Source organism: Malurus melanocephalus, unplaced genomic scaffold, assembly GCF_030028575.1.
Source record: "Malurus melanocephalus ecotype Western Australia unplaced genomic scaffold, MMel_1.1 scaffold_36, whole genome shotgun sequence".
Taxonomy (NCBI): domain Eukaryota; kingdom Metazoa; phylum Chordata; class Aves; order Passeriformes; family Maluridae; genus Malurus; species Malurus melanocephalus.
In genome coordinates, this window is record NW_026623268.1 from 698,135 (window position 1) to 761,211 (window position 63,077).

The 63,077-nt window shown below is 39.4% G+C and overlaps 1 protein-coding gene across 1 annotated transcript; it reads right to left on the reverse strand.

Annotated features, from left to right (window-relative positions):
• Positions 1–29,821: 29,821 nt before the first annotated feature.
• On the reverse strand, positions 29,822–60,478 carry ZPLD1 (zona pellucida like domain containing 1). Its single transcript, XM_057364120.1, has 11 exons — positions 60,369–60,478; positions 50,916–51,029; positions 45,485–45,705; positions 42,984–43,165; positions 42,236–42,308; positions 39,047–39,144; positions 38,365–38,445; positions 37,379–37,550; positions 35,944–36,052; positions 33,218–33,247; positions 29,822–31,356 (listed from the first exon to the last, which is right to left on the reverse strand). Exons 2-11 carry the CDS (start codon positions 51,019–51,021, stop codon positions 31,181–31,183), a joined length of 1,248 nt encoding a protein of 415 aa, XP_057220103.1. The 5' UTR covers positions 51,022–51,029; positions 60,369–60,478; the 3' UTR covers positions 29,822–31,180.
• Between the last annotated feature and the right edge of the window lie 2,599 nt (positions 60,479–63,077).

Consider the following 63,077-nt stretch of genomic DNA (forward strand, 5'->3'; position numbering starts at 1 on the left):
GACAATGCCCACAGAGATGGTGAGGATTTATTGAGGATGACCTACTGTAGTCCATCCATCAAAGTGACAATCACTTACAAAGTTCCTGCTCTTACTGTACTTAATGAGCTCTTCACAAATTTCTGCAGTATTATTTTTGCCTAACAGAGAAGTSTCTCATGTGATTCTTAGGGAGAAGAATTTCCCTAAGGAGTAAAAAGATCTGCCTAAGCTCTTGGTGATCACAGCCCATGCTGATGTTTGATGGATGTTGCTGATTTATCATTTCCCACTTGCGCTTTCTACAGCACACCACACACTTTAGAATTAACATTTCCATGGCTATTTTGCAGTGAAATCTCATCACATGTTTCAGAGTAACAGGGGAACACAGTCTTCTGTCCTTCTGACTGCCAACTTACCTTGAGTGGGCATCAGAGGAACAATTCCTGTTTTGCTTGAAATGTGAATGACTGTAATGACTGAATCCTTTCTTTCTAGGGAGTGAAACCAGTGTCTTCSCATTTCCAACCTCTTGATCAACAGCCCTATAAATAAACAATAAGTAATATTCCTCCTGGAGGCAAAAATTCAAAAAGTAAGAAACTGCTTGTCCTCCCTTAATCTGTTACTACATATCCTTGAGGATATCTCTCATCTTCCCTTTATTGTTTTTCAGATTCTCTCATCGCATCGCTTGTCTCCAGTTTTTTTTCTGAATAAGTGTGTCTGTGACCACCTGTTCTCTCTCTTAGCTCTGGCATAAAGCAGAGGTCAACTCTTCTGCAGTCCCTTATTCTTGTGCTGGCAACCTCTTGTTTTCATTATTACCAAGACAACTGCCAAGCGATGTTAAAAATCCTCCTGAAAGGCAACCAAAATGCCCACGCTGCTTTTTCTCAGACTTWTTCTCAACATGCAGATGGCTGCATTTTTGGACAACTTGCCAGCTTCAAAAGCCCTTGTTCAAATTCAAAATTTCTACCAATCCCCTAGCATAGCCATGCTTTCTCTGCTCCAGCAAGGGACAGTGACCCTGATCCTGGAAAAACATTGACAATGGCATAGTTCAGAGACACTTTGAGATGAGAAGTTCCCATTTCTTCTAAGGCATCCCCAAACACCTGGAGAAGGCTGGTGATTAGTCCCAGAGGTTGACAGGCTCCTTTATCCTCCCCAACATCCTACAAGCTCAAGACAAACCCAAATTCTCCCACCACAGTGAAAACAACATTCTCCTGAGGAAGGAAAAAAAAGCCTCTAAAGTTGAAAAACTTCTATTTCCAAAGATTTAGCAAATCGCAACAGTTTTCCTGCCTATTTAACAAGTTTTGAGTGGCACAGATCACCTGAGATAACAGCTCCACGGCCCTGCCCAAACACCTTAGTGGAGATACTGGAGATAATCTCAGCCATTTCTCTGTGTAATGCAGGCTCTGACAAAGCTATCCTAGTGGAAGAGCCTGATTACTGCTCCTATTCCTCTGGTATCCATACAAAGCAGCACAACAGGGGTGTTTCTTCCAGACTGCCCTGTAGCCTCTAATCTAAACCAGGCAGATGTGATTTGAACTCTGTCCTGTATCCCCAAGTGTCTCTGCCCACACTGGTGAAACAAGAGTACACAGTGCCACAGTTACTGCCCTTCCCCAAGGGGCATCTCTCTCCTGAAATGCTCTCTTTTAAAATTCACATTCTTGTATTTGATTAATATAAGTTTGTGCCTAGCTTCTAGACAATTTAACTGCTRTTTCCCAGTTAAAATCAGTCAAAAATAACTCATCCAAACAGCTTTCAAATCCTCTCCATAGCCAAGACACAGGGGAGGTAGCACCTTTGGCTGCACAGAAAGGTGTGGGCCACACAAGTCACGTAAAAGATGCTAGCTGGAATAAGAATGTGCATGTCCTGGAAAYACTTGTATGTAGGTCAGAGAGTCTTTAAATATGCATTGAAACCATATTAATGTCACTGACCTGCCTGATCACAAGTGCAGCTGCTGCCTTAAACCATTTTAAAATTGTTTCTTCTGAGAGGGAATACTGGCTGCCCCTCGGATCCTTCCTTTATCTGTAGATGGGTGGAGGGGAATTATTTACTATCAGATGTTCAGCTATATTTACTGATTTTCATAAGAAAGGAAACTTGAAAAAGGACACTTTGTTCCCAAATAATGGACTGCAAAGATTTATCATTGGAGACATTTGGCACCAGAGCTGAGGGGAAGTTTTTATTTCTGTTGTTCAGCTGTGCTTTGCCTCAGGTTAACTCATACTTTGTGTTCTGCTGCAGCTAATCTCTGTTTCTTTCCATGAGCATGAAATAGTAGTTTTCTTTAGGGAAAAGATAATAATAAAGACAAAAAAAAAATCAACAAAAAGCCCCTTATATACAGAGACAGCAAGGATTACTTGTAACYGCCATAATTTAAGGGCAAAAAGAATCCTCTTATCTCACCTGCAGAGTGGATTTAAAAAATGAGAGCAGGAAGAGAAATTACTTGCTGAAAGGAAGTTTTGGAGGGCATTRTTAGGGTCCAAGTACAGATTTATGTGGCCTCCATGCTGTAGTCTGATATCTTTCATACACTTTGGCTTAGACAGACAGTGAAAAGGAGCCGGAGCAGATACGAGTTCTCTGACATCTCTCTTACCTGTTTACTCACTGCCTGGTAAAATGGTAACTTCTCTCCTGATTAGGATGTTCAGTGYACAGCACAAAGGCTAGGCATTATCTACATAAATAGTTGCAGCAGGGTGGAGGTGCACACGTGTCTGTTGACAAGCTCACTGCACCTATGTTGGTAGAAAATAAAGAAGAGCACCTGCTTCTCCATTTCCAGCATCATCAATCCTTTGCTTCTGTGCCAAAGAAGAGAAAACACACTGCTGCACTAATGGTGGTGCCTCATGCAGGACTGTTCCCCTAAGTGTCTCCAGACACTATTTTCTCCCTCTTAAACTCCTTCCCAAGGCCATAAATGAACCTGCCCCAATGCAGACACGTCAGTTCAATGGCACTGCAGCAGTGCAGACATATGAGAACAGCTGGGTTTGGTGCACAGGTTCTTCTCTAAAGAGGATATCTCACAAGAGCAAAATTACCTCGCAACCACTAAGTAAAGAATTCCTGTTGGTAAAATAAACTTGTGCTTACATACACGCACACACTTGTATATGGCCTGTGGCACAACAGAACAATTTTACCTCCAAGTATCCACAGAAGAGTTAAGCAAAACCACCTTTGTTCATGTTCCAGATCTTTCCTCAGGAAGATGGCAGGCTACAATATCAGCACRTAATTAAGGAAGGTGGCTATCCTGCTCATCTAAATGTGCAATTAAAATAATGTCACTTTATATTTCCACTTCGTAAAATACTTTGAGATCCTCACATGAAAGCTCTGTCCCAGTGCAAAGCTTCTTCAGTGGAGCAGATGGCATGTGRTACACTTGTCTGTGTGTGAACCCTGTTGTCAATGCTGTTATAATTAGTTAAGAATYATCCCTTCTGCTGTTTGACAATGCTTGGTAAGGGCTGGCATTTCCACAGGAGCAACTGTATCTTGGTGGCATGTCCTTAGGCTGCTTCCATCACTGTTGTTGTTGTGTGTAACTATATTTTGAAGAGCATTGTGCCTATATGGTTGAAACACAGCACAAAAAAGGTGWACATCAACTAAATGAAGACTAAAGGAGAGCTTGAGAGGCAACCTTGTCCATTGCTCTGCACAGAGCAAGGTCAAGCACTCCCAAACATTTCCCGAGCAGTTTGTCTAACCCATTTTAAAGACTGTCAGTGATAGAATCCCATATTTCCTTAAAGAATTCTTAGTTTGTACTAAATGTGTAGTTATCTAATATTCAATCTCAGATTCCCTTGGGGAACTATATGCCCATTATTTCTAGTCTTCTTTCATAAATAATTCTTTTCCATCCAAGGAAAATTTTTTATACATATTCAGATATATTTTTATACCTGCAGATTATTGTATATGATACATTGTATTCCTTTTCATGGCACTGAAAAATATGCAAAGTGTGTTCCTCTCCACTTCATCCATCCTTCCGCTGMAAGTCTATGGCTGAATAAAAGGAACACTGGAAAAGAAAAAGAAAAAAAATAGGCACAGGAACTATCTTTCAAAGTCATTGCTGTTCAGCAGACCAAGGCTGGAAAACAAGCATAAATGTGTTCTAAGTATATCAGTCTGTGAGCTTTGTTTTGGGTTTTTTCACATGAATGGGTGTTACAGAGATTCTGCCTTTGCCAACAGGAATGAAGCACCTTGAAACAGGCATGGATATATCTAGCTGAATAAAAGTAAATAAATTACTGATGCTGACTGTTGGTACTCTACAAATAAATGCAAAAAGAGAATTTGAAACAAATTTGAGTAACTCATGTAAACATCATCACATGCAAGGCCCAGGAAGAGGGTCAGCCGCAGTTCCCTCGTGGCAAAATGCATCCATGCAAAACACTCAGGATTTCTTCTGCATCTTAGAGCACCCAAACCCTGTAATTAACTTCTAAATTATAGAGATTTTTTTAATATCTGAATTGTTCTCAGACTCACTAACAGGAATGTTACCTGCATTTGTAATTCACATTCTCCAGCTGCAATAATTACTTTTCTGCTAGAAGAAAAGAAGCAATGTCTAAGACAAAAGAGAAGTGGCAAGGCTTTTCTCCGCTCTGTGCTTTACTGGATTCCTACAAAGGAAATTAATTGCTGGGCTGAATCACACAATAAGTCTGTTATGCTCAGATCTTGTCCCTGACAGGTACCCACAGCCAGTGCTTCAAATCCTCATAGACAGTCACACAGTATTGTTCCCAAAGAGGATGCTCCTTCCAAAACCAAGGTGCATAAGACTGGTTAATGTCTTGAAGCAGAAGGGCTCAAATCTTTAATGTTTTACTTCATCAGAGCTAGTGCAAMTATAGATATTTACCTGAGTGGGATCCTCTCCAGTCAAATTCAAAACCTGAGTAACAGTGTCCAAAACAGTGAATTTCATAAGAAAAAAGGCAGTAAAAAAAAAGGTCATGTAAGTTCATAATACCATCCTTCCCTTTACCAAGTTCTCTTAATCTCTGAAGTAAAAATAAGTGGTTGAAAGAAAGGTCTAAATTACAGCTTTAAATATTTCTTTATATACTTTTATTTTTCATTACAATCCATTTGATCAAGTTCTAAAATTTCTACTATTTCCTTAAGATATTTTACATCTTAAATACAAACGTATGTAAAGAGCTACCCTTGGTCTCCTGTGGGTAATTCCCTTGAACAATTTAACTAAGCATCAAGACTTCAGGAAACCCTCTAATCTATCTTCTAGCCAAGTACAAATCAAGTTAACCAAAACCATTCTTTATTTATTTGTTCCTAAAATCTTTAGGAAGCAGAATTTGTCTATGGATAGAGAGTTCCAGGGCYGAGCTGCTGAAAAGTGTACCTCAATTTTTAGCCTAAATTTCCCTTTCTGCAATTCAAACCCATCCAKATTTGCCCTGTTTGTGTGTCATTACATACCTGTAGTGCAAATAACTCCACCTAAACCAGATTGCCTCAGACATCCTTATCCTGTTCTGGCCACTGAGTGGTTTCAAATGACCATTAAATGTGGAGTGAGCAGCACAGAGGCAGAATTGCAGTGTCCACAAGCACAGCCTTGGCAGCAATTCCATGGCTGCAGAGCTGGATATGCACCACCATCCCACCTCCATCCTGGAGCAGCTCTGTGCATCAAATCCATCTTCCAAGGTGATGTCCAGAGATCCACATCCCCCAAACTGTACCTGCAAGGGCCAGACTCAGGCTCTKCAGTGCTGCTCAGTGGAAAGGCAGACTCAGTGACATGAGCATTGAAACAAATACTAGAGTATCATGCTTGCCTCAATTATTCTCAGCTTTTAAATATATATGTGTATATATATATATATATTTATACATGTACATGTATACATATATATGTACATACATATATATACTCATGTGTGTATATATATATATATATATATGAGTGTATCTATATTTATCGTGCATCTAATGGGGAAAAAATTATCTTAAGGCAAAAAAAAGTTAATTCAGGATGATGTTAAAAAGGCTTATTCTATTTTAAGTTTCTATCTCATCTACTCCTGCTCATTTTTCTAAATAAATACATCAAAGTGTCAAAAAAGAAGTTGCTTGGGATTAAAAGATAGCATCTTCTTGCAAGAGACAACATTTTCCTTGGAGAATATCAAAAGGAAGTACTTGGACTTTCTCAAAGTTTTSTTCAGAAATAAAAAGTAATGACACAATGGTCACAAAAAATGTGGAAGTCCTTTGTCACCAAACATATTCAGATTCAGCATTTGGCAGAAAACATGTCCTAAGAAAGAAGTCAGCCAAGCTTTCACACTGTGGCTCAGGCTGCCTGCTCACWTGAAGCAGGTGACATTTCTCTTTTCAAGACCTGGATCACCATGCAGCAAGAGGAACAGATTCAAAAGATCACTTACCAGCCACAGCCAGTTTTACTGGAGTTTTTTGGTTGTCCAKGTAGGCATCCCTTGGTCTAGATGGCATTTCCATGCTGATCTTTCAGCCTGGTGTAGTTAACTGACCTTACACAAGTTTCCCGTGCTTTGGAGTTGTTTTTATCTCCTGTGTGGGGTAGATATTTCCCTAACAAGCTTTAGCCATCATCCAAAACCCTTGCTTTGCTTACCCAAATGCAGCAGCATTTTAAAGTGTGGTGTATTATTATTAATGTATGTACATTCCATAGAATTTTTTGGGTTGGAAGAGACCTCAAAGCTCATCTATTTCCACGCCCTGCCGTGACAGGGACCCCTTCCCTTGTCTTTCTTTCTCAGAGCCCCATCCAACCTGGCCTGGAGCTCGTCTGAGGATGGGACATGCTCAACTACTCTGTGCAAGCTGTTTCAGTGCCTCACCACACTACCAATAAAGAAGCTTCTTCTGGTGTCTAATCTAAACCTACCCTTTTACAGTTTAATTTATGTGTGATTGGCAATTTTATGGGAGAGAGGAGCACGGATCAGAGCAGGGGGAAAAAAGAGATTAAGCTGTCCTCCTGGGAAATTCTGAAAGTCTTCAGAAKAAAGAAGTTACATTACACCATAATGTCATTAATTTTTCAACATATTCCAAATAGAAGTGAGACATTGTCAAACACATGATAAGGCATTGACAATTACAAAGCTCCTTAAATATTGATGTGAATTGAGTGGGTCATTTTATTTTTTGGCTTAGCAATATTTTACCTTCTATTACTTTGAGAGTACTCAAACATGGAAATGGGAGCAGGATGCTTTTAAATGGGTAGAGCACCAGAGAGAACAATRTGAAGAATAAATTGAAATCCAAATCTCATACACAAATTATTATTAACGCTAATTCCCACATATTACAAAGCAGCTTCTTTGCATGTATGACATTGSCTTTTGCACCCAAACATGACTTTAATTAAGATCTAACTTATTCATGACTATAATTCAGATCTCACTGCTACTCTAGTCAAATGAGTATAATTAATCCCAGAGGGTAGATCTAAGAGAACTAGGGTTTCCTTCTTACTCTACATTTAGGCAAACATAATAGATGCTGGAAGATCCATCTGGAAACCTGGAAATTTAAAGAGTTTTACAGAGTTGGAAGGGAAATGCTAAACAAAAATATTGTTAAAAAGTACTTTCATAAAGGCTCATTCAGTTTAATTTATTCTTGTAGATTAAGAATAGAAGTGGAACAATAGAGGCGATTAACCAAAGTAAAGCTGATAAACTTTTCATAATGATTTTCTTGTTTATTARGAAATAGAATCATAGAAGTTTGTTTAGCCCATCCACACACAATTTTAAAAGGGATTAATGAGGTGGATATTCATTTTTATTCCTCTCCTGAGGAGAATACAAATCAATTTGCTGTGGAAGTTGTCAGTGGCATAACCAAGGTAGGACTTCCAAATGCTCCACATTTATCAAACATTCAGTTATCTCAGTGTCCCCACACACAGCATACTGAATCCAGAAAACAAAACAATGAAGACAATTTAGTCCATAAGGTTTGTTCCTTCCTCTAGTACACCACCCATCCCCTACAGCTGCTTTGCTTTTCACTCAGCTSCTCCTGCCCACACACTTCCCAGCACCTTTGTCCCTTGTCCACAAGGCACTAACTCCATCTTTTCCAGCCAAAACACTCCTCATCCAGTTCCCCTGTCATGAAGGAAAGCTGATAGAAACTGATTTTGCACCGAGGACCACCTCACTTTCCAGCAGGTCCAATGTCAAATCAGCCTCTAAAACAGACTGCAAGAAATTACTGCTCACACCCAGTTTAAATTTTTATGTGCTCTGCCATGACACTTGATGATGCAGTAATTTGAGGACTACACTTGCATTGCTGTACCCTGAAACTGTTTTCTGGTTTGCACATGTTCATTAAAGGTAAATWGGGTTCAACCATGCAAGCATGTTTGCTCCTTAGAGCAAAACTTCTCTTAGTACCTCTAAGTGCAACTTTCTTTAAAATTATTCTCAGAGTGACAAAAAAAATAGAGTCCATTTCACGAGGGAAGAGGAAAGTTGAACTCAGTATTATGAGGTCAGCTAATGCATGAGGTTTGTAAAGCCATAGTCAGCTGGTGTGCTGACTCTATGGAAGTCACTATTGAATGGCTGTGAATGAACTCAGGCTGCTTTTGGCAAAACTTAGAGGTTCTTTTAAAACTGCATTTCACAATACATACATACAAGAAAAAAATAAAGAAAAAAAGAAACAACTTTGCAGACAATATTTTTGGAGTGAGCTCACTCAACCAGGTGATGAAAACTGGGGTTTGATTCTGCTCTCAACATGTYTTTCCAACTGTGTGTTTCCATAATTTTCACTAATTTTTGCCTTAGTATGCAAAAAGACAAACCCTCACAAAGAACAGTTTATTTAGTTGTTTACCACTTGTCACAAGGTTTCTGYTAAGAATGACATAAGAATGTTCATTCAGTCATGAACACAATACAGTTACTCTGATCTCAGTCCCAACCCAGAGAAGAACACCCCAAGTTTAACAGGGAGATGGAAGGTTTGTTTAATCTCCAGAGGCATTTCTGAATTTTTACATCCCACACAAAGCCACCAAGGGAAGACTATGTCACTTTAGGAGGAGGCAACTGGAATGTCCTCGCTAAATTGCATTTGACTCAATCAGGTCTTAAGGTGATGCACTGCTTCAAATTACACAAGTATTTTTATCTAAGAAATATACTGAACAAAGMATGTGTGAGGTTCTTCACGGTAACTGACCTACACAGTACTAAAGAAAAGTTAAATCTGAGCCAGGACTAAGAGGCTGAGAGATCAGAAATGAAGTTTACATTGCCTTGCAGCAGGTCCAAGGCAAAGTTGTGCTCCATGCATCCTTTACTGCGGATTGTACCATGGACATCTGTGAGCACAGCAGCAGCAGTGTTCTGCCGGACACACAAGTCTGAACAGCTTGTGCTGCATGAAAGACAATTGGAGAGTCAATTCAGAGAGGAAATAAAAACCTATTAGATTGTCTGTTTCATCCYCTTAGCACTATAAGACTTCACTCTATAATAATTTCATATCATTTATTCTATTCTAGTTTAAAGTGCCTGGGGTAAAGAAGCTTCCCCTGAGATATTATTTGCAGCTTGACAGATCTCAGTATGTGGAAGCATTTCCTAATACACAACACTCATGTTTCCCTTTGAAATTTCATCACATTACTCCTGGGCACCCCTCCTAAATCAATATTTCCTTTCCTTCCATCGTCACCTCCAAGTTTCAGCAAAGCACCCCTTCTGCTCCCATTTAACAATCCCATAATACACAGCAGRTTTTATTCTTCTAGAAGCATAAATCAACTCCTCAGCAGCTCTGTTATTTGTGCCTTCACAATGTTTCAAACCTGAGGACAGGGCAAGAGGGGCTGCGGGCAGCCTTGGTTTCTGCCACTCAGCCCTGATTCACAGCCACAGCCAGCCTTGCCTGGGCTCAGGGTKCTCCACCTTGCAAATGTATTCTGCTCCTTTGCATAAAGTGTAGTGCAAGGGTATAAATCCATGTGTTAATCCTTGATTGAGGTTTTCTATTTAAAATTGATGCATTTGCCACGTAGCAATTTGGGCAGTTAAACAGTAAAATTAGGAATAAAATCCACTTTTTCTTYCCATGCGTTTTGGTCAAAGGCTGGCAGGTGGCAGTGCATCCTTAGGAATTAGCCATGGAAACACAGCCACTGCAATTCTCATTTATCATTTCTTTAATTGTGGGGAGCATAATATTTTCTTTTCACCTTCTTTCATTTCACGTTTTTTCTTTTTCCTAATTATTTTCCTTCCTCATCTCAAGTAGTTGTTCCACCCATTCCTACATGGGAAATAATTTAATACAATGTGTTTCACATCCTGTCTGCATGTGTTCARGTATGATGACATTTTTGGTTTATTCCTAAAGGTCCTGTATGCTCATGGACATTGGAAAAAGTTAACCTGCAAGTTCAGTAAGAGAGATACTGAAATGAATCAAGCTGTTTGGGGCAAAAGCTGAAAGGAGAAGAAAATCTGTAATAGCAATCTTGCTGATGCAAAAGGTATCAGCCAGCTAGCTAAGTCCGCCATGGAAATATGCATTGCTGGTCTTTGACAAAAGAGCAAAAGCTTATCTGATGGAAGCCCAGATGAGACTGAAAACATTGTGGAAGAGGAGAAAAAAACAACACTGATACCATTTGTGTGTTGTCACACCTCAGGCAGAGAAGTAGTTTGTGTTTCAGGTCATCATAAACATCTTAGGGAGAACAGTGGGGCACCCCAGCAGCATCTCCTGAATCAGAGAGCACTCCCACGCACTCCAGGCTCAGTGCTGGGTGGTGGGATGAGGAAGAGCTGCTCAGACTGTCACCTGAAAGGCACTGCATGGAGCAGGGGCACCCCTGTGCCCTCAGTCCAGCCCAGAGGGGCTGTGGGACAGCTGAGCACTGAGGAGTGAATAGTTCAGAAGCAGTGAACTCCAAGAAGCTCCTTATACAGGTTTAAATCCCCTCGCTCCACATCTCCCCCATCCTGGCTTTAGTGTACGAAGCAGCTGCTCAAGCACCAGGCTGGCCACTTGAAAGAAAAGAGCAAAAGGATGTGAGGCAGCAGTTTTGGGACAGGAGCACCCAAGGGCAGCTTTCTGGCCGTGGAGGAAGCCATGAGTATCATGTCCAGACAGGAAGATGCTGTTAGAAATTGAGGCACAGGCAGGAGAAAAAGCCCATGACTACACGGCAAGAGCAGAGGAATGCCCAGATGGAGAGGGCAGAGCAGAGCCAGCCCACAGTCCTGGAGGAGAAGTCAGCCCCTACTCTGAATGCCAAATCCATGGGCAGGCAGGGTAGCACTGCTTGAAACAGCAGCAAAGCGGGGAGGACGGAAGCAGGACAGGCATGGCTGCTCTCCTGAGGACAGCCTCTTCCCATCTCTCGTCTGCACAGCCTTTTTCTCAAAGAAACATTCACCGGGGTGACTTTTGCCCCCAGCACCACAGAGGCAAAAAACCTTGTTTCTTAGGAGTGCTGCTGTCACAGGCCTAGCCCCCATGACCTGCYTTTCCAGACACTGCTGTTTACCCCTGGTTCTCAGGGCAGGAGTGGAGACTGGTGGGCTTCAGAAACCAAAAGAACCACACTGACCCCCTCATGGCAGTCACAGCCCTCCCAAAGCTGCTGAGCACTGCAGCACTCTTCTCCCTTTGCTCCCACCAAACTCCACCAAAAGCTCTTGTCACACTGTGTCAGTGTGTGACCAAACTGTCCCAATCCCCAGGGAGCCCTAGGGCTCCCCATCCTGTCCCACAGCCCTCACAGCTCTCCTGTGGGTCACCCCAAACCCCAAAGGGAGCACTGCCAGCTGCACTGCCCCTAGGGTCACCCCAAACCCCAAAGGGAGCACTGCCAGCTGCACTGCCCCTAGCTCACCACTGCCAAGTTGAGCTCTGCCCAACCTGCCAAAACACCTTCAGCCTCCTCCAGACACAAAAATCACTCTGGCCATTTATTTTTATTTTTTTTTAGGTTTATTAGCTAATTGCTGTTGCCTCTTGGTTATGGCTGCAAAAGACCTTTTCCCTTCAACTACTCAGTCCTTGCACTGTGAYGCAGGCTCACATTTCAGTGTTTTAAGTTATGAACCATTATCTGAGTCCCTGGTTCCTCATTATGGTACTGATCCAAAATCAACGGAGGCTTTCCTCTGGCTTCAGCACTTTCTGGATCAGACTGACAGCCCCGGCACAGCAGCATCTGGCATGCTGATGGCTGGTTTGAGCGAGCTGTTATCCAAGAGACCTCAGAACAAAATGGCCAATAACATTTGGAGGCAAGGGCAGAGTGTTACRGAAGAAATCAGCAGTGGGCATTTAAAAAGCAACATGAGGTGGAAAGCAACAGATCCCTGAAGCAGTTCAGAAATCCCTTGCAAGGAGATGAGGGGCTAAAAATGTGCCCAGCTTGGCTGAACAAGCACACGGGCGACAGACCAGRTAAGAACAGAAGGAGAAGTGCAAAGAAATTTCAGACCAAACATCAAGAAAAAGGTCCCCAGGCAGACCTCTGCTTAGCTTCTGGAACACTTTCCAACAGAAAATAATGCCAAGCTATCAATTGGTATAYTGAAATGCAGATTTGACAAAGCACCAATAAATACTCTATTGAGAACAATTCTACAGTGACAAAGCTATGGATGCTCAAAGGCTTTTCTCAGCACTAGGCTATGTGATTTTTTAGGATACTAACTGGAAAAATGACAATCCTTTGCTCCTTTGAGATAAAAACCAAAGGAGCCATGCCAAATTACTGTACCATATATGCAAATATCTGAATGCAAATTATGTTGTTATCCTTGTGTATACTCCCAAGGAGCCATAGCATCTTTTAAGCCCTTTCTTCTTCACATACAGTGGATGTAGCCATCCGTGACAAATTTGTGTTTTCTTTTCTGAGAARTAATATACTGTATTCCTCAGTGGCAGAGAAGTGAATGGAGCTGCCATTTAYAAAATTTAAATGTTTACACCCAGAGGGCAATTAAGTCAGTTTTATATGATAATGTTATAAATGAAATGCTAATAAGTACTGTAAATGGCCATGTAATCACATCCCATCATTTGCCAATTATTTGGGGGTGGGGGGAGCTGAAAGCCAGCAGTAGAGCTGAAGATGATGTGCTACTGTAAATGAGAAAATGCAGGTACTRTGTAATGTGCAGCCCTGACAGTGGCACTTTCATAACAGGAATTCGAATTCCTAAGCAATGTCTGATTTCACCTTGCATTATTATGTCAGTAGCTGTAATAAATTGCTCTGACGGAGGCATTTTGTTACAAGAATTGCCAAGGGATTTATGGAGATGAAAATTGGAATTTCAAAGGACCTGAAGTGCACACCTACTGCAGGAGCTCACAGTGCCCAGGGGTGGCTTTGCCTGGGCTCCAAGGCTGTGGTACAACATCGTGCTCTGGAAACTGTTTAGGTGCTTTGTTGTGCAATTTTGTCTGAGTGAGAAGTCCTTAAACAGAAATTATTTTCTATAACCCTGGGCCAAAATGGTTTCTGGACAATCCATCTTTCTACCCCCTTGAGGGCCAGTTTTAGTGAGCTCTCAACAAAGTAGAAACTTACTTTCAGTAAGGACTCARAGTCTTAAGTATAAGGGAATGCCTGTAAAACTTTTTAGAATGTCATAGATTAAAGCAAATCACACCATGAGCTACTTGGCACATAAAACCTGGTGGAACAAATCAGACTCTGGTCCCAGRAGGTCCATCTCATGGAAAAGGGTGTGAAGCACATCTCAAAGCTTTGGGAGCTACTGTTGACCCCATTACACATGTGACTAAACAAGAAAAGCCCACCAAGACCTCTTCCCAAATCAAGCCTTCTCCYGAAGATTATCCAGGACCCAAAATCACTTCCACTCACACCAGTCAGACACCAAAAAGCTGCTCATCAATTTGATGATTTGAAGGTCAGGATCTCTTTTGTTCTGGAACCTTTTCCTGGACAGTCTCCCTGGGAGACAACAAGGAGGGAAAAAAGCTGAAATGAGAAAAAACATCAAAAATTCACCAAACTAACAATTAACTGAATATATCTCACCATAGCTATGACAGCATAAGGTATTGAGTAGAGCAAAAAGCTCCTTGTCTCACTCCTAGGGTTCTTCTGTGTGCAGACAAAATTTCCCAGAGCTGATACAATCAGTGCAAAGCAACAAGCAGAATGTGGAGGAAAACCTTTTCACACTGATACAGCATTGYTTGGTTCCACAATAGCAGCACACACCCATTTTGCACCAAAAATGAAGATTCAGGTGCCTGAGTGCCAAGCCTTTTTGCTAAAACAGCAAAAGTATTGCCTTTTTGTCCTAATGGAACTGTGTCATGTGCTTTAAGGCTGTAATGCCTTCTTCAAGCCATGAAAAGCCACATCAGATATCAGAATGAATAAAATTTAAAAGTAATAGCTCTGACATTCATTCTTTCTGCTTTGAGCCCTTAAAGATCACATTTTCAAAATCCTCTCAGCCACTAAGAGAGATCAGGAACTTTCTAAACAAAGCCTGAAAATCTCACCTGACCATTCAACTCCAAATAATGAATTTTTTTTTTTTTTTTAACAGAAAAAAGAATCAATGGACATACAACAACACAGAGCTGGCGAGACTGCCCATGGGTAAAGAGTAGGAATGAACAGGGAGACTCATGTTCAGAGCTGCACCAGAGGAAAGCCAGTGAAATAGGAATTACAACACTATCCCAAGAACTATATCAATTTTATAGACCTACACTATTTCATAAAATAAAGGGCCTTCCAACACTCAAGGGAGTTTTGTATCTCAGAACCTAAGACASGATAACAAAACTCACAATACTACTATGTTATATTTCTCAGTCTGAACTAAACCATGGTMCTTCTGACTGGGCTTTGCAGGTCAGACCCTGAATTTTCTACATCCTCCTCCTTAATGGGTATTGATCATATGCACTGGCCAGAAGACTGAAATAAACATGCATAATAAACAAATATAATTACTGCATAGGAGAAAATTACTTGACATTGATGGTAATTAGTGGACAATTTCCATGCTTATATTTGGTTTTAATCAAGACCATGAAACATTTTTTTTGTTCCTATTGTGATAGATGAAGCATGACAGACAAAGCAAGTCATGAGCTTGACCTCTGATGGGGTGTAAGAAGAGACAAGATTTCTACAATTCACTGCTCAAAGTGYATTCTTATATTTTATACAACAAAAAAGAACAAGATGGCTGAGGAGGAGAACACCAGACCACACCTATACACCTCACCACAGCCTGGAGAAATGCCCTGACAGGCAGGAACTGATGGATTCTGCTGTGGGAYTGCCTACAGTGGACACAATARGGAAAGGTGCAGCATGAGGARCTGCAGTGTGTTTGATCTGTKTTTGATCTACCKTGTTTAAAGCACTCTGAAGGTAAAAACCATGAAGCAGAAATGGAAAATAGCAGTGCCAAAGCTTCCCCTGCACAATGTTTGCTCACTTCACACTCAGCAACACATTTTTAATCCTTTTTCCCATTGGAAAAAGAACACACAGAGGAATTAAAAGAAATCACTAGCATTTCTCGAACAGTGTTAAAGATCCATGTTGGAATATGTGATCTTGAAAGTCTGTTCCAACCTTYGTGATTCTGTGATCACTCTGCCAACATGCAAACTTGTTTTCTACTTGAAAGCTTTCTGATTTTATCCTGCATGAAACATAAGTAAAGTTACAGAAGGAAGCAAATCCCAAGGAGTTTACATGAGCTGTGCATATTAGGAAAAAAAGAAAGAAAAAATAAATCACATGAAACAGGGAAGCCAAAAATCCAGCAGGATATCAAACAGCTGATTTGCTYAAGCAACAGAAGACAAATGGGAGGAAACATCAAGGTGAAAGGGATGATGAGTGTGCATTTACAGAGTTAGGAAGCATGGCTCAGCACCTCTCATGCAGATGGGAAAACTAAAGAATTTTGTAGGATTTATGAGCAATCATCTAAACATGATTCACAAATTAAACATTACAAGATGAGAGAGCTCCCCTTTGACCAGTTTCCCTATCTTTGACCAGTTTCCCTGCCTTTGACAGACTCCCACTGGTAGGTATCAAATCCAGCTCAGGACCCAAGGCAATGCATTCCCAGGAAGGATCCTGAGTGCTGAATGCAGTGAAATGGCTTAAAACAACCAGGCAGGGATGAGGCAAGGATCTGGATCCACATTCATGGGGTTTTTCTGGAACATTAGCTGCAAGTAAAAGAAATAAAAGTCACAACATTCAGTTTTACTCACAAAAGGATGTAATTATGTCTCAGTATGCCCAAGGAACAGAACTGTTCCAGAGATAAATGCTGTTTCTACACATTGCCATTTCTTTTCAAAATGCACATTCTTAATGGAACAATGCAGAATAGCAATATATGCATAATATGCATAAAATTCATAAGAAATTCACATTTTCAGTGGCTGAAAAGCCATTCAAAACTACCTTAATTTCTCCTGAAAACATTTCTAGAATAACTAAAAAATATTTCATGCAAYCAGAATACATCTACATTCTTGTAATGCAATCTGCTCTAGGTATAAGTGTCAGAAGGAGTTATAAGGTGAGCAATTATGACTGARCTCCACATAGCCAGTAGCATAATTACAAAAAATATGCAACACTACAGGGGTTTAGAGTGAAGGGAGAAATATATTATTTTTATTAAAACACATTATGATCTCATTTGTCTAATTCCCAGTTTAATGATGCAGCCTCTTGGCAGAAAAAATAGCTTTGCCATTAGTTAACTTGATTGYGTTGAGAGTGGACTTTTTTTGTAAACAGAAAAGCTTTAACATCAAATTGATTTTTTTTCTCCATTCAAATGAACAAGCACAAACAGAAAGATCTTTTCTGAAGATGTGTTTTTATTGGGGAGAGACATTTTTGCCAGTTCTGTTTTGGGGAAAGATTTTATGGAATGGATCATCACTAATCTAAGTTACTTCTAATTGTAGCAGCCTGTTTTCACAAAATTATTCCTGAGTGAAATGTAATTTCAAAGGAAAAATAACTGTTGAAATGCCTCATTTATTCCTATTGATTTGMAAAACAGCCAAAATACCATTGTCTTGAACCTTTTGCAAATTTGTTACTTTGCATAGCAGTAAGTTATTGATGTAAAGAGCCTCAATATTAACCAACCGAACAGTTAACTCTGGGAAGATCTATTAAGCGTTATTTGACCAAAAAAAAGAAAATAATTAAGTTGAGAAAGTCAAGATTTTATATACTTAGCTTTTCCTTTTTTAATTTCTCCATAAACCATTAATATATTATCTCTCCATATTGCCATGTTTAAGAGAAGCAAGTTCTAGAACCAAGTTTTCATCTAAAAATCAAGACCTRATTTGAAACTATCCATAGAGGTTTAGAGATTTGTCTTTACTCTAGRTTTGAAGAAGCAGGGAAGGCATAATGATTACGAGAGAAGGAAAGGAAGAAAATTAGGGCATGCAGAGAAAGAGTGTGAGAATGGGAGGGAATGCAGAAATCAGTGCCACAGCTAAGGAACTTTTCCAAATCAGAGGCAGGAGATGGAGGTAAGCAAGTAATCTGAGCAAAAACAACAAAAAACATCAWGCCATGCCACAGACACACACACCACCACCCCCTCTACACCCTGTTCCAAGGGAGAGTTAACTTGCTGTGACATTACAGCATTTCTCACATTTTGAAATGTCAGTCAGGGCTCACTTTCTGCACCATTTAACTCATTACAAACTCAGTTCTGCAAACTCACTCATTGGAAAATCTTTGTATTTTCACATGTTTCRTTAGATACGAAGGGGCAGAGATGAGATTAAAATTCCCACGAAGCAAATGTTTTTGAAAGATACAGCTGTTCAGAAGCACGACCCATTGTGGAGCTTCTTATCAAGCTATTACAAGAAGTAGGTCGTTGCAGCTCCAACTATTCAAGTGTCACTCTTTCCTTCCAAGAATCAGTCACTGCTAGGTCTTGGCTAATAAAAGGCAAGCCTCCAGCAGAGAGAAAAGAAAAAAATAAAGAAAGAGAGAGAAGCAATTTCCTAAAACATCAATGGCAACTCATGAAATGGTACTGACTTTGCAGTATCTGCTGACAGAAATTGTTATAAGAAGTTGAAGGAGTGTAACTGGGAAGGCATCTTTCTTCAAATTACACTTCTGAGTTTCTCATACATCATTTAACATTGAGGAAGTTTTGTTGGCTTGGGTAAACTATCCCTAAGATGTTTTGCTTTTCATTGTGCAATACCCTCACATTTATTCTTAGGCATGGATTGCTATCATGCTGAGGCTTTTTGTTCTCCATTACTTCACCCCCCACCATCTCACAAATAAAACAACGTTCTGCCTTCTGCAGTGTGGAGAGAGAGGTTTCTCCCTGCTTTATGGAGAATGTCTGATGATATTAGCAGGTCTCTGCACAGTTCCCCTCCCACCATTTTCACACAGAACACCAAGAATATGTGAAAAATGTGAAACACCAGAGGCTCATGTGCCATCCGCTGCCTTTCTGATGTTCCTTTGGGGCACCTGAACATCAGAAACCAAACCAAACCAGACTCTTACCCAAAGGCCCTGAGGTCTCTGCTTAGGTTCTGAGGAGTTCACAGGGTTCAGCAGGTACTCACTCTGTGTAGTGCAGTGGTGAGTCCAGAGAGCTGCTTCCCTATGACTGTACCTGACACAGGGTAGAAATTTCTGTGAGTTGACYTCTGTGTCAGGGCCCATGCAGTGACACCTCACCAGCTGAAAACTTGTTACTGCCCTGCTTTAAGTATCTGCTTTCYCTGGAGGTGCTCTACAGCACACTGYAGACTTGCAGGTTAAAGGCACCAAAGGCAATCTAGTTGGCCCTAAAATCAAATAAATATGAGAGGGGAGAACAAGGAATGCTCTTCCTCCCTTTTCTTGTTATTGTTGCTTGGCAATGAGCTATCTCCGGTTTCCTCCAAAGTTGAGGGATCTTGGGTGTTTAGTAAATAATTTTAAAAATCAGGCCAGTGACAAGCAAGACTGCTTAAATCTGATCTATAGACAATTAACCGGACTTTTTTTATGGGTACAGAAGTGCTGCCTTTTTTAGAATATAAGAACTTTCTTTACCTCTTTTGATACCTCCTTTTGATACATTCTAAGCTCCAAGAAAATTAACAGAGAAAAGCAGAGGCAAAAGGTTATTACAGGAATTCAATCTGAARCAGAAGGGTCAAAAAGCTCCTGGATTTATGAGACTTCCAGCAGTTTTGGTTTTAACCTATGGGCAGCAGCAACTTTGAAACAACACTAAGCTGATGGTGCTTCTGCAAACTTCTTAAGTTTGTCTCTTTTCTACAGGGAATGCAAGTTTTTAATATAAGATGAAAACCATCTATTTGCATTTTCAGCTGACTTTTTAATTGCTCAGTCAATGCTCCTGAAAAAGCCCAACTTATTCCTTCTTGCCACCACCACCAAGGAGTTTATTACACATGCAAAGGGCATCTGTATGGCCTCTGTCCATGGAAAAAGCAAATAATGGCACCGGATAATAAGAAAAAACAATCTCCTCATATTGCAGTACAAYGTAGAGCACTATAAAAGCAAAACATAATATTACTCTGCAGCACAAAGTCATTTTCTCAGAACTCATCTGGGTGATGTGAAATGGCCTTGTACAGTACTGTAATGATTGACAGACCTGATATAAAATATCAAAATAGATAATAAGAGCTGCAGGGCTCTGATTTCTCCCACCATTCATGGGATAAACCAGTAGTAATAAGAAAGAAGTATTGAGCTGTCATCAGAAGACAGAAGCKTCCAGTCTTACAGAAGAGGGCAAGAGATAAAGTCAAGAATTTTACTTCTTTATGTACAGATATATAAATACCTGGTAAATACCATRTATTTGTATTTTTAAATGTTGATCTTTATAATCACTGCAGGCCTTCTTTCTGCTGCTAGATATGAAGCATGACAACTGCAAAAGAAGATTTTTCCCAGCACTATTCCAAGAAACTGTCTCATACACCTGGTGCTATCAGCAGTGCTGCTCTGGGCAGTTTCTGATCTTACAGGAACATCACAGACACCACAGCATTAGCTGTACTAACCTGAATGATTCCCATTGACTCCTCAGTAAATTTACTAACATTACCATAAACTAACAGCAGCTGCTCCTCAGTCCCTCATGCTGCCTTCAATGGCTTGGAAATGTGCTAGTTAAGAGACAAAATAGCAAGATCCTATCTCTTCCYCTGTCATACCATTTTCTCACTTACTGGTGTTACTCCTTAATCCCTAGTCAGTGAAATAATCTTCAAAGCATTGCTGTCCAGAGCTATACTCCATCTAGCTGATGTRTCCATGCATGGAAGGTGCTGCAATACATCCCTAAATCCACTTCAGTCTGGATTCAAGGAAATTATTCAGACTTAACACGTTTTCAGTTTTCACTTGCGAAACTTCTGATTCTTGCTTGTTCATGATAATTCTGCCTCCTTCCTGCTTTTCTGCCATTGTCCAACCCACAGTGTTAAACATCAGGATATGCTGTGAGACAGATACTCCACAACATACATAGGTTTTGTTCCAGCATAGCAGGAGATGGGCACTGTGCACTCCAAAAAGCCAGCAGTTGTCCTCCCAGTGYTCCAGGAGAGGGTTACACCCTAAGCTGGGCACGGATTGGTGTTTCAATTATCTTCTGGTAGCTGCCTCACATCAGCTGTCTGACCCAGCCCTAAGAACAGATAAACTTTGTCCAAGTACCACAATGTAAATCACAAACCACAGCCTTGTGCCTCAGCTTTCCTGTTTCAATATCAGTGAATAATCCTTCATCTGAGGATTCTACAGGCTTGTCTCAACAGTATGGGACTCAGAACACTTCCAGATGCCAGATCCCATTGTCAAGGAAATACAAAAGTTCCACCTAACTCATGTTCCCACTCTTCTTGTGTGGATGTCACCCAAACCTGCACAGCACTACCACATTCAAACAGCTTCTTGCCACCTCACAATCACAGAATCATCAGGGCTGGAAGAGCTCTTCAAGACTATTTAGTCCAACTGTCAGCCCAGCACCACCATTATCAGCCCTAAACTATATCCCTGAGTGCCTCATCCAGACACCTTCCAGAAACACTCCCAGAAACAGGGGATCCACCTCCTCCATGGCAACATGTTCTAATATCCAAAATATGTAATCTGAACTTCCCCTGGTGCAACTTAAAGCCATTTCCTCTGGTTCTTTCACTTGAGATATGACAGGAGATTCTGATTTTCATTGCTAGACCCTCCTTTCCGATGGCTGCAGAGAGCAGTAAAGCCGCCTGAGCCTCCTTTTCTCTCTGAAGAGCCCTGCCCAGCTCTCCTCACTGCTCCTCATCAGCCTTGTGCTCCACACCCTTGAACAGCTTCATTGTCCTGCTCTGGACACGCTCTGGCACAATAATGTCATTTTTGAGGTGACATTACTGGACACAACACTTGAGTGGAGGCCCCACGAGTGCCGAGTACAGGGACACAATCCCTTSCTTAGCCGTGGCTGGCCTCACCATTGCCAGTCCAAGCCAAGCTACCATTTGCTTCCTTGGCTACCTGGGCATGTGCTGGCTCTTGTTTAGATGGCTTTTGACCAACAGCCCCATGTCCTTTTTCACTGGGCAGTTTCCCTCCAGCCACTTTTCCCACAGCCTGGAGTGCTGCCTGGGGTTGTTGTGATGCCTTAGGATTTTTAGTTTCTCTATTTTCATGCATCTGTATTCTTGTACTTCCCTAGTACAGCACTAAAAACTACCATTCTTTCATCTTTAGACAAAACAAACCCACAAACCCTCTCTGAGCCTGAATCCAAGGACACCTCACTGCCCGAGAGCCCCAAAATATGTAAACAACAATGAGTTGGGGGGGGAGGAGCAAGTTTGGGATGGTTGACATAATCACCTGTAAAGATCATTGGAGAATTAAGACCCAATGTGTTAATAAGGCAGAACTTATAAAGGTGAAGATCTCGTGACTCGGTGTCCATTTTGGGTGTAGCCTCAGGAGGAGGCTTTTGTCTGCCCTAAGGTACCAGTTGGCCTGTTAGGCCTGTATTAAAGTTGTGTATTCTCATTCTCTTAAGTTTGTCCAGCCTCTCTTTCAGATCAGTCTGATTGATAAGGCATCAGTTCCACACCCAAGTGCAGGCCCCCTTGGCCTTGTTTAAATTCCACAGATCCCTCTGCAGAGCCTTCCTGCCCTCCAGCAGATCARCACTCCCATCCAGCCCGGTGTCACCTGTGACCTTAATGAGGATGTTCTCAACACCTCTTCCAGATTATGGATAAAGATGTTAAACAGGACCAGTCCCAGAAATGAGCCCTTAGGAGCAGCACTGGTGACTGGCCACCCACCATCTGGATTTAGTTTCATTCACCACCACTCTCTGGGCCTGGACATCCAGACAGTTTTTCACCCAGCAAAAGAGCATTCCCATCCAAGCCACGAGCAGCCAGTTCCTCCAGGAGAGCTCTGTGTCAAATGATTTGCTGAAGTCAAGACAGAAAGCATCCACAGTTTTTCCTGCATCAGCAGATCATTTTGTCTTGGAAGAAGATCAGGCTGGTCAAGCAGGACCTGTGACATCAAGAGGTCTGCTGTATCTCACAGGAATATCTACCCATTTCCTCCATTTTACAGCAGCATAACTCTTCAGCTGACTGAATAAATAAAATGGTAACAAATAACTTGTTTTGTAAGCTCTCCTCACAACCTTTGCAGTTCACGTGTTCTTTCTACATTAGCATCCCACAGTTATATTTCACTGGAAGAAACCCTGACCAGCCAAGTCACCCAGTTACAATTAAATGCAGATAAAGCATGGTCCATGGCCTAGGAAGACAGAAGAGATATTTCATCCAAGCTGGAAGGATACACAGATCATTTTTTTTCAAAGAAAAGCCTACCCAAAAGCCACTTTGTTAATCCTGACTTTCAACTCTCATTGCAATACCTCAGCAAATACTTAAACAAGGATATCTTGCAAAAATCTACTGAGAAAAAAAAAATCAGATTGCTGTTTATTATTTTCCTTTGTAGATACTTTTTCTACTGTCCTTAGCAGCTTTAAAAAGAGCAGAGAAACAGAAGCACTATAACTGTAAAAGACACCAGTGTGTTACAGCAGAAGATAGAGGACCTGTGTCCCTTGTCCTGASGAGACCAGAACTGGAYACTGCACTCCAGATGTGCCTCACTGGGGYTGGGTAGAGGGACAGGATCACCTCCTGGACCTGCTGGCACTGCTCTTCCTCATGTGCCCATTTCAGTGTTTTTTTCAGCAATTCAAATGCTTCACTGTTTGTGAGGCAACTCTGTGAGGGGCCAGACTGTTTTTACCAGATTGAATGAGATACAGATACCATTAGGTATTCTATTGTACATTCACAGCCTGGTAATCATTACCGAGGTGTTCCTCACAGGGGGAAGCTGTTTCCAGACTGCAAAACAGCAGCAAAATCCAGCTCCTCTACCTGCAGCAGGCAATGACAAGTGATCTCCATACCTGCCTTAAAAGGGATTATTTGCTGCTCCAACACACCTGGAAGCAGAATTAACACAGTCAATCATAAAAAAAGAAACAAGAAACAGGATACATGTCTCTCTCCAGACTTCTTCCATGGCAAAGCATGAAAACAATGAGAATGGCAAATAGCCTCTCTAGCATCAGAGCAGACCTGTACAAATCGTACAAAGAGCTGAGGAAATACTTCAGACGGATGCCCTCTGAGAACACATCTTTCTTGCTTTATTTTATTAACTGTACCAGGCCCTTATGCTGTATTCAAATCTATGTAAATCAGAATGTATCAGTGACATTTTTTTACACAGCTCCAGTCTAAAATAGATTAGGCAAAAAAAGCTACTGAAGCATATTTTTAAAAAAGCTACTGAAGCATATTTTTAATTATGAGGCAAGTGCAAAAACATTAGTAAAAGGTGTTGCTGTTGCTTAACATGTTTTCCTTCCTCTTAATACTGTTAGTTCTTCTTCCCAGTATGACAACAGCAGCAAAGCATACTTAATATATTGAGCACCAAAATTTATTTCCTTAAGACACTTACCCAGAGGAACAGTCAGTTTGATATTTACCRAAACAAGAACTAATTTTCTAGACTGTTAAMTGCTGTATGCTTTCATCACTGYAACCAGAGGTCTCCTGTGCCCTATSCCAAATAAATGGAAATTGAAAAGGCAACAGTCACCTAAGAAGAGTTTGACTTACCCTCCATGAGGAGGGCCACTAACACTCAGAACAGAAATACAACGGTGGTAACACTGACATGGCTCCCTCATGGTCACAGCTTAGGGTTGGGCTGAAGTCAAGGCAGGCTGGGGCCAGGCATGAGAGAAGGCAGCACTCACCTAGCCAGGGAGCAGCAAAAACTGTGCCCTTGGGAGAGCAGAGGGGTTACAGAAGCTCTAAAGCAGCAGGCAGGGTCAGAACACACACMGTGATGGAAAACTGTACCAGGAATKATGCCAAGGATTAATGCTTTGGTTCGAGTACACAGAACTTGGGGAGAAGGTTAATAATTAGGGTACAGAGCATGGCTTCAATTTAAACTGTCATTTCAGCCCTGTCCCGAAGCAGACTGACCCAGAGGCACTGTCTAGCTGGACAAACCCAAATCAACCAGTTTCATCATGCAGCCATTGTCTTTTAAACCATTTCCGTGCCTTATTCACTTGAAACTTAACTCCTTTAGTAAGGGAGATAGGGCTCCACCAGCCAGCAACCTCCTTTTCAAACATTGCTTGAAACTGCTTGAAACTACCCTGGTTCACCATTCACCCTATTCCTAGCAAGCAAAGTAATGTTCCAAGGAAAATAAGCTCCTTTCCAAGAAGACACACCATGCTTGAGCATAGCTCCTCAGTGTTTTACTTGGTATCATTAGCCTTYTGTCAGGATTGGATTTCTGATGTAATTTCCTGATTAAAAATAAACAATRTTACAACCTCTGCTGTGTAGCATCATTGCTGTCCCTATCATACAAGAGCAGCTGAATATGAGCCTTGAACTGATAGCAACAATTTCTGTCAGCTGAACAAAGGGAGGAATGGTTTAGTTCAGCGAGTAGAGGTCACTGTCCACCTGGATACCAACAACAAATGAGGCACTGTGGAAATCTGCTTGAGATCTGTCCTCTGTAATATCTTTATCAACAATCTGGAGAAGGTGACAGAGAAAACTATAGTCAAATTTTMAGGTGACACAAATTGGGATGACCGCTCTTGAGGGTTAGGGCTGCCATTCAGAAGCACCTCATTATGCTGCAGGAATGGGCTGACAGGGACTCCATGAAATTCAAGGACAACTGCAAAGTCCTGTATCTGGATGGGAGTAACCCCTGCAATGGGACAGGCAGGGGACAGGTTGGGGAGCAGCCCTGGGGAAAGGGAGTGGCAGATCTTGGTGGACAGRAGGCTGCCCAGGAGCAGTGGGTTCTGGCAGCTCAGCAGTGTCCTGGGCTGCAYGAACAGAAACGTGTCCTGGGGATTGAGGGCAGTCACAGCACCCACTACTCACCACTTGTTGCACATACTGATATACTGTGTCATTTTCTGGTCCCCACAAACCATGGAAAACATCAATAAACTGGAAGTCTGGTGGAGGACCAACAACATAGTCAGTGGCTGGAACACCTGCTGACAAAATGAAGAACCTAACAGGATTAAAGGATTTGAAGATTGGAAAAATTCTGAGACAAAGCACCATCATAAGCTCATAGCAATTTCCACTATAAGGATTAAATTTAGGATAGCGACCAAAACAGGACAATACTCTAAGAATGTCTGAGTTTAACATTAGGAGTCAAGGCACAAATCACACCCACACTTTGGGCCTGACAGACCAAAACCAATTCTATTAAGTGAAATAAATTTAAAAGGGGCTCCCAGAAGGAGGTTCCAATCTGAGCACTATACCTGTGCAGTGCTCTGCAAGCCCTGATACAAAAGCTGACAGCACTGAGAGCACCCAAGTGCCACTGAMGCAAAACACAGATTGCTGCTGCAGAAGTGATCTGTACAAGAGGAATGTAGGTTTCTGTACAAGTAGGAAAGTAGCTCAAGTTTTCAATCTGCCCCCCTATGACCTTGTAAGCTCGGAATCAAAGCAGATTTCCATAGGATGACACAATTCTCCCTAGYTCATACCACTGAGCCTCCATTATGCACTGATTGCCTTGGAGTGTGCCAGGCCAACCATAGATGTTTGGTTGCCCCATAGACACCATAAGCATTAAAAATTCTTGCCACATCACACCTGGAATAAAGCTGCTTCTCTTCCTTGCAACCTGAYATCTCAACAGCCCATTCTGCAGGAGCTGCTGCTCCCCATCTCCCTGCTCTGGGCAAATTAGCACTTGAACTAACAGGATCATTATTTTTATCCATTAGCATCTGGAGAGGGTAAAACATAAATCAGGAATATCTGCCATGTAAAGTAACTTGTGATTGTACTGATTGGTCCAGTTCTCTAATTCCTCTTCATAAAGAAAAAAAAAATCAGTTTAAAAATCCACACTAAAATCATGCCTGTCCCTCAAAACAGCAGCTGAGCACAGAGATGTCACCACCTGATAAAAGCAACAAAATAGCCTGAATGGAGCTTGATTCAAGAGACAAGGAATTACAGCACTGAGGAGAAAACAGGCACAAGAGCAGAATCATCTTCACGCACTCTGAAGAGCAACTATAAAGGATATCACTCAGCTTCTCTGTCCTGATGGGAAATACAGCACTGCTGGCAGGAGCACGGGACCTCTTCTGATTCAGTCTTCAGTCCAGAAAAAGGGGTTGAAAACTTATTGAAGCAAAGCTATTTTTTTAATTTTATTTATGCTGGTTTTARATTTTATTTTTAAATTYTATTTTTAAATTTTATTTTATTTAATTAAGCAGTTTGATAAGTGCACTTCAGAGATAAAGAGTCTCTACACAAGCAGTTCAGGATGTGAACAGAGCCTCTGATGCCTACTCAGGTGAGGGTAGTGAACATCTATAGCCTCCACCATCTCATGAATTCAAAAGAATGAAGATTTCCCCTTTTAGCAGGTTTCAGCTATGGCTAAATGCTATTTTTTAGTTACAAGGACAGAAGTCCTTGTTTTAGTTACAAGACAAGTACTATTTAGCATTAAGYACTTTTCAAATTACACTTTAAAGCCCAAAAGCAGAGGTTTCAAATGCAATAGCAGCATTAGAAATCTGGCTGGCCAGCACCTGCCCTGGTTTGCCAACAGAGATCAGTTTACTTTCTTCACAAAATAAGGCACTTAAAYAACTTTTCCACCTTTGATCTCCTGTTTCACTAATCTCAGGGGTGTGCTTCCTARTTGCACAGACAAGCTCTTTTAAAGAGCAGGAAAGAGTTAATTAACTAATAACAGAAAAATTAATAAAACTTTTGAAAAGAGACGTTATGGCAAAGGACCATGACTGTACTGAAACTGGGTTTATCAGRCAATCAAGTTTGTGCAGAGCTACTTTCTGATGTCTCTTCCATGTCCACCCTACCTTTTTCTTCCTGCAAGGCATGGGGAAGGTGCAAGTGGCACTGAAATAAAACCCAGAGGTAACCGGAGGAAGGACCAATTTGCAACATTCGGAACATTTCCTAGTTTACCACAACACTCCTACCTACATCTGCYCCAGATGAAGCAGGGAGTAGCTTGACCAGGGCAAGGCTGCTTCTTCTGTAACATCTGTGGAGCCTAAGAGATATCAAGAGTAAGAAATACTGTCTGCTGAATAAAGCAGGAAATGGGATTTACTGCCAGGTTCCGTTCCTTGGCCATGGCCTGTTTCTCAAATACCAACTGAATTTATCCCAAACACTAGTACACACAGCTCTAGTTCGATACGCCATTTATCTCTTCCAAGGGGGAACCCAGGAAGTGTTTTCATCCTTTTATAGGTTTATTAAGTTCTACTGAAAATAGAACTGAGCTTAAAATTTTGGTTTCTTTTCAGTCTGCTCCCCAGTCTAGGTCACAGACCTGAGAATATTTTGGTGCACTGTGTTAATCTGTACAAACCTGACCTCTGTGCAAAAAAAAAAAAAAAAAAAAAAAAAAAAAAAAAAAAAAAAAAAAAAAAAAAAAGGCAGTAAAACACACATATCAGGCACCCCTAATAGAAGTCCTTGCATTATTAGAGGCACTATTCTTTCAGCAGTTCCATTTCACTTAACACCTGTGGCCAGAGCTCTTTCATCTGAAGTACATGTCTTCTTAGTTTCAGTGCTTTTTAAAAAAAAAAAAATTGATCTTTTGAGTGTCCACTAATTTATGTTTTCAATCCATTCCCATTCTCTCTCACCTGACATCCTGCCCTTCAAAAAGCAGGGTGTAACCTCCGTGCACATCCACTCAAATTCTGCCTCACCTGTTACTTCCAACTTGTGAGGTCACAAGTTATGGATTCCACGTGCTCCTTAATACCTGTATATTTCTTTCAAACAAACCAAGATGGGGATGTTTTTACAAATTCAGTCAGTCCTCACCTTCCTAGAAATATTTTGACAGGCTGGCTCAAATTTTCAACTTCCCTTCAATTCATAAAGCATTCCCATGTCAGATCTGGGATCTTGGTTTGGGCATCGTTTTCTACCTGTGACTCTCCACATTTCTTTACCAAGGAGGAACACATATTTGTCTCTTTTAATGCATGATGGAGGCAAATATATTCACAGTTCATAGGAAACTCAGTAATGACTCTAGAGATAACTGTTGGAACTCTGTCCACTCATTTGGCCAGAGGGAGACCACCCTTTGGCAATTTCCATATGAGGAAAAGTTACCCAAATAMCTTACCTGGCTTTCCACAAAGACAAACCACTCCAGAAATTTCAGCAGACAGAATAAAAACATTCTGCACATTGCATTATTGAGTAACAGCTCCATCTTTTTAAAGGTTACCTGAGCCTCAACTAGTCAATAAGAATTTGTTCATTACTATGAAATACACTTCTTTATAGAAGAGTAACAAACGGTCTTCCAGAAACACAGAGAAATCACATAGGACAAGTATAATATTATATCAGCAACTTTTTTTTTTTTTACTTCCAACACCATTCACTTCCTTTTTCTGTGGTCTTAGCCAAATTATATGGGATTTTTGGTAGAAAAAGGATCCCTGCCTCTCTCTAACAGACATAAGCCTAACAGTTTTTAATGGCTGGTAAGTTAAAATGGGCATATTCACATTAGTCAGTCTTTTAAAAGTACTGAAGACAGCAATTAACTGCTGAAACAACTTTCTAAGGATGATAATGGTTATCYCCACCACTGGAAACTTTCAGCTAAAGCTGCTCTTCACTAAGTAGTAATTACATTAATGGAATTTTTGTGGTTCTCTTTATTGGTAAATTAAAATAGATTATCTGAATTTATTTATCCCAAGGCTGGAATATAAATCTCCAGAGTTTACCACACTCCTTTAAAGGTCAGTAAAGCTATAATTATATTAATTCATCCTGTATATTGAAAAGTCTTACCAAACCAGCATAAAAAACGCAGGTCCAGTTTTCATCTTTATAGAATGAGCTCCCTGGAAGCATGTACAAAACTCACAACTGGACAGGGGGAGCAAAGCAGTTCAGACAAAGCATCTTTTCTGAAATGTTTAAAATAATTTTATTAAACAATCGTGTTTTACATGTCATCAGACCTAACCCCTGAAGTGCAAAAATGTTTCTGAGGTATTAAGACTGGAGGAGAACAGGCACAGTATTGGTTGTTAGGGATACYGCCCTACAGCACAGTGGAATTTGCAAACAACAGGCCTTTATACAGCATTTGCAGGATCAGAGAAAACTGAGAACAAGACTGTATTTGTCTTTAGCCTTGAGAGCCAAAAAGCCCTGATCATTAGCCAGTTCTGTCACATCAGTGAAGACACAGACACAGTTAACACAGGATGATGATAAATATCAATGAGGTGTTTCTAGGCCAATATGTACAGTACATGAGAAAYGAAATTTAACTGCTGTATGTGTGACCAAAATTCCAACTGTCTATCCAGTCCAGCTTAATATGTTGTGTCTATGGTGGYCTCTCTAGTACCAGCATTTTTGTCTACTCTACACAGCTATCCACTGCCTTGTGCTTCTGTCTGAGGGCACCTGTCACTCACACCCACTTCAGGTAAGTCTGATGTTTATCAGATTAAACAGAGCCAACAGGACAGTATTGCCTGGAGCCTGTTATCCTTGTAGATGCCCTCTTTCCCTCATCCGTGCAGTGAATAAGTCTAAATCACACAGAAAATCTGCTAAAGAAATAAGCACTGATTGATGACTCTCCTTGTGGAAATGAAAACCTTAACTGAGAACTGAAAAACTCATGGGGCAAAGCTTGACCTTAACAATCAGTATATTAGTGAGAGAGTTTTATTCAGTTGCCAAATTGTGCTCCAAAAATAATTTTCTGTGAGGAAAGTGCAGCCAATACTTGGTGCATGATATCTCTACAAGTCAATGAAGAGATATTTAAGAAAACACTTCCAAATTAGTGATAAGTAAAAGTCACTTAWTCCAAGTCTCTCTTGGATTATTTTTAGTCAAGACAGCTGAAAAAAATGTTTTGGTGAAAAATATAATGCCAAAAGAGAAGTRATCCTTATCTCACTAGGTGTTTATGAACCTATGATTTTTTCCGAACGTGTGAGGTTTGTATGAAAATGGCATACTTAGAAAAGTTCTCATCTGCAGCATCTTCAGCTTTTTGGACCTTACTGAGAAGATGAAGACATGAGCYCTACTGTCAGCACATTCATGGGCAGTTTATGCAGTCTGATTGCAAACACAATTGAGATTCCCAACATCTTCTAGGCTTGGTACTGATATCACTGCTGCTTACCTACACAACATCATCTAGCAAATCTACAAATAAAGAATAGCTGGAATAGAAGCTGGATACCACTGGAGTGTTGCCTTAATATTACTTTTTAATGGAATCATRTTTCACAGACAAGAATGGCAACTCCAAACAAAAAGTGCAAACAAATCATCACTTTCAGTTGAAAACTGGGTTCCGGATGCCACTCAGGACTGAGCTGTTGGGCCAGTTYCTGTGCAGAAGGGTTAGAGAACACACGAAAAAGAAAATGCTTGAGATTCCTAGGATGACAATGCCTGAAATCAGCGCACTGGTGACTGAATTGAGCTGGAAAGTAGGTCCGTTTGGATGAGCTGCAAGGAGAAGGAAAACACTCAGGTTAGATCTGGTTAAAATCTTTCAGAAGTGCAAACACTTCTGCCTTCCCCTTTCCAACACCCAAAATACAGGATAATTGCAGTGAGTAATTATTCTGTACCTCAGAATGAGCACTTGTCTACTTGGATAAAATTTGTCTAAGTACATTTTGAAAACAGTTATTAGTTCTTTAATATCAGTCATGCTGGGGGATAAAGACATAAACCTTCTAAGGCATAATCTGTCATGTGCACGGATCACCCTTGACCTGTGCTATTCAGAGCAAGACTGTCATTATCCAAAGACCAGCAAGGTAGAGGTAGAAGGATTTGTGGCTTAAACAAGTTAATGAAAGGATTTCTTCCCCACTAWCATTATATCTGAATCTCAATTCAAAGTTTATAAATCCGAAGATATATCTGGCACCAGCTACCATTCTTGAAGCTTGTTGTACACTTTCAGTGAGGGTTTCTTGATATGTTTATCAATTCTCATGTAGAAGAGGTGACATATTTACTATTTATCTCAGTTCAACATGCTGTTCATGGACCAATTCCAAGATGATGGACCACAGACCTCCACAGACTGTACTGTCTTTGCCAGCAGGGAGGGAAAAAAGCATTTGAGTGCCAATGAGCATTTGGCATAACCAGCGGTGGAGAGCGAGGTGGAGTGACCACACAGTCTCTGTGTGAGAAACCAGACTGCTCCCCCCAGAAGCAGCCACCTCCCCTCAACACCATTAATCCCACTCTCCTCAGCCAAGCTGAAAGGAAAACAGCATTCTTGATCTGGTTACCCTGCTGTTGTCAAAACTGTGCTGCAGTAATGTCGCCTCCCTGTGTCCCCACTGGGACAGCAGCAGGCAAAGGAAAGGTTCTTGCTGTGAGGTGGAGAGGCTGCTGCTTTTGTTGGATGGGAAGGAAAGGCAGCAGCCATTAACAGACCAAACTGTGCTCAGCAAATAAAGAATTTGCTTTTTATCCACGTGTAGGAACACACAAGGGAGCAATTTACGACAGGGACAACTCTCCATGACAGGCAAGAACAGTAGCTGCTTTTAAGTGTTCTAAGTTAAGAAAGGAACAAGTAGTGTTAGAGTCCAGAGTACAGGACAGATTCCTTGCTATTCCTTGCTTACTCAGCCCTGCTATGAAGAAATATGAGGTGGAATGGCCCCGTGTACCACCTCTTCACCTTGATCATCCTTTCCTGGTCATCAGCCACTCCTTGTCACCAGCAGAGAACAGTAACAGGCTGAAACAAACCCTCAAAGCACCCAAGGAAAAGCACCCTAAAACTTAGAGAGCTGACTTCCCCTGCAGCCTGTTTCCCTCCTTCCTTGCCACTAGCAGGGCACAAGGTCTATCCAAGTTTCTCCACAGGCTCTTTTTGTGGCTAAATGACAAGAGAACAGGAGCTCAAGCTCTGATCTTCTGGCTTTGAGATGTGAACCAAGCTAGACTGCAGCATAATAACCATTTTCATGCTCTGCTCTTGTGTGGCATCAGCAAATTTTACTGTTTAAGTCTGGTTTTGCATCTGGAGGCTGTAATATACCATTCACTCTCATATGTCATTGCATCAGATATTCATTTAAATTTCACCACAGGAATTAAATTCTGTGATGTAGATTGGGCTYGGTGCACAAATTAAACTGAGAATTCCATGCTTGCCCCTATTGCTTTCTTTTCAGCATGTTGGTATTGACTCATTTAAGCAACAACAAAAAAGTAAATTAATAAATAAAAATAAAAAAGTCCCAGTGCATAGATATCAATCAAAATGTTTCATCTTTTTAGTTCTGCTTCTTTCATAAACCTTCTTTTATGCTTCTTGGAATTCTGATTAACTTACCAAGCTCTGAATTGTTGGTTGGCGTCTCATCTATACAAAACAGAAATGGCATATGTTACATTTTCAAAATACTTCTGTACATCTCCTTTCCTCTTGCAACACAAGTTGCAAGTTTTTTTAAAACTTGCCCTAGTTTTATTTTTAAAATACCTCAGCTCTACATTGACTAGCAGCTTTTAGCATCTGTTAAAGTATGGACAATTATATTAATTGCTTCATTTTTAATATCAGAAGATATTAAAATATTAATTCATATTTTTAATGTCCTGTGGAAAAACAAGCCAACAACACCACCTTAAATCAGGAACCTTTCAATTGAAAAGGTGGCCAGTTCTGTTGTCTCCCTCAGCAAAAATACAACCATAAGCACAATGTTACACACAAGTCACTTCACAGTTAATCATATTATAAAATAGCTCTATAGGAAAAAACTTGAGTTTTACAAGAAAAAACATGTCAGTGACCATAAATTATTACAAAAATGCTCTTTTCATCGTGCTTATTTTCCTCTTGGCAGTTACATAGTGGCTTTAGGTTCAGGGTAGCATTTGTATTTTGTCTTCRGTTTTCACTTWCTTACCAGTGCCCATTTCAGAATTACATTTCTTGTCACTACATTGGGTTTTTTGTGCAATTTGTAAGCATAGTTCAAGTATATATTTGTTTTGAGCAGCTGTCTCCTGAGTTTAAGTGAGACATCCATCAAAAGCTACATAATTTCAGCTTCACAAGTAGGTTCCTGCTTTGTTTCCATGCAGACACTAAAACATTTTCTTCTGTGTGCATTTCGTGTAATGACTTATTTTAGAGTAACAAAAAAGAATAACRTTTCTCTGAAAAGAACCAAATGTTGGAAATCTGAGTTCAGAACAGCACAGGAGAAGGACCATCACTCTTTTGCAGCAGCTATCTTTGAAAATAGCATGAACACTTCCATGCAGCATCAAGCCAGTGCAACACCCTGGCATTCCTCCTCAAAAATTTACCTATTTTTTTTTTAAATTATCCAAAATGATGCAAATTTATCCAAAATTATTCATCATCCAGATAGTTTTGGTCACATTCTCTCATTATCTTCCCGCTTTTACTTTGTTAACTAAAATATTCATAAACGTCCTAGTCTTTATGAACTCATTTGCACAATGGGAACTGACAGCAGGACTAATTCCCTCTTTCTGTTCTAGCAGAAAAAGTGAAGTGCAAGTCAGATTGATTGAGGGACTTGCCCAATGCCACTCATGAAATTCGTGGCAGACTTTAGAATGTAATCCCTTCTTTTTTCAAGTGCTTCCCATTAAACTCTCCTTCTGTCAGCATGAGTGGAATGCTCCAGAAGCATACTTTGAAGATGGAGAAATCAAAAAAAGCTTTACACACCCTCTTTTGGAATACACCTAAAAAATTATTTTCTTTTCTTTTTCAGCCTTATTCATAATTTTATCTAAACAACCTCCACAGTTGTCATGATATTATTAAATTGCTTATAATTTCTTTCTTGCCATTAAACATCCATGGGCAGATCTCTTTGCTTGAAGCTGTGCAGTATTTAAAGGTAATTGATAAGTATCCTTTTTTTGTTGTTGTTTGAATTGTAAAAATAGCATTTGCAGCATTTGAATCACAAGCTGCATTACCTGCCGGGGGTGCTGGTATAACAAGCTGTATCTAGTTTCCATTCCTTGCCCAAGGCAGCATTGCTCCAGTGTGCACGTTTGGCTGAGCAAATCCGTCATTCATTTCCCACATGTACTCACGTATGCATCTTTGAACTGAGTCCTTCTCACTTTTTCTTGACTAATCAGATAGCAGCAACTCGAATAGGACCACATATCAATTCCAAAAAAATCACTCATTTTCATTGCAGAAAAGCTGCTCAGAGCATATTTGTTCTGTAAATGATGTCTTGTTAGGTGGTTCCCATACTGGAGGGTCCATTTCCCTCTTTGCATATAAAGAAGGATTTTGCTCTCAAATGTTTAAATTAGTTTTCCTAGACCARGTTCAGTCCTACTCTCAGCATCTTAAATCTCAGACTGCTGAAATCAGTTGCTTTAYTTCTAATACTTATAAATACCTGTAATTTCAAAAACTTAAAACAGCAGTCACATAAATTACTTCCACAGTGCAGGTCACATTTAGAGCTGCATTTTTTTGTTTCCTAAAATCTTCAGCAATAAAAATTAAAATCATTAAATTCCACTGTCAATTTAAAGYAGTGGATTTTGGCCCACTGTTGAAAATTTACAATGGTTTTGTCCCATTTCTTTCTTATAGCTGAAGGCTAAGAATAGTGTGCATTAATTTAGGCAGCACGTAGATAAAAACCCAGAGGGAAGCTGGAAGAAATGGTGAATAGAAAGTGACAGTGAATATTCATTATCCATCCAAATTAAATTGCAACACTGAACACAGTACCTTAAATTCTATTATCTTCAGTCACATCTGACAAAAAAAGAACTCTGAGTTTGGACTTTTATAATGGCCTTATATATATCAGATTATCCCAGAGTGATTTTATTGGAGGAGGAAGCATGTGAGAGCCAAACTAGCTCAAAATCTCTACCAAAGTAGCAAAAAAAAAAATACTCAGCAGTAGTAAAAAARTACTCAGCAAACTCACAGGGAATTCACCCTTCAAGTCACCTCAAATTTACATYAAACTGCAAAACATTTCCCCAGGTTTCTGAAATTCCTGCAGCCCCTAGAGAAAGATTGTTTATTCCTACCACTCCTCGTAATGATGGGGCCAGCAGAGATCACAGCATTTCCAGACGTGCTCTGAGGGCTCCAAGTTGTCCTTCCACCAATGTCTCTTCTTTCTCTGTTACTGCAGATCTGAGTGGTCAAACAAAAATATCCAGAGTGGAACAACATTGTGGCCCTTTTTGTGCTTCCTGCTTTAATGTAAACTCTTTGATAAGCAATACTACAACTTTGATTTTATGTCTTAGTATGCATTAAATTAGTTAGCAATAAAAACAGCTGCAATTTTGCCTAGAAKTGTACCTTACAAATGCCTGGCTTCCCATTGTATTTTGCCTCACTTTGTTTACAAAACTACATGGTTGTTTTGCACAAGATCCATCTTAGAGTATATTAAATTTTCAGTAGTTAATTTCCCAAAGCTCTGTTTACAGACAGTTTTCCCCAACCAATCTGTTTTGCTTGACAATCCCTATTCTAGCAAGCTTCTCGAGTGACAGTTTACTCATCTTCCATGGAGYTCTAAATAGCAGTGACTCACATTAAAACAATCCCCAGCACTCTCATCTGGAATCCACCTTTAACATCTGTAACCTATCATCTACCTTAATCTAGGGTACTCAAGGATGCTTCAAACAAGAGCATTTCCTTAGTTTCAGCTTCTTGTGGAAGAACTTATAAAACCTCAGAACAGAAATCGAATAAAAAATGAATTATGTGAATGTGTGACATGAAAATGTAAAAAGCCATACAAAATTTCAGAAGTGTACTGAGCTGACAGCACTTTAAAATGCTAAATGGGAAGTCATTCAATAGGAAACGATTCTGTGTTCTGAAGACATCACAGAATTCTGTGTTTATGTGTTTATTTAAATGTTTGAGTTTCCAAAATATATTTGTTTTTCATSATGCTCCTAAAATTAGTTAATTTTKAATAGACAAAACCTCATGAACTACAACAAAAAGTTGTTTCCAAACTATAAGGGAGACAATAAGAAACTATAAGGGGAATAGTATTTTTTTCACTATGAGAAACTCCCACAAATTTTCCCTGTCAGTATAACAGCACTTCCCACAGCTTTAAGTTTTCCATTAATTATATTCTAAGATATTTATCTTCATCCACTGTGATGGTGGAACCTTGCTACTATGCTAAGAATAYCGACCTGAAAGCCATCTCAGAGTTGTTACTCTCAAAAATTAGGGACCACAAAGCAAAGAGGTAATTTCTCATATATTCAACARCCTGTCTTTAGCAGGTCTAGTATTATTTTATCTCCATATGACAGTATGCATTTCTATAATCTTCATTAGCTGTTTCACATTCCTTCAGACACAAAAAACATTCTTACTCCAGTCCCTACAAGCCACCTTCGTTTTGTGCCATCCAAACTTCCGTACCACTCGCACAAAGAACTCCAGTGAGCCTATTTCATACACAGATAATTAACAACTTACTGGCACAAGAAAGGGACAGTCGTCTGCTCTGCACAGCTTTGTCACACAGTGAAGGAAGACCGTGGACATCTTCTGGTTCTTGTGCTTCACAAAGCGGAACACCTCGAAGGAAAAGCGGCCCATYTGACTCTTGCCGTTTTCAATGATGGTTGTCTGCGGATCCTTGTCACAGCTAGTTTTTGTAGAGAAGAGTAAAACTGGGATGAGCAGCTCTGTTGGCATTTTGAAGCTCTTAGCTGAGAATAAGATAACTTAAGCASCAAGTTCAACATTTCAGTTCCTTGGAAAAGGACACAGTGCAAATATCTGCAGACACAATCTGCCTGTTGGGCTGCAGATTGCGGTGYTCAAACACATTCCTACATGAAAACTGCATTTTGTTTTGCTACACCACAGAAATAACCAAAGCACCATTTAATTCCAGTGCCCAAAGAAACTTGATACCTGAAGCTGAAAGTAATCAGGTATGTTAACCAGAATAGACAAGTAACTCCTAATGAAGGCAGTATCTCTCCAGTAGGTGTCACAGGTAAAATTTAATCTGAGATACTACCAAGATGTTTTTCAAAGTTTCAATTCGAGTAAATGTTATTGCTGGGAGTGGAAGCAGGAGCATCTATTTATATTTAATCACTTGCTTAACCTCTTTCCTAGGCTGGAGTCTCCAATGTTTTATATCACTGTCATTCACCACAGCYACCTTTGGGAAAATAAGGGCCAGTTTAGCCATTCACTTTATGAATTTATGTTATCTCTWGTAGAACTGGTTTGGATATATGCTTTTCTACCTTCATAACTCTTATGATTTTGCACTTGCTTCTATGTTTATGTTCACACACAAATAAGTTTTGACAAGTTACCTATAAGCCAAGCTCTTGGTCCTGCCTACTAATAATGCCTAAACTTTCCAATCTGTTTAAGAAACTATTGAAGAGCTTTTTTTATTTTAAAGGACCAAAATAATACTGAGTTCTTACAAGGCCTACCTGAAGAAAAGATCATATCGAAGATCATCGCTAGGATTGCCAGATGGTGTGGTGTAACAGTAGTCCATCAAAACGTTCCACCTGCACAGGAGGAGAAGTGACAGATGAGGGGAACTGGCAGTGCARGAGTGGGGGTGTGAGTGAGGTGAGATTAAAGGACAGTACATGGAAGAAAACCAACAGGTAATGCAGGATGTTACAGGGAAAATGGGTGACTGGGTTAAACAGGTCACGTTGGAGTCATCCTGTTACCTCAGCTACTCAGAAAATTAAACAGCACAACATAGCAGCAGGATTGTATAAATCACAGCATTTGGTTTCATGCARGTCAATCACTGACACASATTGTACACATTCCCYCAGAAATCATGGTCACCYRGGACTAGAAATCAAAACCAACCCAYTCTWAAAAGCCCTGGATTTTCTCACTTGATCATACAGAGGCCTTTTCTTAAACAAAAGCAAYATAGGATTTAAAAGATAATACAGGAAAACTTTCAGAATGAGAACYGCAACAAAATATGYATYCACTATTAAGGACCCGCTGAGAGCAGTGATTGTTGAACACCAGACACTATTTTGAAATACAAAAARCTATGAGGAAAGACAGATGCTTCTAAAATCAGWTAAGTACCAAGATATGAATAGCAAGCAAGACAAGAAATAACATCCTGTATGGTACCTGCCATCAAGGTTGGTTGCTCTTACAGCTGCATATATTTTGGTTTTCAAAGGTAGACCTGTACTTGGAATAAGAAGCTGCTGGGTGTAGGTTGAATCCTGTAAAACAAACGTTGCCTCACTTGTAACAGAAATTCCACTGTAACAACCCATCTGCATCCACAGACTGAGCTCTCMCCAATTTTTCTTTCCCTTCTGCGTAGAATGATCATTTACTTTGTAAGCAAAAAGCAGTGCCAGAGAATCTGTCTAGAATTGTATCTGTAAAGGCTTGCTTTGCTCCATGCAACARTTTGGGAGAATCTATGATTTAACAAAGTGGTTGGATCAGTGATTAAAGAAAACTTATCATTCACTGACACTTCAGTAAGTCTCCCAGAGCTGACAGGCAAACAGAGGAGCCTGTGGTTTTCTAAAGGAGGAGCTTTAATGGATTGTCACACTGTACTCTGTCCCAGGAAAGCTTGCACAGGTTATTTGAAATAGTGGAGATAGCAATGCCACCAGGTGTTGTATATTTTAAACCATAGTCTGGGAGAACAGAGAGAATTTGTTATCCAAAATGTAGTTACTGTGAAAGCTGGCTTATTGAAAACTACCACGAACAAATGTTTTCATTTAAATTTTCTAGTATTTCTGAAAGCATTTTCAAGAAAGCCGTATACAACATAAAATTTGGGAATTCCCCACATGCTACTACTTAAATATATCTGTTTTGTTAGGGCTTTTTGTTCAAAATCTGAACCATTAACRTCACTTTAGCAGCAAAGCCGTGAAACAGATCTGTGTGACAGATATTAATTCAGAATATCAAAATGCACTGTCTGGTAAAGTCACCTATGTCAAACACTTTGCTAATTCACACAGCACAGCGACTCAGCATGTTGAGACATCTTGTGAAAGGTCAAAACACTCAATAAATACAAAAAAATCTGGTAAATAGGATTTCAGCCAGGTTCATTGGGGYAAGCGAGACCATGGCAGGCAAGAAGCAGCTGACAGCAGCAAGAAGGTTTACACCCAGAGGTCAAGTGATTTTTTTCCAAAGGTAGCAATGCCAAAATTAACAGCACACCCAATAATCAATCTGTGCAGCATCAGAAGCCCTCAGGTAGGTTTGCCTTCTTTCAAATTRATTATGCATTTCTGTAACACAGAGTTCTGCCACATTTTGCAACTGATTAAAAAGTGCCAGACCCTCACTATTACATCCCGTAGTTGCTCTTTTATTTTCAAAGAGTAGTTTTTATTCATTTGGACAGACATTTGCAAAAAGGCATMAAAGCACATAGCCACTTAGACTCTGTGAAAACCCATTAAACATTTTCTTGTTAAACTCTGAGTCTATCACAACAGCTCCTCTTTCCTTTTTAACAATGACATGTAACCAACATCACAAAGTAGACATAAACAACACTGAGAGGGAGTGCACAGGTGAGCTGAGAAGATGAAGAGTAGGTGTTAAGAAATAACACTACAGCTCAATTTGGAAAAGGCAGCTGCTTGCAGTCAAGAGACACATCTGTGCACAAACCCTCACCAACAGCAAGGGGGGACACCTTTTCWTAAACAAAAGCAATATARGATTYAAAGGATATACAGGMAAACTTTCAGAATGAGAACTGCAGCAAAATACACATTCACTATAAAAAAAACAGGGCTGCTGACAGGGATCAAGTGAGCCCACAAGAAGTGTCCAAATGGGCTCTCCCAACAGGGAGAAACTGAGGCAATGCCCAAGCTGTCCCCGTATTTCTCCAGCCCTAGGATGTGAAGCAGCAGGGCATCTCCCCCTCTGGAATCTGCCAGCYTCGGCAGCATTCACACCAGTGCTGCTCGCTATGGCTGCTGTTAGCTTGATAAAACACCGTTTGTGGTCAACTTGCAAGCTTACAGGGGTGGGGAGGATGAAAGCACATCTTGGCAAGGGATATTTGAGGGAAAAATGTGCTCAGTATGAGTATCAACAGCATTTATTCCTATTTGCTGACTGGGCAATGAAAGGCAGCCAGCATATGGTGGGCTTTACTTGACTGAGAAATTTGCCTACCCTCATTCTGCCCCATCTTTTYGGTCACAGGTTTATTTAAAAATGAGAGAACTATAATCATCATTTTAACAGATTATAGGTTGTTATTTGGAGCTCTGCTCTTTCAAACAAACATGATTTTTTAGAGCATGATATTGAAAAATGTCCTGTTGCAATATTTATAGCTCATTATGTTCAAAGCATAAAGCATTGACTTTTAAATCAGTTGCATGAATTATAACTCAGCAGCACCATGGCATGAATAATAATGCAAAACAAATCGGATTCGTAATTTACAAAAATGATGCTTGATAGATTTAAAAATTGATATTTAAATCAGATATTTAAAATGTATGAGTAAAAATTTTAATCTACACAAAAATATAATTTCAGGGATTAATATGAAGTAGAAGTCCTTACATTTTTCATGGTTTTTAGTGTCATCAACCCTTTTTTACATGGTAAAAGCTTTTACAATAATACATATTCAAGTTAAATTATCTAAAACATAAGGAAGATGTATTGGATGAAAACTGTCATCATTATTAACCCTTAAAATCCTTGAAGTCCACACCACAAGGCAACAGATGCATCAGGCTATGGATTTGAAGCACATTCATCCCTCACTAAAATCACAGATGACAGAAATGCTGTGATGAGGCTTRAACATAAAAACACCCCAGCCAAAGTGCTGCTTAGTTTAGTGCTAAGGGAATAAGTCTGGAATAATTTTACAGAATACCACAAAGTACTCTCTGTTTAAGTACAAAGCACCTATACACACACACAGAAACATAATAAATGCAAACAAAAGTATGCACTCTGGAGTATGATTGTTGTTGCTAYAATTGATTGGTCACATGGCACTACAAACTGAAAGCCAGAGCTGTAGATTGAGGAACCCTATCAGCACAGGACAAAAAGACTGGAAGTGTCCTCAAATCCAGCCACATGAAAACAAGACAGCAGGTACATGCAAGCAAAAAGGAAAAAGGAATTCAGAGATGAAAGATGCCTGAAAGCAAGGCTTGGTTTGTGGGAGGAGTGAGAAGGAAGCAGCAAATTATGAAGAAGAGTCTGTACTTTGGTCTGCTAAACCCGTTTGTGCCCACATAGTGCAGAGATTAATTTACTCCAGGTCATATTGTGTTTTATACTCACATTGTAAAGCAATAAATTCAAAGTGCTGATAAATGTACCATTATTCTCTCTTACAGAAATAGCAGCTGATGACCTGCAACAGAAACCAGAAACCAAAAAAACGTTGAAGAAAGATACCTTATTTTTGATTTTACACACTAAAGAAAGATACCTTGTTTTTGTTTTTGCATACTTCGGTGGTTTTTATCATTAAAAGCTCAATGAGTCATATCACAAGCAGTTAATTTATGCATTTGGGTTATAAACTTCAGAAACAGGAATTTATAGTGGAAATACTGACARTCTTAACTATGCAGAAAATAATGGRTKCTACTGGAAGCATGAATCAGAAAAATAATTAGCAGAGAGGCAAAGTGACAAAAAGGAACCCACATTACATGATGAACAAGGTTTACTCAGAAATATTTTCTCTTGCATTCTATATTTACAAGCTTACAAACTATTTCATGAAGAATTCTTATTTTTTTCTGCTGTAATTTTTCATACGAACTTCTTCATTTTAAGAGAAGTTTGACATTATCTAAGGGTCTCTTCCTATCAGCAGGTCTCCATAAATTGTGTTATGTCACATAATGATGCTACAGAATTTTCTTTTTCCTTGCAGCACCTCTTCTTTTGGTGCTTTTTCCTTTCCTTTTACTCGTACCAGACAAAAGTTGCTACACTGGTAATGCTGCTATGGCATGAACATACACAATGGGACACAAACATGGGGTTGAAACACATAGGAAAGAAAAAGCACACTTACGAAGCGAGCTGGGTATTGTTAACCAAGTACTCCAGTGGGTAGCTACAGCTAAATTTGTACAGAAGGCCAGGCAAATAGCTGATAATTGTTGGTGGGTCTGGTGTATCAATATAGCCTGAAACATTACCTATCTGTACCACTGAGGTATTTCCATAAGCATTGATACCTCGTGCTGAGGATACCTGCAGAGGGAGACAGAAAATTACTATTAGCTGAAATTTAAGTGAGAAACAAAAAAAAAACTTGAGGACACTGATGGTTTAGYCTGTAATTTACTGTGAAATATCTTCACTAAAATGTTCAAAAATTAATTTCTTTAATAACATCTTCCTTGTGTTCTGTTTCTCATATCCCTGGAATCGTGCATACAGAATTCACAAGCTATATCGCTGGTCTTGGAACAGACTTGAGTAACATCTGAAAAAAATTATGAATCTTGGAAGMGTATTTTTGGTAGGTATTTTTGTCTGTATATTCCCAATGAATTCATTGGGAATTGCTGGGGAAAACTGAAGGAACTTTTGTATTACAGTTGAAAAATATTACCTTACGACGAACCTCCATATTCAGTAAAAAGGCCAATTCACAAGAAATTTCATTGACAGAAACAATATCCTCTCACTGTTGAGCTTTGGTTTGGACTCGTAAAAAATAAGTTACTTTATAAACRGACACAAGTTGCATGGCTGAACTTTGAGCCTGTGGCTTTGTTTATATCACACATTTCTAAATCTTAATTATGATAGAGCTGAAAAGTGATACAAGCTTAATGCCAATGCAACCTAAATTCTGTCCATGGACACGTGTTTGTTATTCTGTACTGCTCAGGTCACAGAGTGTGCAGAGCCTGCAGTAACATGCAGCTYTCAGGAAATCTGAGGGACACTTTCCTCCTGGTAGCAGCCCAGCCCCACTCCATCTGTAGCTACTGATCTCAATAAGGTGGTGGTTTAACAACAACTCAGAAGTGTCACAAATTCCTTTCTCAGAAGTCACATCCATAATGAGGTAAATTAACGTGGCACTGGACTTCTAGTGTAGCATTTCTTTTGTATAACTGTATCAGCAAAACAGATGTTTTCAGTAGCTTTAAAACACATGGCTTCTCAGAAAAACATTTCATTATGGCCAAATCATCCTGAGGTGCACATCAGCTGTAGCATTTTGCAGTAGGTAGCACAGGACAGGCAGCAGGTATTTTGATTTATTTCTCTACAGAATACACACCTAAAAGACACAAGCAGGTATGCCCTCTGCCAATAGCATACTTAGTGATTTGTTAAATGGCATAAAAATGTTGAGAATAGAATTTTTCAGGATCTGAGTTTTGCCTTACCACTATAGAGCTGTAGCTCTGTTTAGCTTCCTCACCACCCACAAAGTTGAGTCTATTGTATTACAGGAAAACCTGGGTTTTACACAAGTTCTACCTGAACTGCTGTCTTCCCTTTACTTTTATTGAAAATGAGCTTGAAGGTCTGTGCTGTGTAACTCTGCCAAGAAATGCAGGGGATTGCACTACTCCAGTGTGGGGAACACAAGAAATGCCCCCTTGTTCCTTTTTCATCCTCATTTGGGGCACAGCATGAATAAACAGAGAGGATGGGGGGAATATTTCTGGTTATAGTTTTAGCAGCTCCTACTTTGTCTTCATATTCAATGCAGCCTAGTGGGGGACTTCATGGGGAGCTCCAATTATTGGGACTTATCAGACTGGTGGTTTGTTTTTTTTTTGTTTGTTTTTGTTTTTTGAACATCAAACTCTTATCATCATAATCAAAGAGCAAGTTCAGGGAGTTTGCAAGGTGATCAACTACACAGGAACAGGAAGAAGTTGCTTCCTGGAAAATTCTTCTACTGCAAGTCATAGACGTGCTGCAGCTGGAAAAGAGTTTTGAATTTGCTGAACAGTTTTCTTGTAGAAATTTTAAAGAAAACTGAGCCTAAGGCAAGGAGGTTACAGAGCATATCAAACATTTCAGCCCAGTTTCAGCAAAATTATTAGCAACCAAACAGGGGGCTWGTTATAAAAACTGGCAGGGATCAAGTAGTAGATACCAGATAGAATAAAAACATAAAAATAATACATTTTTTACACTTGTTTTTCTAAGTTATTCATAGGTACTTTGGTACAAGTCCTCACTGCTTACTCAATGTGATACACACAAACTGTAAAGCTCTTCACTTCTGCCAAATCTAAGGCAGGGTCAGCAAGACTTTTAGAAACACCATGGAAAAATCTTTCTTCCACTGAAAAAATACCTAAATTAAAATTGTATTTTCTAATCAGAGGAAAAATGTGTGTCCCACCACATTTKCTCATTAGTAATCAAGATTATAAATTACCAGCTTTCTCTAGTTTTCTTTGATGCATGCAATATGTTTCTAAGTGGGTAAAACAAAGTAAATATTATCTATAAAAGATACAATGCTGTCAAGAACGTTCCCTTGATCCTATGTGTAAACAGCCATGCTATAATTTAACTTTGACTCAGTCTTACCACTAAAGTGTTTCCACAAGATTCCAGAGTACTCAGATTGATGATGAAAATGACCACTGCTGGAAAGGTATTGTTATTGATGAAGCCCCTGCAGTGGGCATCCCCATGTTTCCCATTCAATGCCAGGTCTGTCTCGGAATAACCAGAGAAAAGTACTGTGCAAAAATTTATCTTCATAGTAATCGTCTGTACTCCACAGAAAACATTGATGTCTCGCTCAGCTGCAAGAAAAATACAGGGAAAGACACCGTGAGAAGATTTGAATTCATCATCATATAACTGTTGTAGCAGTTAGTCTAGTGCTGTGAGTTACAATTAAATAAATTTTTCGACTTTAATTGCAAAAAAATATTTTAATGTAAAGGTCAGAATTGCATTCGCCTGAAGAACAGATTTGATTCTACCTATTCACAAAAGAAAAAAATGAATAATTAATTTAGTAACAGTGTAACCAAGCAAGAAATGCATTAATCTAAAATCCCCCAGCAAACCTTTCAGYAGCACATTCATAAAATGAAACACTGCAACAGAGTAGAAAACATAAAGTGGTTAAATATTTGGAGTCTGATTGAGCAGACCTTTCTGGAACAGAAATTTCCAGCAATTTTGAGAAATTGAGTAAGCCAAGCTCTGCTTCCCAGCCCACTTTGGCATGGAGACTGTCTACATTTTTCTGCATTGTCTGGAGTCCACTTTGTGTGAGATCACAGTCTTAGACTGTGCAGACTTTGAAGCACAATCAACACCATAATCAGGGTAATTTATTATGATCTCTCTAAAGCTGTCTTTTCCTGGGGTTTGGTTTTTGTTTTTTTTTTAAGAACCATCAACTTGAGCTTTAATGAAAAATCAGTTGGCTCTTGAAAGACAATGATAATACCACAAAGCATCTTGCAATCTTTCRTTCTGAGCATTATGACAACACAAAAGACCTAGAAAGCAGCAGCCGTTAAAAAGTGATCAATTTTTGAACAGCAAAAAAACCCCATCTTCGGACAATTTGACCTTTTATTCAAAAGTTCTGAAGATTTTTATGTACTGAATGGGAAAGCATTGGCTTCAGATACAGGCACAGATTGTTTGAGYAGCAGATTGTTTTGCTTTAAAGCTCTAATGTAGGTTTTCTATAAGGTCTTCTTTGCCCACAGATGACTGCGGGGCTGCTTTGGAGTTTTCCCCTAGTGCTTTACAAAAATGCACACTGCATTGTGTTAAACACACACATTACTCCTTTTTTATAACAACTAATTTATTACACCTGCTTAAAGATTAAGTGCTATTAAAAATTGTAGAACAACTTCAGTCAATACTCTACCATTAAGGCTGCTGAAATGAATTGTTTCACTTCGTTGTGGTAACAGAGAGGAGAGGAAATCTCCATTACAATGAACCAGTTCTTCCCCCGTGGTAAAGGAGCACAAGCAGTTTAATTCAGACAGCTTTAATGGTGGCTTGCAAGCCAAAACAATCAAGGAAATAACAGGCCAAACTCAGTCCTGAGCTAAAGCCATGATAAATGTTACTCACCGGGTATAAATTTGGGCAGAAAGGTACTGGAGGCAAGACAGGAGTTGTAGTGATTTGGCACAAAATTCTCCAGGTTTGTACACAGTCATAACCCCACTGATGTAAGGCACAAAGATCAGGAAGCAGCATGCCTTGGATTCCACTCCAGGAGGACAATTATCAGCCATTTAATGAGGGTACTAAGGTAGGGGACCAGCACAAAAAGGCAAATGGCAGGGTGTGCATTTGTGCTTCCTTGGACTGATGCACACAGTCAGATTGTAATAAATTGCRGGATGTACCACAAAGTAGCTCAGTTAATTTTATAACTCACCTCAAGCCTTTTCAAAAAGCAGGATATTAACTTGCCCAGTTAAGTTACCATTACTGCTTGCAACATTGTCTTTTGATACTATGGGAAATGAGACCATACTGTACAAAACGAATTTTTGTGTGATACAGGAGGGTAAACAACCTTTCCAGACTGAACCTTGTCTGCCCACTACTTCACRAGGAAGTATTGCTGCCAAATTAGTCCATCCTGGAAATAAAACATTTTTTGTTCAGAAATTTTAATCTGAAGCCAGTCCTAAACAGATCTTATGCCCTCTTAGATGTTAAATAACTAGCTCATTTCTTGATAATTTAGGAAAGTAAATATTATTGCTAAATAAGTTAAAAGAAACAAACAAAAAAAAGTGTTTGAATTCCTGCATTAAAAGCTTCTGATTTTCTGAGTAAGAGAAGAAATGGTTTGAAGGTTACATCAGCCAACTGACGAAGTTTTAATATGATGAGCCCTCTGCCACAGAGTTTCCATGCAGGCAAACCATTTTGTTTCTTTCTGACTCAAATCACACAAGCTGTCTGTAGCCAACAATGCTCATAGATGTGTCATGAGCAAGAGAGAAAAGCTCAAGAGGTACACTGATCCTACAGCARCAAAGACAATCTTGAATTATGGGCAGACTCACGGTGACAAATGCTGGGATCTCCACTGCCCACTTCTGCTCTGTTTGCCCTCCCCACGTTTTCAGCTCCCCCCACGGGAGGCAGCAAAAACCCTTCAGAGGACACAGAACACCACTGATAGAAGTCATTCCACCAGAAAAGGCGTGAAAAGATCAGTGTAGCTGAAAACCAGTTTCTCTGCATGAACCTCCTCTTTGATCAAACCACTGCTTTGATACTGAGTTAAAATGCACAGTGCATGTGAAAAAGCTGCAATAGTTCCTCAGTTCCTACCACGTTCTCAACAGATGCTTAAAACAAGAACCCCCTGAATCACAGCAGCATTTCCCGACTGGAGATAGACTGCTGTGGCTCTGTGCCCCAAAAGCCTTCTAAAAGTGATGCTTTACTGCAATGCAGAGCTAGTTTTCCCCTAGACCAGCTCTCTGAAGGATGGAAAGATCTAAGCTAATTATATATTCYCTAGAACACACCTAGCTTTTGATATATATAAAAAAAAAATCACTGAACTTTCAATCCATCAAAAATGGGGTTATTTTTCCTTCATTCCTGATGACTACTGCATACCTGCATTCTAAAATAAACCTGCAAACTGCAGAAACAAAGGTTGTGTCTGATTGTCATCCTATTTATTCAGCACCATTCCTATGCAAGAAGTCACCTAAGCGACGAATGATAAAAGCACAAACAAATGAAAAATGGATGAGCTCCATGGCTCCTCTCAGAAGTCTTCATTTCTCCTCTTTGTTGAAGAAAACTTCAATTTCTTGACAACATTAAAAGAAAAAGAGGACACAACTTCAAAACCCMATGGCTTCTCTAGTGTCTGCTCCCCATGCTGGGAATTCCAGCTGACAGCAATGAAGATTCCATGCGTAGAACAAATAAGAAACAGGAAAAAAGTCTATCCATAACCAGGTTATGAGAGTAGTATCTCARCCTGGAAGATACTGGTTTAAAACATCCTCCTGTTTTGACCTATCTCTCACCACTCCCCCTTCATTTTGGACTCAAAGGCAGCGTCCCCAAAGCCAAGGGCTGGGAGAGGCAGCACAGGAAGAGTGAGCCCCTTCTCCCTGCAGAGTCCCAAACATCTGCAGCAGCCTCTCAGCCCCACCAGCCCCAGCCCATTACACAGCAGACTTTTCAGCATGTTGAAAATAACACCTGACAAATTTGGGGACAAAAGGGGTTCTTGGCTTTGACCTCCACCACGGATGCACAACTGATAAACAGAATTATTATTCTTTTCTAGCTCTCAAAATCAACAGTAAGACTGTTGATTGAATTCCAGCCTTCAAATCTTTGCTGTCTTAGATGACAAACAAGAAAAAATAAGACTGCTTTYAGCTCTGATGACCAAAAAGGGGTGATTAGCATTTACTTCAAAAAAAATCTTTTTTTGTTTACTTGTAACCTAAACAGATTTTCTCCCAAGTCAATGAGATTTGGCAGACATGGAATCTGATATGACTCATTTTTATGAGGCAGAACTGCAAAAGGCCCCTAAATACCCACAATAAGAGATGAATTCAATTCGCAGGTATCRCATTGCAAATAAACATTGGCACAGGGCAGGTGCAAAAAATGACCAGAGAAAAATTTTAAAATACAGAAGGAGGAATATAAATTTCGCTCTAGTTGTTGCAAACCTTTCAAGAAGCCTGAAATGATGACCAAAAGAAAGCCACAATTACATTAAAAAAACCTGAAAAGGTAGATCTGAAGTAGGTGGGCAAAATTCCCTCACACTTTTAAGGTAAGCCTGTAAAAGTTGACGCTGAGAAGGGCAATATATAAGTAAATTGTGAAATACTCAGTTAAACCATGATTTTCTCAGGAATGGAGACAATGTCTCATTTCTCTGGTCTTTATATTCATACTGATTAACTGGAAAAGAATCAAACCCACTGTTGGTCTTTTTGTCAACAAAGCACCCAACAGTGTAGTAGTAACACAGGAATCAATAAACAGACTTTCTGCCTTCTGCTGTCTTAAACCTCATAAAAGAGCTGACCCTTCCCAAAAAAAAAAAATAAATAAATAAATAAAAACCTTTATTATGCAGAAAGCAGCAGGAAAGGTATTTACAGCATAATACTACACTGAGAGTTCATTACTAAACTATTCAATTCAATTGCTATCTCAGAAAGACAAGATGTGAGAGAGACAGTATTCACAGCCTTTATTTTATTATTTTTATTTTTATTTATTTTTATTCTGCCCAATAAAGACTGAGGCAGGAAGGATAAACAATGTAATAGAAACCAGAAGGATCCTTTACCTGAATGAACCCCAATACCATGTCACTAAGGCTGACATTGCATTTCTATTTCTCATTGTATTAACAGGTCTGAACATCCAATGTCCCCAAAATTACTTCATTCCCATTTTCTTAGAGGAAGGACAGTATCTCATACATAGACATATCCCGTTGCTTCACCTGTCGTTAACCAAGGACTTAATGTTGAAGTAAGGCATTGAATTTTGCTATCAAGTTAATTTTGCTTAGAATAGAGACATATTTCCTTATTTTGCTAAAACTATATCATTATATTCTCTCACCCAGGAAAGGAAAACAATAAAACCCAAACATGAAAGAAAGCCCAGTTAAAAACATAAGAGTTTAAATCTAGAGAGARCATTTACAACAATATGAGCTCTGGTGAACGTCCTGGAGAGTTTAGAGCTCTGGCAAGAGCAGGTCAAACCCCATCGATGTGAGGGGAAATGTGTGCATTGCTACCAGGCTGAATTTGACCCATTGTGCAATTAAGAGGAAAGCAAAGTGCGACATTAGGCAAGTTCATTGTCACAAAGACAGTTAATACTCAATGTGTAGTTCTACCCCCAGGCTTTAGGCAGATTTAAAGCTCTGTATTTAAAAATAAGCACTGCTTTGAACCAAGACAATAAAGAAGCCATTAGGAAAAAAAGCCTATTAAATACTTACCAGGAAACCTGCTATGGAGGTTAGCATCACAGTTGTATCCGTTGAACTGAGCAGTCACTGGAAGCACTTTAATCGTCAGCAGRAGCAGCAACCATACCTGTTCCATTGCAAAACCTAGAAAAACATTAAGTGGTTATTACAAACATCTGTTCGTGGCATTAAAGATGCTTACTGCAAACATTTAATCACTTGGGAGGAGATGGTCTCCAGCAAAGAAGCTGGGGATAAAGCTCAAAAGTTTTTTGGGAAAGAGGTCACAGACAGCAGGGCCCATTTCTTGGCTTCTGTGTAACGTGCAATTTCTATTAACTTCTACAACTTTTAATCATAACTTGTGGCAAAATAAAAGGTACTCAAGGATAAGAGAAAAGGTAAAAAAATAAAAATAAAAAAAGCAACCTAAATTGTATTGAAATATTAGAATCACTTGAATATTTAAGTTTCAACAGGTTTTTTGGCATTTCAGCGTAAAAACTCCTTGAGAAAGACATCTTGGCTAAAGTGAAACTATTGTTCAAAGTAATGGAAAACCATATAGATAAAGGGCTCAACAATTCCCAGGCTCAAGATCCTAAGATAAAAATCAGTTCACATTTATTTGCCAAACATTTGTTCTTTGCAGCAYACATGCAATTGAATTGAGTTCATACCAAGAGCTGGTACAGACACTTGCATCTACTTGAATTGTGTCTGGCAATCAGAACACAGGAATTTCTAATGTTCTCAGCAATTATTCCTTTTGCAAAGAAAGCTCCAAGGTGTAATACCTGTGGTATTGAAAACAACAACCACCAAAAAAAAATCGAAACACTTCTTACACATCTGTCAAAAGCATCCCAAAACACTGAAATTTTTGTCCATGAATCCAAGGGCATTATTTTTTCTTTTTTCATTTTTATAAAGAAGATTTTATCATTCTAGAGAATATAGCTGCTGATGTAGACCCCAAATGTGGCAATGGTCTCTATTTGCCTAAACAGGAACTCAGCAATTCTAAAATTTAGGAAATTGCTTTCTATAGACTGAATATCACCTTTCTGCAAGGGGATAAGGAGCATGTGCAAACTCCAGAGATGTAGCACACCTAAATGCAACCATACCTGGCATGGCAAGGGACTGCCATGCATGGCTGAGAAGAACTGGCCACAGCACATGGAAAGAACATTCGGGATGAATTCTCACTTTTAACAGAATCCTACATAGCTACACAGAAATCTGAAAAAAAGTCTCCCCAATAATGCAAAATCTTCCACTAGTTTTCAAACCATGCTCATTTAATGCTCTGTGCTGAAAGCAAGGCACTTAGAGGGCCCTCCCAAGTGCTTTATCAATTAACAGATCAATAAAACATTGACCCAAAATCTTCTAAAAACCCAAAGTTATGTCCAAACGTACAGCCAATGATTCCTGTGTAATTCTGCTTGGATGTACATGGAGTGAAATACAGAATTGGAAACACCAGCTTCCAGCTAAGATTGGGAAGTCAGGTACAACTTTTGCTGTGAACACATCCAAAAGCAGCTCTGTCACCGAGTTCTTCACAACTTCCTCTATGTGTAACTTACAGCAACAATGCAACCTCCTTTTTGTTTCAGGTGGATGCTAAACTCTGAATAAGAGCACTCTTTGACCCTTTACTCTTTTTCCATTAGACTCCTGTGGAGGTTGRCAGCACTTGTGACTAATGTCGATGAAGAATTGTGAAAACATGAGAAAGCAAAATTTCCAACTGGGTTGCTATGAAACCTCTGTACTTTCATGATCTCTTTGCCCTGTCCATACTCTCAGAGATGTAAGGCAGTGTTTTGTTTATTTGTTTTCTGTGAAAATTCATACTTTATTTTGTACTAAACACTTTTTCCTTCAGAAAATCAGATTTMTCCAGTGTCCTGGAGTCTCACCCTTGCTTGCACAGCTGTTACATCGATAAGGTGGCTGTTTCTGTTCTCCTGAGCATGGAGTGGTTTCTGATGCCCATTTCAAAGCTATATATAAAGGGCAATTTACCAAGATATAAATCTGAGTTTAATTTTCTAAACACCCACAGTGGTTTTCCGCTAGCAAAAAAAAAACAAACTGTATGAATAGAATTTAATGAGAGATGCCACAGACAAAGCTGCAACTATTATTTTAGATGAAAAACAGAACTTCATAATATAGTCTAAAATTTTAATTATTTAACATAACTTACACTGCTTCATTTTGGAGGAATGATAGATGATTGCTAAGGAACAAATCTGAATTAAGAGATTAAGTMTTTATAGCAATATTCAAAACAATTCAGATTTTAACACAACCAATAACATTTTACTTGGTTTTTTTTTTGCTATTGACTCATCTGTATATGGATCAACATGCAGATCCACATCACCAGCTGAGCTGATTCCTGCTGATTTTGGTTAAATAAGTTAGGAGCATACATTATTTTTCATTTTTCAAAGGAACTGCAGGGCTGGAAAGCACCCTGAGAGGCCACCATCACTGATCTCCCCACCCCAGCAACAGCTAAGGCAGGCATTCCTGCTTTTCCAGCCTGGTCTTAAAAGCCTCTGGCAAGTTATTTCTCAACAGAAATTTCTAARCTTCAGTCCCTTAAATGTATAAGGCATCCCAAATAAAAGGTCAGTACCATACTGATACTGCTGACCACTTAATATAATTATAGAGGAATAAAAGTTTTATCAAAATAATAACAGCAATGTAATATTATTGCTGGCATGTGAAATTAAAAATTCATTGACAAAAATGTAAAATAACATGCAAGTTTCAGGAATGGGATGATTTATAATCCAAGAGTGAAATTCTTGAGGAAGACATTTGCCCTTTTTGTTATTCATTCAGTATGCAATTCTTATCATGCCTTTTTTAGGAATGCAGCTCTTGGTGGTTTCAAAAAAGTGCTTCTTTGATCTAGTATCACATATTTGCCTGTTAAGGAGATTTCCAGGATTAAAAAGATGCCAGCRCAGACTGCAAGGGAAATGTGACCCTTTCTATTCATTAAACCCTTAACTGACAAACTCATATTGTGTTTCACTGATGCACCAAGAGGCAGCTTTTACTGTTCTGTGCTGCATATCAGGAAAAGGTTCAGAAAGGCCAGAGTCACAACTGYAGTCCTCAATTTAATTGTTTTCACTTTACAATACCCTCATCCCTGCTTTGATAAGCATAACTCCACCATGGCAGAAAACCTGCACACAATTCCCAAGTTAATATGTTTATGATTTAAACAGGAGAAGATTTTGCAGCCAATTTAGGAATTTAATTCCACTGGGAAGCTGTAGTTTGATTTAAATTCCCTTTCTTTCTTCTCTCAAGACCTGATATTCATTTCTCTTCTTCCCAATCCTCTTTAAAAGGATCTTCAAAGATTTACCATTGTCAACATCATTCACTGATTCAGCCCAACATTTTTATTGAAATGCTTTTGTGACTCAGTTATGACTTCTGAGTACATTATTAATTCAAATATTCATGTATTTTATAAGGACTTCCTATAATCCATTGYTTATTCTCTCTTTTTAATTCACAGGGTGTGGCAGTTCAGCAGAATAACATGGTGATCTTTTGCCTTCTGACTGGTTAAGACTTTTAATGGTTAAGCATAATAGTAATTTCTCAGGACTATTAATAGTTCTTTTTAGAAATTTAGCAATTTGRTCTCGTAGCACACGTATTTTGTTGTCAAGGAGACTTCCAGGATTAAAAGATGCCAACACAGWYTGCAARRGAAATGTGACCCTTTCYATCCATTAAACTCTTAAATGACAAACCCATATCATGTTACAGATGATTCAAATGTTTCAAAATAGTTCTTTTTAGGACCATTAATAGGAATAATGAAAATTTCTCTAAGGAAATTAYAGATGTGACAAGCACATAATAAGCTGGTGGCACATTTATAAGTGTTTTCATATATATCTGGTAATTGCCTGAATGTTGTCTGGCAATGTACATTAGGGGTCGAAAAGTAACAGAAAAGGAACATTACTTCTGCTCATAAAAATATTTTAAAATGATAATTACGTAGTTTGAGTCCTTCTCAGCCACCTCATGACAAAACATTTCCTTGTCTTTTCGGTTTGCATTTGTCTTTCTGCCACACTTGCTCCTGCATGTGCACTCAGGCTGTGAATTGTTGTGAAATGCAATAACTCTGCTGCTGCCAGGTCCTCCAGAACCCTGTGCTTCTAAGCACACACGAGATCATTTGCCATCACTTAAAATCAACTCAGTGAAAAAAAGTTGGAATATTCTCTACTTCGAGTTCTTCAGTGGAACTTCCTCTTTTAACTTGTACATCCCGTTGAAATAAATTATCCAGATCACTTTCACTATGGCCTTCCTCTCTATATTCTTGGGTCTCATGGAGCAGAAAAAACAGGACTTGGATCTTTAGAGCAACTCTTTTAAATAWAACCTTATCAAAAGGTGATAATTGYCWTTTTTAAAAGGTTTGTTATAGAAAAAAAAGGGCACCTGAGGTACAAAGAACTTTACAGCACGTTTCAACTATAAAATTTTCTGTCTGTGGATAATCTTTGGTTCTGAGACTTTGAAACATGCATATCTTTTTTTAGAGTATTCTGTGATTTCAGACTCCATMATGTCATCACATTTCCAACACCTAACAAAACCTGCAGAGCTGAAAAAGTAAATATATGCAGACATGCACACACATTTATATTCATTTAAGTGTGTACACACAGAGGCACACACATRTACYTTGAACTTCAGCAGTTTCCTAAAYAGAGGASTAAARMTGATGGTGSAGCTAAACCTGTGAACAGGCTCTAGGYTCCCAAAACTTCAGTATTTGAGGGCACTCAACAAATGTAATAATTTGACAMRTATGRAGAAATAAAACTAAGAACATCAGATATCAGTGCATCTCAGAATGTACATAACCACCTGATTTTTCCCCCACACACAAAATGTGAAAATATTTTTGCTATAAAGAAGTCAACTAATCTCTTGTAGCTATTCTGAACTCAGAAATTGTGGACTGAACGAAAAATGCCACGCTATAAATGGACACATTAATCAGGCAGAGATCTGCCTTCAGCATCAATAATTTGGCCCCAGAATTACCTGTACTTATTTTCTAGTCATATTTTTCCCCTCAATCCTTGAGATTTATAAACAGGAATCCTGGATTAGCTCCACACAATATCAGATTTGTAATTAAATGTTGGGTCAAATCTTGGAGCCCCACTTTAACCCAAATTCTGCCAGAACCAAACAGGAGCTTTCCCTGACCAATTCTAAATCATAGCTAAATTCTCAAATGCCAGGAGTTTTGTGAATCAAGCAGGTGTCCACACTGTACAAAGAAAATGAGACTGGTGAAGAAATTTTTCCAGTTTCTGAAAAACAAAGCTTTTGCTTTGGTTCAAAAGTTGAAAAAAWTCTGGTTTAGGTTAAAAGAATTTTKRTTTATKTTCAAGTCTWTTTACAGTAATCTCTTCCACAGAATAAAAAAGCCAAAGGGTCTGAGAAAGAGATGCTAAGTTTCCTCAAAAGGAAGACACATCAAAATCATTAGACTTTAATACGAAAGATTTCAAATGTTGACCAGCACACTACAATGGGCAACTGATATTCAAGATTATAAAATATTTATATGGAACCAATCCACAGTGTGCTCATGAATTGAAATGAAATAATAATTCTAAACCCTGCTGAACACCAAAAGGCTGAAAACCTACCTCTGCCTCCAAAAGACACAGCTCAGTATTTGTCGTGAATCTTATTACTGCAGGGAGAAATAAATATGTATGATGGGTAAATAACCATGGGAAGGCTTACAGCCATGCAGAGCTCTTGAATCCATAAAACCAGGTGTATTTAGAGAGAGCTGCACTAGCACAGACTCATCTGGAGCTTCTTTCAGAGCCTCAGAGAGGGCAAAACTCCAGCTGAGATGGTTTTCTGCCTGCCTAAAGAATGGGGAAATTCAATTGCTGTACCATACTGCCAATAAGCAGGAAAAAAAAAAAAAAAAACCCTGTATTTTAACACTTCAAAACATTTCTAATAAACTTTTAAACATTGTACCTTAGTATACATGTGTGTCTTCTTTATTTTTACAACCAATCCTTAGGTGCACTGAGGGTTTTTTAAATCTAGTCTGAAAAGAAACTAAGTTAACTGCATATTTACAATGTAARAAGAGAATGAGTGATCAAGTGAAGACTACGCCTTTATGAAATATTTCCAAGAGATTTATACAAAGCAGCATAATATCTTCTTCCAAAGAGATGGACTGCTGGGAAAATACAATTATCAAAGTATAAATAAATGCAAACAACTTGTTGAACAGAGCTCTGCACTTACTACATCTATTTAAATTTATTCACTTGTGAGTGTTGAGGTCATGCAGTGGACTGTTTACCTGTAATTCTGTGCTAAATAACAAATTTATGCCTACCTCCACTAGTGAAATATTAATATCCTTCAACTGTGGTATCTTCCCCCGACACAATTCCATATTATTTTCACCATAGCTCTGCTTAGTGATGGAACGGTTGAATTTTAATTTAAGCATTCACAGAATAATTTCTTTGCAATCCCACAAAAGTGGCTTCAACAGTATATTTATATCTCTCTTCCAGACATTTATTTTAACAACCTAAGAAAATGCATTTTTCAAATTATGCCAGTCATGCCATACTATAAAASTACATAACTATGTATCTGAGAGATAAGCTAAAAAATTTAAGTCTCTGTTTGAAATCATGTTTACAAATTCACAGTTCACGGATAGCTCAATAAAGTGTGAAAACAAAAATCAGCTTTAAGTTCCACRTGTAGAAATGCACAAAATGACATCTCCTGAGCCTCACAGAAAAKACTGATTTCTATTCTGTCCTCCCAACCTGCATCAACCAAGCAGTGCTTCCCACAGGACATTTGTGCAGCTACARAGCACAGAATGCTGCCAGGGAAAGATTTGAGAGGAAAACAGGTCTGAGGGAAGTGATTTATGATCAGATCTTGGACCTGAATTGAACAATTTTGAACAGATTATCCTCTCACTTTCACACTCTTCACACTGTCTACTGCATCAGAAAAACTTTGACATCAGCAAGAGACCTGAGGGAAAAAGAAAGGAAATTCAGTATAAGGTTTGGAGACCACTGCAGTGAGTGGCCTGAAAAGATCATTTTAGTTCAAATTTGGATGTTCTTGACAAAACAAGACCTCCTTTTAATCATTCAAATCCACACGATTTGACTTGTTGTGCTCTGCTTTTCTTTAAGCTTGTGGTTTAGAGTTAAATTCTTCAGTGCAATTTCAGTGGATTCAACTGAAATGCCRAGAATATAAACCAACTGAAGACATTGATAGATTCCCTATTGAGGTCACTGCATTTCTGACTCACATCATAAAACCAAAATAAAAATCATATTGGATTTTCTGCTTCTCACATCAGCTGCAAAACGCTGTAAACAACCCRATTACAAAACAAAAACCATCAGATCAGCACCAGCTGCGCCACATTCACTCACAGAATGGCAAACACACACAGAAGTGTCTGTAATGAACACAACTGCASTGTTTAAGATACTGTCTAATTAATCCAATAGTGAGGAAAAAAATGGGACAATTTAGCTGTATTGCAGCTGGTCTACGTTGTGTTTCTCTTTCACTTTTAGTGGAGACTTTGAAATTAKTGGAGACAATCACTGAGACTAAAGCCAGGCCAGGATCACCTGGGGCTGAAACACAAAAGCAGCAGTTGTGTCATGTCCCCTGCATGGCAGTACACAAAGACTGTCCCTAAAACCTGGAACTGAGAGACTGTTCCCAAGTTTAAACCCATCTTCCAGACATGCACATTCAGTCTACAGATTTCCTTCTCAGACCACTGATCATGATGGAGGTTCCATCAGCTAGCAAATTTGCAGAAACCATCAAAACATCTGATAAAGGCCCCTGAAGTGTCATCACATTCTACTGTCCTTTGGTCGCCTCAAACCATGGTTTGGATTCAAACATTCTGATCTAGTGATGAGATGCCCTTAATCCTTTCGCCTGATCCCAGAGCCCTGCAGTCACATGAGCAGATAAAGATCTAAATGAGTATCATTCCACTTAATTACTCTTTTTATGGTTTTGAAGAGAGCAATATAAATATAAATCTTCAGTGAAATAATGCTTGATGTCACTAGCAAGTAGATTATACTGCAGCCATCTGTTTGCAGCTTGAAAAGTTACCAGTAAAATAAGACTTCCCTGACAAAAATCAGCAAGAGTTTATGCCATCATGATTACTTCAATTTCCTYGCTTTTAGAAACAGCAATTAAGAAGTAAGGTTGTAGAATAATGCTGCAGTAGAGTACAACCTTATCTAATCCTTGGAAGTTAAACAAATTTGCAGTAAATAATGCTGCTAGTACCTTGGTCAAACAAAGCATGTAATACCACAGATTTCATAAMCTGTGAAACCAAACAACATTCTGTTCCCAGATTTATATTTTAAAAGAAAAACTATTTTTATTGTGAAATAGAAGAGATTCACTTATGGCTATTTCTTTTGCCAGGTTTCAAATCTACATTGTAGCCGTTTGGGAGTTCAAACAAGGTTTGAAGTAATTTTTGAGCCAACCTGTGAAACAAGCCTGAAGGGTACTGCTTAAGATCTAGCTGGAAGAAAACAAAATGTCACGCACTGGTAAAACCATTCTTTGATAAAGAATATGCAAGCAGGGCCAGCACTTGTGTCTTCTGCAGCCCTTAAGGATTTCCCCCACAGTACACAGGGTAATTATAGTAACTATGTCAATTTGGACTGTATCAGTTTATCAGCTTCACTGAAGACTTGATTTCAAATCCCCGCGATCTTCATTCAAGAATATATTGCCATTATCATTACTTTAAAAATAAACAAAGGTGGTGCAATTACCATGTCCAGTCAGCTTTGTGACTGGAAACAATGTAATTTCCAATCAACRAACTCCTGTCATTCAATTGCATTGGAGCCAGATAAGAAGTCCTGCTTATCAAAATTTTCCTCCATCAATGCACTGATTGTGAGAACAGGCTGACTGACACCACAAGTTGGATATCAGTGTCTCCTTCAAGCAATTGATTGTTTGCCTCCTGAAAGAAGCACGAGTGGGTTTGACATACATTGACAGCCTCAGCATTGCACAGGATTCATAACCTTCCTTCCCTTGCATTAATAGCACAAGTGCCTGGCCTGGGCACCCTTAGGTACAAKCTAAGTTGCAAAAATCAATCACAGTTGGATGCTAACGCCTTCACATTTTCATCAGCCATTCCCTGCACATTTCCTCCCCAACAAACTACCACTGAGATTTCCTAGTGAGGTTAAATTTGACTGACAGGTGATAAAGTAAGAATTTTCTTTTAAAAGTAAGGGATGCTGTGATATTAACCAATATTTCAGTAAGCTCTAGTTGGCTGACACGGTGGGCACTTACCCAAATCCCCTGTAGCTGTTGAGTCAGCTGTACTCCATCTATCCCGTGCTCCTGCATGTGATCAACTGTTCGACTCCTCTACCCTGCAGAACTTTTTCAGAAAATACTCTGAGCCTGTGGATGGAGGAAAAGAGACACTCATTATGAAAATTCTTTTTAAAATAGGTCTGGATTTCAGATGGGAAAATTTGACAGGTCACAGAATACTTTACAAGCCCGTTCATCATCAGAATGAAACCTGAGTAGGTTCTTTATGGTGGCTTTTTTCAATCCTCTGCCTGTTTTTTTCTTGCAGTCTTTTGATCTGCTTCTCTCCACTTGTATGGAGATCTCCAGAGGACCATGTGGGGCAAACAATCAACCTGGAGAAATTATTCTGTCATCAGCTTGTTGAGGGAAAACCTTGTCTGCTTGAAAAGAGGGRTGGGAGGAAGGAGAGAAATGGAAGCACTGAGATAGGATCAGTAACTAAACTGCAGCACTATCAATGTGCCGTTGTGTGTTGTGAGAAGTGTCTAGTTTTTTTTTTTTTTTCAACTCTGAGCTAAACTCATAGTACTAAACAAAACAAAAGCAAAAAGAGCGACATTTCACGCTGCGATGAAAATGTGATATAGGGGTGTCATCGTGAATACAGGTGTCAACAGAATGGTAATTACCAACAGGACATCAATGCACACAAAGCCAAGCGCACACAAAGGCRAAGATCAAGCTGCCAGAAACCAAACCTGCTTCATAATGTCTACTCCTCTATTTCTGCCATTTGGAGGGGGGTGTTTAACTGCTGTTTCTGGCATTAGAATTTTTTCCTCCTTCTGCCCCCTCCTTTCAGTTTATATTGTAACCATCTATGCCTGGAAGCTTTTATTACACCTTTGTCCAGGGAAAAATATCATTTATAGGCTTTTGCATCACAGGGATAACTTTGAGATGCCTGGATTTGTTGGAATTTTGGGCTGTTTTTAGAAAGAAGAGCCCATCCTCTGCCATGCCTTCACTTCAGCCAGTTCCTCTTAAACATCAAAGTGCTGCAGAGCACACTGTGTACATTCATGGCAGCCCAGGGAGGCCCCACAGAGCAGACATGGCAGAAACAGCAGTGGCATGAAGCACTGACTTTCCTCCTCATCCTCATCCTCATCCTCATCCTCATCCTCATCCTCGTCCTCATCCTCATCCTCATCCTCATCCTCATCCTCATCCTCATCCTCATTCCATCCTCATCCTCCTGTGTCAGGGCAGTGACAGAGGAACGCAGATTTTCCTTCTAACATTGAAGTCTCACACAAACACACCATGAAATTTCTCGGTGTAATACCAGTTTCACAAACAAGTGCATTTAAAACACGCTTTAACCTTGTGTAGGTTTCAAAAATGAGGCTATTTATGTTGCTTCACCATTTCAGACATGTATAATACCGAAAGTCATCCCTCGTATTTTTGGTCTTCAGATGAGATTATTGAAAACATCAAATCACGATTAGACACGGTGCAATTTCTGTTTCCACTGGCAGTTTCTGCGACAGTTTCTGGGTTCCCCCTCTGCAGGAGTATGCACACAATGAAATCCTGACAGGTGTCATCCCACCTTCCCTTGCTRCAGACTGGGTTTTTCAATAAATAAAGGACACAGAGCACAATGGCAGGACAGGTCCTTAAAACGTGACACCCAAGACGTTGGTTACCAGCACGGAGGAACGGTGGCTGCGCACTTTTGGGTGGCACAGCTCTCACCACCTGGAAGGGCAGAAGTTTTCCCCTCAATCTATTAAAACCCCACAGGCAGAGTGGAAACCAGGCCAACATGCTCCATTGATAATTAACTGTTCTTATTTACAGGCATAAATCAATCAACAAATCTCTGTGCTCAGTAAAAACAGGCCCCTCACTTCTATTACACTGCACCTATAAGTGACCTGAACGATAAACTGCATGCCCTCAAAAACACAAGTTCCTTTTTCAAGTTCTCTATAGAAAATTCAGCAATTCCACTGCTATGTAATGTTTTATTTCTCTATTCTTTACATTTAAAATAAAAATAAATCCTTGAATTCTTTGAGAGGAAACAATGAAACAAACCTGACTATTTCACCGTTAACCCTCAAGGGAATGTGCCCCCCAATTATTTGATTTTTTAATCTCAAAGTTTATTCATATAGAAAACTATTTTCCTCCTGCATAATATTCAACAGTTTTGCAAATTTTCAGTGTGATTTCAGTATGATTCTGACCAGAACAAACATAAGACCACAGTTCTATGAACAGATCAMAATAAGCTTTCCAAATATCCCTCGTTATGAGTAAGAGACATCTTTCTCATTTCCAAATTAAAAACCTGTTTCCATCCCACAAATCCCTCTGCCCATCTCACTCATATTTTATGCATTATTTGAAATTGGACAAACTGATTYTTCTAAACCATCATTTCAGAGGAGCTTTGGACACAGTTTGATTATTAATTTTACCAATTAGCTTCTAAGAAACTTTCTCTTCTCATATAGAAAGACACTATACATAAGCAATTTTTTTTTCTCCCTTCTCCAGGACTTAGAAAGACCCCACACCTTTCCACCCATATCAAGGTACCTGTGAAGACCACAGAGAAACTGCAAGAGAATAGAAAAACTCAACAGAAGAGAACAAATTTCAAATAGAAGTTCATGAACAGAGATTATTAACCAGTCCATATGAAAGCCAAATTCTGCTGCA